This window comes from Glycine max, chromosome 18 (genome assembly GCF_000004515.6).
Source record: "Glycine max cultivar Williams 82 chromosome 18, Glycine_max_v4.0, whole genome shotgun sequence".
NCBI classification, from domain to species: Eukaryota; Viridiplantae; Streptophyta; class Magnoliopsida; order Fabales; family Fabaceae; genus Glycine; species Glycine max.
In genome coordinates, this window is record NC_038254.2 from 5,776,658 (window position 1) to 5,848,746 (window position 72,089).

The 72,089-nt window shown below is 31.9% G+C and overlaps 6 protein-coding genes and 2 long non-coding RNA genes across 9 annotated transcripts; 3 read left to right on the forward strand and 5 right to left on the reverse strand.

Moving 5' to 3' along the window:
- Positions 1-16,105: 16,105 nt before the first annotated feature.
- On the forward strand, positions 16,106-19,006 carry LOC100808567 (ring finger domain-containing protein). Of its 2 annotated transcripts, none has more exons than NM_001362063.1 (5): positions 16,106-16,238; positions 16,581-16,963; positions 17,404-17,470; positions 17,626-17,860; positions 18,571-19,006. In NM_001362063.1, exons 2-5 carry the CDS (start codon positions 16,787-16,789, stop codon positions 18,779-18,781), a joined length of 690 nt encoding a protein of 229 aa, NP_001348992.1. In that variant the 5' UTR covers positions 16,106-16,238; positions 16,581-16,786; the 3' UTR covers positions 18,782-19,006. The 2 variants fall into 2 exon arrangements, with proteins under 2 accessions (NP_001348992.1, NP_001240279.1); NM_001253350.2 differs by having other exon boundaries at positions 16,813-16,963.
- Positions 19,007-21,566: 2,560 nt separating this feature from the next.
- LOC102661318 (uncharacterized) lies at positions 21,567-22,044 on the reverse strand. Its single transcript, XR_419344.4, has 2 exons — positions 21,941-22,044; positions 21,567-21,772 (listed from the first exon to the last, which is right to left on the reverse strand). It is a non-coding gene; the product is annotated as an uncharacterized lncRNA (long non-coding RNA).
- Positions 22,045-23,173: 1,129 nt separating this feature from the next.
- Positions 23,174-23,688, forward strand: LOC106797048 (uncharacterized). The gene is made up of 2 exons (XR_001386078.3): positions 23,174-23,289; positions 23,431-23,688. It is a non-coding gene; the product is annotated as an uncharacterized lncRNA (long non-coding RNA).
- An 11,468-nt stretch (positions 23,689-35,156) lies between these two features.
- Positions 35,157-39,002, reverse strand: LOC100813744 (non-specific phospholipase C1). The gene is made up of 4 exons (XM_041012080.1): positions 38,754-39,002; positions 37,583-38,689; positions 36,299-36,475; positions 35,157-35,720 (listed from the first exon to the last, which is right to left on the reverse strand). The coding sequence occupies exons 1-4, from the start codon at positions 38,839-38,841 to the stop codon at positions 35,401-35,403; spliced, it is 1,692 nt and encodes a 563-aa protein (XP_040868014.1). The 5' UTR covers positions 38,842-39,002; the 3' UTR covers positions 35,157-35,400.
- A 1,132-nt stretch (positions 39,003-40,134) lies between these two features.
- Positions 40,135-44,051, reverse strand: LOC100815871 (calmodulin-binding receptor-like cytoplasmic kinase 2). Its single transcript, XM_014771288.3, has 6 exons — positions 43,658-44,051; positions 43,214-43,458; positions 42,883-43,048; positions 42,635-42,724; positions 42,151-42,449; positions 40,135-40,866 (listed from the first exon to the last, which is right to left on the reverse strand). Exons 1-6 carry the CDS (start codon positions 43,902-43,904, stop codon positions 40,552-40,554), a joined length of 1,362 nt encoding a protein of 453 aa, XP_014626774.1. The 5' UTR covers positions 43,905-44,051; the 3' UTR covers positions 40,135-40,551.
- Positions 44,052-50,388: 6,337 nt separating this feature from the next.
- On the reverse strand, positions 50,389-51,477 carry LOC100781490 (non-specific phospholipase C1). Its single transcript, XM_026126738.2, has one exon. It carries the CDS (start codon positions 51,448-51,450, stop codon positions 50,389-50,391), a length of 1,062 nt encoding a protein of 353 aa, XP_025982523.1. The 5' UTR covers positions 51,451-51,477.
- A 4,387-nt stretch (positions 51,478-55,864) lies between these two features.
- On the reverse strand, positions 55,865-59,370 carry LOC100819422 (uncharacterized). The gene is made up of 2 exons (XM_003551244.5): positions 58,991-59,370; positions 55,865-56,635 (listed from the first exon to the last, which is right to left on the reverse strand). The coding sequence occupies exons 1-2, from the start codon at positions 59,298-59,300 to the stop codon at positions 56,142-56,144; spliced, it is 804 nt and encodes a 267-aa protein (XP_003551292.4). The 5' UTR covers positions 59,301-59,370; the 3' UTR covers positions 55,865-56,141.
- A 7,407-nt stretch (positions 59,371-66,777) lies between these two features.
- Positions 66,778-67,660, forward strand: LOC102668873 (E3 ubiquitin-protein ligase RNF14). Its single transcript, XM_041011957.1, has 2 exons — positions 66,778-67,324; positions 67,599-67,660. Exons 1-2 carry the CDS (start codon positions 66,778-66,780, stop codon positions 67,658-67,660), a joined length of 609 nt encoding a protein of 202 aa, XP_040867891.1.
- The last annotated feature ends 4,429 nt before the right edge of the window (positions 67,661-72,089 follow it).

Consider the following 72,089-nt stretch of genomic DNA (forward strand, 5'->3'; position numbering starts at 1 on the left):
CAGGAGTCTGGATTACTTGAGTTAATAATTCCTTCAAGCTTCTATGGTCCGTAATTATGGTGAATTGGTGACCCAAGAGATACTGGCGCCACTTCTTCACGGCAGAGGTGATGGCAAACAGTTCTCGCACATATGTAGATGCCATCAGAAGTTTCTTAGTAAATGGCTTGCTAAAGTAAGCTATTGGGTGTCCTCTCTGCGATAAGACTCCCCCATACCGCTGCCAGAAGCATCAGTCTCGATGGTGAAGGGAAGCTGAAAGTTCGGTAAAGCCAGAACCGGAGCTGTGGATAAAGTAGTCTTGAGGTTCTCAAAAGCTTGTTGCGCCTGAGAGGTCCAATGAAAAGGTTCAATGGTGGTAACTCGAACCAAGGGATCAGCAATCATGGCATAACCTCTAATGAAATGACGATAGAAGCCAGCTAAGCCTAAGAAACTACGCACTGCTCTCGTTGACTGAGGTTGGGGCCAGTTAACAATGGCAACTATTTTCTTCGCCACGGGTTCCATCCATCTCCCTGAGACCAAATGCCCGAGATACTCAACCTGCGTCTGCGCAAAGGAACATTTAGACATCTTAAGAACAAATTGATTATCAAGGAGTACCTGGAATGTCATGTCCAGGTGACGTAAGTGATCTTCAAAGGTGCCACTGTAAATGAGGATGTCATCGAAGAAGACGATGACAAAACGACGAAGAAATGCTCGGAAAATCAAATTCATTGTCGCATGAAATGAGGAAGGGGCGTTGCAGAGTCCAAATGGCATGACTCTGAACTCATAGTGCCCGTGATGAGTTCGAAAGGCCGTTTTAGGTATATCCTCAGAATGCATTCGTATTTGGTGGTATCCCTGCAAGAGATCAAGCTTCGGAAAGCATTGTGCTCCCCCCAATTCATCGAGCAATTCATCAATGGTTGGAATTGGGAAGTGGTCCTTAATTGTAAGTGAATTCAGAGCTTTGTAGTCCACACAAAAACGCCAAGTTCCATCGTGCTTCTTGACCAAGAGCACAGGCGAGGAAAAGGGACTGGTACTGGGTTGTATCAAGCCCTTCTGAAGCATAGAGTCAACCTGTAACTCAATCTCCTGCTTTTGAAAATGTGGGTAACGATATGGCCGGACGTTCAGCGGCGTGGACTGAGGCAATAAGTGAATGTGATGATCTGTGGTGCGTGCCGGTGGTAGCGACTGAGGAGGTTGAAAGAGGGCGGTGTACTTGGTGAGCAAGACGTGAATCGAAGGAGCCAAAGTCTTTGGTGAAGAAGTGGAATCCTCCGAGAGAATGGTGATGTGGAAGTAGAGCCCGGAATTCTGTGTTCTGCACAGACGACGAAATTGAGATGAGGTCAACGAGCTCAGGTTAGCCTCGGGATCACCTTGCAGCGTGACCAATTGACCCTGATAAAAGAACTACATGGTTAGGGTTGTGTAGTCAATGAGAATAGGCCCCAAAGATTTAAGCCACTGCACCCCTAAGACAATGTTGGAACCAGAGATGGGAAGCACGTGGAGGTAGACGACAAAGGTGTGGTGCTGGATATGAATGGTAATGGCGTCGCAAATCGAAGTACACTCCAAGTATTGACCATTCCCTACCATCACCCGCAAAGGGGTGGTGTCGCGACAAGGTAGGCCCACTTGAGTCACCAATTGTTGCTGCACGAAGTTATGGATACTACCCCCATCAACGAGTAGTAACAGAGGGTGGCCGAAAATATTGCCCATCAGTCGTATAGTTTCCGGCTCGACGTGTCCCACCAAGGAGTTAAGTGATATTTGGGCCGGGTAGGAGTTAGGGCTATCGGGTGGGTCTGGGGGAGTTAATTGTGGTGGGTCATGGGTTATAACATTGGGCGGGTCAGAAGCGGGTATATGAAGAGGGGGTGGGTCGTCTTCTTCTGAAATGAAGAGGAAAAACCTAGAGGCGCATCTATGGCCTCTATGGAATTTTTCCTCACAATTGAAGCAAAGGCCTTGTTCCCTCTGAGAAGCTATTTCTTCCGGAGACAATCTTTTCCAGGCCTGGGGTGGGGGCGAGAGGGAGGAGGCAATAAGGGTGGGAGGGGTGAAGTAGGTGATGTAAAGGGTGAGGGAGGGTTTAGGGGTGGGGCTGGACGTGGTGGAGGTGGAAGGTTTAGGGAGGGTGGTGGTCACGATGAGAGGGGCGGGGTGAGGGGTGAGGGTCGTACGCGTGAAGGAGTTTGCACGTCAGCGAACTTCTCTTCTTGTAAGCGTGCGAGACCCGCGGCCTAGACTAAGGTTGCGGGTTGTTGAGCTTGGACTTCCCGGTGTATCTCGGGAGTAAGGTCGGAGATAAAACAGCTTAGGAGAAATAGGGTGGGTAACCCGGTGGTTCTGTTAGCGAGATCCTCAAAATCAGTTAGGTATTGTACAACAGTGCCGGTTTGGGTCAATTTGCACAAAGCTCCTGAAGGATCCTCAAACTGTGAAGGAGCAAAACGGGTGTGTAAAGCTTGCAAGAAGGCGGACCACGAGGGAAATTGTTCAGTGGTGTTCATCCGCTGAAACCACGCAAGGGTGCGGCCCTCCATATAGAAGGAAGCAACGGTAAGCTTGTCTGTGTCTGGAGTATTGTGATACTCAAAAAACTGATTTATTTTGTAAATCCAGCCTAGTGGTTCTGATCCATCGAACCTAGGCACCTATAATTTCAAACGATGAATGGGTGTGGGTGCAAGTTGGGGCGGTGGCAAAGGAGGTGGAAATGGAGACACAGTGGGAGAGACACGCTGGAGAAGCTCATCAATCTTCAGGGTCATGGCATTGACAGACTCACCTAGGTACAACTGTTGTTTGGTGAGGCGACTGAGGACATCCTCAAGTTTGTCAAAGGAGAAAGGAGGGGCTTCAGGATCAGGCATGGTGAAAAGCAACGAGAGCACCAAAATTGATAAGGGTGTTCGTGCTCTGTGCATGGGCTTCAAGGGCTAGGGCCTCCAGTGAAGAAGAAGGAACTTAAGCAGGTAAAGGAAAGGAATGAGAGGAGTATATTTCTTATTGATTCTGCTAGTTATTTACATACGTATATATATAATTGCCTACTGCTAATGGATTTATCCATATCTTCTAGGAATATTTCGCATAACAGAATTGGTTATGGATGCATCCTAGCAGGGGACAACTAGAATCTAGCAAATCCTGCATTGCCAGCTCAGCTCCTCATCACTTGTATTGCAATTCAAGCGTAATCCCTGAGGTACGCGGGCCTGATAACTCTCCTCTTGGATCTTGCTATTTGTACTCCTGCATCATCTATTTCCCTTGTTTGCCCTTCTGCTGATGCTGTTGTTGATCCACTGCTATCAACGACCATATGAGATTCTTAATTGGATGGGAGTCCATTGATATTTCACATTTCTATACACAGTTTGTATCTCTCAATAGGGGTAGAAGGAATCACGGATGAAGGACTTGCCTTTGGCACGAAACATGTTTTGAGTATTTGGAATTGGAGAAAAAGAATTGCTTTCAGAGGTGCTTGTTTTAATGCATGGGGTATCTTGAATCTTGTAAAGAACATTTCTTGGCATTGATTTTTATGCAAGAAGAAGCAAAATTCGGTCAACTTCTTTTCATGGTTTATCAATCCTTTTTTGTATTTAAACAACTAGCTTAATTAGTGTTGACTCACTGTCTTATCCTAGTTCTAGTCCATAGTATACGGGCTATTTTGAGATGATATTTCTTGGTATGTATCTTCTTGTTTGTACACCTTGTACTGAGTTTATATCAATATATACATATATCTTTGCCTTAAAATCCATGAGGGTGCCAATTTTTTTTAGCATGATTATTGGGTTAAGAGATGGGTACGGTGTTAAAGGATAGGTTACGCAGGTTAGTTTTTGTGATTAAGAACAAAAGAACCTTAGTGAGAAAGGCAGAAGGATAGGAGGAAGGGGAGTGAAAATGAAGAAAGACACTTTTATAAAAGGAAGAGGATATGTAGCATAGGTTAGAAAATTTGTTGAGTCCAACCAATGTAAAGATAGGGATGAATGATGCTAGACTATATATGGAAGGAGGAGTAGTGGTGGTTACACGATAAATTTGACAAACAAAGTTAATGGTTTTGCTAGGGTAACTAAAGATTTTTTCTTTAAATATTTGTGGACCCAGTATATGTCACCAAAGGTAGAGACATTTGTGTGGAAGCTATTGATATATAAATTGTTTTATATGTTTATCTTTTTGGGTGCATTCAGTAACAATTATTCTATTAATTGTCCCTTTATTTAGAGCTATGTTTAACTTATTTTTAGATTACATTTCAATTAATTAGGATCTATGTTTAATTAGTTAGTTATTGGGTTTTATTTTAATGTTTTTAAGCTTTTGTGTAGGAAATAAGGAATGAATGGAGCAATTTTGAAGCCCATGGAAAGTCAAAGTTGACATTTTTGTTCAACGTCACCAACCTAGCTGCTTAGTGATAAAAGAGTCTCTTGAGGAACTACCTTTTTGTCATAAATTCGGTAAGGATTAGTTTGGCTTAACAAAAAAATGACAAAATAAGGGTTGCAAATCCAATGATTGCTCAGCAAAGGAAATTGTTGCCGACAAAATAGCTCCAAAAGCATAAAGGAGGGATTGCCAAGACACTGGCATTTTTTGAGAGCATCCTCTTATGATTGTGTGGTGGCTGGCAAGTTCTAAATTGGCTCCTTCATCTTCACTGTTTTTCTTTTTATGATTTTCATATATATATATATATATATATATATATATATATATATATATATATATATAATGTGTATGTGAGAGAGAGAGAGTAGCTAGACTCTCATTTGTTGGGGTTGAATGTAATGAAAATGACTTCCACATACTATTTATGACTCATTAATCAATATTTATGTTTCATTATTAGATGTTCTATTTTTATGCTTATTCTCTTGTATGATTTGATCGTCTATATGATCTTATATATTTAAACAAGGAGACAGTCAAACAAGAACTAATTAAATTTGACATGTTGTTAATATTTTAAATATATTTTATAAAATTTTGATAATAAAATAAAACAACATAATTAATGTTTTTACTATTTCTATAAAAAAAAAATTGGAAAATAAACGGGCTTAATTAAATTTAACTTTGCCAAATCTTGATTATTATTGATTAATAAACTAAAGGTTGGTCAATTTGCACAAAAAACGGTGGATGTTTGTTGGGTAGTATTCTCTTTCTACATGCTACAAGTTTAAGCCAAACTTGGGGCGCCGCCATCTGGTATAGTAATTAGTACAGTAATCTGATACAAACTACTAGTAGTTCACATTAATTCATGACATCAACCATTAATATTTCTCATCTCTCTTAAATGCAATGTGTCTCTCTTATTTGATTAATTTTTCTATATTTTAAAATTATTAATTTCATTCAAAAAGAGTAATTTAAATAAAAAATTATTCAAATAATAATGGTTACTATACGAGATAACTAGTGAGAATAAACGTTCTTAATATTTTAGTTTTTTAAAGCCTCGGCTATAGTGGTAAAAGTCAACATGTTGTGTGGTACGTTTAATAAATAATTATTTCTTTTAAATATGTAGTTATTAAAGATTTGATCTTTAGATTGGTGTATATAAAAAATATTTCTCTGAGTTCAAATATAAAATATCTATATATATAATTTACATATTAATTAAGAAAGTTGGTTAACATTATTTATTTATAAAAAAAAGGTTAGCATCAATTAACTTCTCTTCATTAAAATTTATTTAAAAAATATAGTTATAAAAAATCTCAATTAAATATTTTGAAGATAATATTAATTGGATTGAAAGTAATTAAGATTTATTTATATTTTAATTCATTATACATAGTTTATTTTTTCTTATTTCAAGCCCAAAAAATAATATATATTTTTTTTTACAAAACATTAAAAGTACTTGTTAAAAGAAGTGATTTTCTTAATCTTACAATTAATTCCATACTTTCAAGTTTCAATCAGAAGATATCCTTGATTCACCCATAGTCGCAAAAGCCCCAAAACCACCAAAGTAACAAAGAAGCTATTTATCTTCTAAAAAAACAAATAAACTATTTAAGAAAGGTAAAAAAAAAAAAAAAAAGATCGACCTACAAGCCATCAAATACACAAGTCTAGGCATATGACTATCGCATGATTGTCACTAAATGAAAGGACCATATCACCTTTATATTAGTGTTTTTTTTAGATAACCTTTTATTAGTTAAGTTAATCATTTTTAATCTTCTTTTATAGTTAGTGGTTACTCATTGTTTTCGGTAATAATTACTAGACGATTCAGAAAAAATGATTATCTTGTATTAAAACTTTTCTGTTGCAAAATAAGCTAATGTTTTAAATTTATCATGTTTGGTTTATTAGACTAAAATTATTATTGGATTAATTATATTTTTAGTAAACTTATATGAATTTTTATTTTTAGTCAACAAACAAAAAACTAACAAAATTTTCTTCCATGATATTTTTATGTGTCAATATTATAAGTCTTTACCAGCAAATTTCACTGTTAGATGTTAGATGATGTTATTTTATTATCATTTAATTATGTTTCTTGATGGTTCATTATATTTTTAAGCTATTATGCTTAATAGAATAGTATTTTTATAATCTCTAGTGATAGGTAAAAACCTATAATCGCTTTTGTAGTCACTCATAAAATCCGTCTCCAAATATTTTGTAATTAACATATAATGGATAAAAGTTTATTATAGTCAAATAATAATAATTGAATAACATTTGAATTCTGATTAAAAGTAATCCCTTATAATAATTAATAAAAATTAATCATATTTTAGATGGCACACCATCTCTTTTCTATCAAAAATTCTGGAAAAGAGTTGGTGGTGATGTAACTGAGTTGGTGCTCAACATATTGAACCATGATGGTGATCCTACAGAGTTGAATTCAACTTTTATCTCACTCATTCCTAAGGTTAAACAACCAGTCCACCCTATAGTGATTTCAGGCCTATGTAACGTAATCTTCAAGGTCGTTACAAAAACGATAGCAAATAGACTCAAATTAATCTTGTCTTCTATTGTTTCTGAATCAAGTGTTCCAATATTTTAGAGACAAGGGTTGGAAAAAACTAAAAGGCTAGAAGGAGAAAGTGTTATCAAAAGCTGGAAGGGAAACATTGATAAAATCGGTAGTTAATTATTGAGTCGATACCAACATATGTTGAGTTGTTTTAAGCTACCAAACTCCCTGGGTAATCAAATAGAAAGTATGACAGCAAGATTTTATTGGGGTGGGGAACCTGATTCTAAGAAAATACATTGGCTAAAGTGGGAAAATATCACTACTTCAAAGAGAAATGGAGGTCTATGTTTCAGAAGGATGAAAGAGTTTAACAAATCCCTTCTTGCTAAACAAATGTGGAGGTTGTTGTCAAATGATTCTTGTCTGGCATCCAAAGCACTTAAAGCAAGATATTATCCTCTCTCTTCCCCCTAGAAGCAAGAAATTCGTGGAGGCCAAGTTACACTTGAACTAATTTATGTTTCTCAAGAAATTCTGAAGGGTGCTGTTTAGAGAATTGGTGATGGTAGATCTGTACATGTTTGGGGAGATAAATGGTTGCCTAATACTATTGATGGACAGATTTATGAACAACAAAATTTTGATATGGATCCCTCTTTGCTAGTTGCTGACCTCATTGATCAAGATTGATTCTCTTTTCCCAAATACTGTTAAACAGAATATTCTAAGACAAGTGCATACAGAAATGACTGTTTGATTTGGAATGTTCATAGTGAAAACAGGATATCACCAAGCAGTGCATGCAGATAATAGTGACCCAGGTAACTCCAGTCTTATCCCAGGAAATTTCTGGAACATGTTTTGGAAAATTCAAACCTTTCCAACAAAGTGCCTCAATTTGGCATGGAGGGCATGCAAAAATATACTCCCGGTTATGAAGAATCAACAGGGAAGAGGAAAGCTAGTTGATACAAATTTATGAGAAGAGTCTATGAAATGTTATGGGTGCTTTGGTATGAAAGAAATCAATGGGTTATCCATAAAAACAGGATTCCACTTGGCAGCTATTTACAGGGATCATAATGGAGATGTTTTGGCAGCAGCCTCTCTTTTGCTTCCAAATTGTTTTGAGCCCATATAGCTGAAGCTTTAGCTTTTAAATGGACAATGGAAACATCGGTTTTTTTGTTGTTTTCTAATGTACAGTTTGAAACTGATTGCCTGAGAATTTTTCTGAAATGGACAAGAATACAACAAGGCAATAGTTGTTATTTTGCAGGTCTGATTCAAGACTGTGTAAAACTTACTAGTCCTCACTTTTTTCATTCATTAATTAATTCCCACACACAGAACAACTAATAGAGCAGCTGATGAATTACCAAGATTTTTTTTTTTTTTTTGTAAAGGAGATGTATTGGTTAGAGGAGATCCTTCCTCATCTCTAATCCATTGTAGTTGATGATGTAAGGCCTTTGGACATTTCTTGTTAAATGAATATGGAAAGTCAAAGAAATTGTTTTCTTGAATAATTCATTAAGCACCATTCGCTTATATACAAAATTACAAGCTAAAGATATGACTAAAGATAAATCTAATAGATATAATAACTATAAAACTGAAGATAAACCTAATAGCTAAAGATATGATTAAAGATAAATCTAATAGATATAACAACTATATAAAATCAGAATATATTATCATATCTTCTAACACACCCCCGCAGTCGAAGCGGGAGGTCGACGGACACTGAGACTGTCTCGAAAATCCTCAAATAGCACCAAAGGAAGTCCTTTGGTAAATATGTTTGCAATCTGATAACGAGACGGGACATGTAAAACTCGAACTTGACTACGAGCAACCTTTTCACGAACAAAATGTATATCCATCTCAATGTGTTTAGTGCGTTGATGTTGAACCGGATTACCCGCAAGATATATCGCACTCACATTATCATAATAAACCAATGTAGCCTTCTGGATCGAACAATGAAGCTACAAAAGTAGATTTCGCAACCAACATGACTCTGACACTACATTGACAACCCCTCGGTATTTAGCCTCTGCACTAGACCTGGACAAAGTAGCCTATCATTTAGCTGACCAAGAGATCAAATTATCACCAAGAAATACACAATACCCAGAAGTAGACCGTCTCGTATCAGAGCATCCACCCCAATCAGCATCCGTATAAGAAACAAGAGTGGATGTAGATGATGGATAAAGATGAAGACCATGGTCTATAGTACCCTGAATGTAGCGCAATATGCGCTTAGGAGCTTGCATGTGCTCATCCTTTGGGTCATGCATGAATAAGCACACCTGTTGCACGGCATATGTAATGCCAGGTCTGGTAAAAGTAAGGTATTGTAGAGCCCCAGCAAGGCTCCTGTAGAGAGTCTAATCCTCAAATGGAGTGTTTAATGTAGCACTAAGCTTTGGTTTAGTATCAACAGAGGTAGGTGATGACTTACAAGAAGACATGCAAGCACGATCAATAATCTCCATGGCATATTTCTTTTGAGATAAAAACATACCACCTGCATGATGAGTTACAACAATGCCCAAAAAATAGCTCAACTGTCCCAAGTCCTTCATAGCAAATTCTGAGCTAAGAAGGGTAATAATGGACTTATGAAACTCATCAGAGGAAGCAGTCAAAATGATGTCATCCACATATAACAAAATATAAGCCATAGAAGTACCTTGTCGATAGATGAAAAGAGAATGATCAGAAGTGCTATGAGAGAATCCCGGTGTATGAAAAAAATCAGCAAATCTCTTATACCAAGCCTGTGGTGCCTGTTTAAGCCCGTATAGAGACTTCTTTAACAAACAAACATGATTAGGTTTTTGCGGGTCCCTAAAACCCATAGGCTGATGCATGTAGACAGTCTCATTAAGTTCACCATGTAAGAAGGCATTTTGATGTCAAGTTGATGAATGGGTCATGCCTTAGACAAAGCCAGACTCAGAACTGTGCGAATAGTTGGTGGTTTGACCACCGGACTAAATGTGTCACCACCATCTACGCCAACCTGTTGAGTTTTGCCATCACCTACAAGACGGGCTTTATGCCTCTCAAAAGAACCATCAGATTTTTCTTTATGAGCAAAAATCGATAATGACCGAATTACATTAACATCAGGTGGACGGGGCACCAACTCCCACGTCTTATTTTTAATAAGAGCATCAAATTCATCATCCATAGCCTTTTTCCAATTCGGGTCCCAAAGGGCCGACACGGGGTTATGTGGCAGAAGGGATTTAGCAACAGTGGTATGAAGATTAAAGATCTTCTTTGGCTTAACTATCCCATGTTGGTTGCGTGTAACAGCCCGAGGAGGTGGGCTGGGACGTGAAGAAGGGGCTGGACTAGGAGGAGGGGAAGCAGTCACTGGACAATTCGTACAATTAACAATATTCTTCTTTGGCTCAACGGTTAGGCCGGTTGCAATATTAGGGGAGTTGGGCCCGAATGGAACTAGACTAGGAGTTTGAGCATTAGGAGTAGTGGATTGAGACACTAAATGGTGGACCACGTATGGGTTTGGGCCATCATCTAAGAAATCATAAGTCTGAATATGAGGAGTATGTAATTTAGCAAATGGAAATTGTGTCTCATCGAAAATGACATGACGACTTATAATTATTTTCCCAGAAGACAAGTCATAGCATTTATAACCACGGTGGTTCGAAGGATATCCCAAAAAAACACATGGAGTAGAGCGGCGTTGAAGTTTATTTATGGTAGTGGAAGGAAATAGAGGATAACATAAACACCCAAAAACCCGAAGATGAGAATAGGTCGGATCCTTATGATAAAGAACCCTGAGAGGAGATTTATAGTTCAATAACTTATGAGGAAGAATATTGAGAAGGTAAGTCACCATTTGCAAGGCATGATGCCAAAAGGAAATAGGTAATGACGCATAGGCAAGTGAAGTACGAACAATATTGTTAATTGTACGAATTGTCCTTTCGGCTTTCTCATTTTGAGGAGAAGTATGAGGACAAGACATTCGGAAAGAAATACCATTCATTTTACAAAAATCCCAAAAAGGCTTATTCTCAAACTCTTTACCATTATCTCATTGTATATTCTTTACTTCCCGTTCGAATTGAGTTCGGATGAAAGTTCTAAAATTTATGAATGTGGAATAAGCATTTGATTTGTTTGACAAAGGAAAAGTCCATAAAAATTTAGAATAATCATCTAACAACAAGATATAATATCGGTGCCCTGAGGAACTCAAAATAGGTGATGTCCAAAGATTAATGTGAACAATATCAAATGGCATAAGAGTATGAGAATGTGACAAAACAAAAGGTAAATGTTTTCCAAGAGAACATGAATGACAAATATGAGAATCTCTAATTTGATTACATTCAATAAATTTATTCGTCCTAAGAGAATGCAAGATAGATACTCTTGGGTGTCCCAACCGCTCATGCCAAAGAGAAGGAGCTAAGGCAGCAAAAGTAGAGGAAGAAGTGGCTGGAGTGGTGGATTCGGTGATAGGATAAAGCACGCCCCAAATCTCACACCTCATTGGAGGCATCACTGTTTGAAAATCCTTTACAGAAAACCCAAAGGGATCAAATTCAACAGTCACAGAGTTATCAGTGGTAAATTTTCGAACCAACACTAAGTTTTTGATTAGATTAGGAGCAAGAAGGACATTTTTCAAGGCTAAAGGAGGATGTGGGGAAGGCAAGTTAGTTTGACCATAACCACGAATAGGAATTGATTAACCATTACCAACAGTGATACCACGATGATTGCTCATATTAAAATAAGACGTGAGATTACCTGAGGTGGACGTCATATGAGAGGTGGCACTGGTGTTCATATACCAATTCAGATTCGAAGAAGTAATACCGAGGGTGTGCATTGCAGCCTCGATGTCTGTTGGAGTAGGAGCTGTGGTTGTGTATGTCTGCTAAGGTCTGGACCCAAGAATACCGGGTTGTTGGCGCGGAGGTTGCTGATAATTGGGCTTGGCCCATGGAGCAGCTGGGTACAGACAAGGAAGAACAACCCACAGCATCCATGGCCAAGGCCATTGCTGCCCTGCATGTCAGGGGTTGCTTTGGGACTGCTGCTGTCCACCTTTGCGATTACTACCACCGCCATCTTTACCCCCGTGATAACTGCTAAATAATTGTATTTTGATAGTAGAAAATTAGTCAAATATTGGCCTGAAATTAATTATTTAGTAGTTATTTATGATTAAAAGTTAGAAAATTAATTAAATTGAATTTTTGGTTGCAGATATAAAAATTGGAGGTGTAACAAGCAAAAAGGACAGAAAAATTGAAGAAAAAAAGAAAATTTGAAGAAGGTCCAGCCCAATACGCACGCTTAGCGCGCGTCACGGGCTAAGCGGGCCAAGAAGTACATGCGCTAAGCATGGGGTGTCGCACTAAGCGTGCCTATGAAGGCTCAAAGCTCACTTCAGCAGCTATAAATAGAGAGTCAGTCCAAGGGACAGAGACCACCACAGAACCCCCTCTCCTAGGGGTTTCATTTACTCCCTTTCTTTCACCCCTCCTCTCATTGTAAAGCCCTCAATGGCCACGAGTGGCTAATCCCCTAGCTAGGGCCTGGCAGGCCTAAAAAGCCAATGATGTATGGAGCATTTCAAGAGTTATCAATAAAAAGAGGAATTTCCTCCAGGTTCTTTTATTTATTTACCGTTCTTTCTTTTTACATCCTGTATCTCGGAACTTGCTTTTCTGTTAGGGTTTAGTCCACTCAGGAGAGGGTAAAGCCTATTAGGGGTAAGGAATGAATACTTGAATCTGTTTTAAGGGTTAGACCACTCGGGAGAGGGTAACGCTTAAGAGAACACTAAAAGGAAGAAATTATCGGGTTATCTTTTAGAGGGTTTCCTTCCAGGTTCTTTTATCTGCTTTTCTTTCTTGCTTATTCTGCATCTCGGACTTTGTTTTCTGTTAGTCTTTAGGCCACTCGGGAGAAGGTAAAGCCTAATTAGGGATAAGTAATGAATGCGTGAATCGATTTTAAGGGTTAGGCCACTCGGGAGAGGGTAACGCTTAATAGAACAATAAAAGAAAGAAGTCATTGGGTTAGCATGACTTAATTCCCCCAATGCCCATGCTTTAGCAAACATCTAGAATGTAATCTTAATGCATCTTAGTTATTGAGTCTTCGCAAAGGGCATTTGGAAGATAGGTAGTTAAGGTAGGCTTGTCATCGTGAGGCATCAGGGGCAAGTAGATGGATAGATGTGGGGCAGAATTAGTTCACTGGTATTGATAACAGACAAATCCAGAATCCATATATCCAGGCTAATTAGACTTGTCAAGTTTTAGCGCTTTTAATATATAAATTTTATTCCCTATTTTTATTGTTGATTAGAAGTAGTTATTCCTTATTTTACTGTTGGGTTTTAGAAGTAAGTATTTAGATTTAGTAGATTTAGATTTTAATTTCGTAGAAGTAATTATCTTTATCGCAATTTAAATATTTTATCCTCTATTTTGATCTTTCAATCTTTTATCTTCGAATTTTATCTTTAAATATCTTATCTTTTCCTTTATCTTCTAATTTTATCTTTAAATATCTTATCTTTTCTTTACCTTACTTCTATCTTTCTTTATCTTTTATTTTAAATTCTTATCTCTTGCTTTTAAATTGGGTTTGCATTAATCTAAGTACAAATAAAGTCCATGTGGATTCGACACTCGGACTTCCGAGAACTTTACTATTTGTGACGATTTGGTACACTTGCCAACGAGTTAATAAGTTTTTGAACCAGAGCCTCCCTTGTCAACGCCTGAGTTATCATGACCACCAGTGTTGTTGCGATTCTTTCTAGAATTGCCATGGTTTGAATACCGTTTTCCACCATTATTTGTGCAGCATGCTGATGAATGATCAGACATCTCTTGAGATTCATTCGAGTCACGAGCCACTATGGCGGAGGACGAGGTCTGAGCCGCCTTCTTAAGGCCGAATTCTTCGAGAACAAGCATCGATCGTGCTTAATAAAATTGAGGCAAGGGATCACTTTGACGGATGAGTGTGGCCACTCTCTTGTAGGATTCAGTGAGACCGAACACCAATTGCAGAACCAACCTACTGTTATCGACCGAAAAGCCGGCATTCTTGAGTTGATTCAACAGTGACTTGAGATGTTGACAGTAAGCAGAGACACTTGAAAAGGCCTTCATGGCTGTGTGGGTGAAATCATACTCAAGTGTAACAGCACGAGAGTGTTTGTTATCTTAGAATATATCACGCAACCTATTCCAAGCCTTCATTGTCGTGGTGTTGCGTTCAAGAATAGTATCTAAAAGATCATGAGAAATGATGGCATAAATCCATTGTAGAACGGTGGTGTCTAGTGTCAACCAGAGTTCTGTCTCTTTCTCCGTTGGTGGCGCCTTCTGCTTGCCATCCTACATAGGAATTATATGATCAATTACCCTATGGGATCGTGCGTGAATTTTGAAAATTTTAGCCCATGTCGCATATTAGACATTTTCCATCTCAAGAATGATTGGGACATGATTCTTGATGTTGGATACAACAAGAGCAGGGTGAAAGGTAGATTTTGAGTCAGACATAGTGATGGAGAAGAAGGAGAGAAGAAGAAGAAGAAGAAAGGGGTTGAACGGTGCTAGGGCCTCTGTGCGGAAGGCTGAGGAAGATTCAAAAATCTTTCACTAAGCAATTTGATACCATGAAAGAAATTATTTCCTTGAATAATTCATTAAGCATCATTCGCTTATATACAAGATTACGAGCTAAAGATATATAAGCTAAAAATATGACTAAAGATAAATCTAATAGATATAATAACTATAAAACTGAAAATAAACCTAATAATTAAATATATGAAAATAAATCTAATAGATATAACAATTATATAAAATCAGAATATATTATTACATCTTCTAACAGAAAGTTTAACTTATATATATATTATCTAGATAATGAAGCTTCTCGTTATAGATTAAAAGAAAATCACCTCACTTGGTCTTTTTAAATAAATAAATACAAAATTTTCCTATGGTCTTAGTTCTCAAACAGAAACCTTACATTAGTCGCATAAAAAAATCCGTAAATAACATTTTAATTCTGATAATCCGTTATAATAATTATAAAATAATTTTAACATAATCTAGATGGTTAATATGTTATCAAGATAGCCAAGTTCTAGTGATAGATTATAGACTACAAAAAAAAAAAACCAAACCGCACATCGTCCTTTTAAATAAATAAAAAAATGCTAAGTTTCCCCGCGGTCAAACAATAACCTCGCATAAAAAATATTATGTTCAATTGTTCATATCTTCTTTTCATGATGATAACTTATACCACTTTTATATAATCTTATCCAAAGAAGATTCATTCAATGCGGGTCCTCCCTAAACAACCCCATATTCAAAATATCAAAATCTTTATATTAAAGCTGAACAAAAGGGGCCCTCCTTATTTATCCCCTTAGTTTTTATTTTCATTTCTTTCTAATAAAGGGGCAAACTAGTCTCGTAATATATTAGAGGTTAATTAAATTTATATTCCTCAAATTAATTAAATGAGGTTTTAAATTTTTTATCTCTAAACTATTTTTTTTTAAAAAAAATTATCTTTAAAGAATTTATTGTATTAAAGATAATCTTTGTTATTGATATTCTATGTTAAATAATATCATAAAATAAGACACATTAAATATCATATGTATTTATGTAAATAATTAAAATATTATATTATTAAAATATAAAAAAAAATTATTATTAAACGTTTCAAACACGCATATGTAAAAACATATTTATAATAATATTTTTTAAATGATCATCATAGTCGAGAGACTATCTATAATAACAAAAAAAAAAAAAATAGGAAACAAATTTTGAAAAAAAAATTAAGAATCAAAAATTCAAAATCCTCATTGCAGGATTAAAAATTTAATTAGTCCTATATTAAAATATGTAATATGCTATCTCGAACATGGTAACCCACTTGTATCAATACCATTAGCAAAACCAAGAGTAGTTAGAACCGAAAGGGTAATAGTGTCACTGTGAGTGTCATATACAAATCATATCATATGATATATATTGGTATAATATCAACACCATAGGCTTTGTGGGATTATTCTTAGTTGCACGCAGAAAAATTTTCTGGGAAAATATCTTGGTATGGGAAAGGGATCTTTTCAGGACTCTGTTAAAGCTCTGGAAGCTGACATTCAGTATGCTAATACCCTGTATGTCTCTCTTTCTGTCTCTGTTTTTGGCCAGTTGTTTCACTTCTTTGAATGAGAAATTCTGTTTTTGGCTAGTTGTTTCACTTCTTTGAATGAGAAATTCAGTTTCAAAAGCTTGTAATGTAAATTCCTTCCTATTTCCAGATTAAAAATTGAATATTTTTTCTATGTTGTTGAAGTTTCAAACATGATGCATCACTGGAATTTTTATTTTTTTTCTAGAATTGAGTCTTTTTTCTTCCTCTTATGCATCAATTTGTGTAATCTATGTCAGTGTTGTTTTCATGTTGTGTGGTCAACTTTTGTTATTTGGAGCTGAATGCTACTGTGTTTTTCTTGAAGTGGTAGAGTTGGACTTTGAAGCTGAGAATTTGTTTAAAGAAGATGTTGATGAACTGCACCTGTGAATTTGCATGACACTCAGTTGGAAAATTGAATTAGATAACACTTTTCAATATCCAAAAACTTCATTGATATGTTTATGATGGAGTCTTTCATACTAATTCTTTAAGCAGAGTTTAGCACTTTTCTCATGTGAGTGAGATTGTATGCTTTCTTTTCGCCTCTTTGTTAGGGCATTAGGCTATCCAAGGGACAAAGATGGAGGATGCTTTCAGATGAGGATATCATACAGTCCAGCAGCCCCTCTTTTTCTGTTTCTTGTTCAATGGACCGATTACCGCCTCGCCGGTGCTCTGGGTTTGCTGAGAATTCTAATTTATGTGGTATGTATGTCCTAAAATTTGAAGTTACAGGGTTTTAGAGAGAAAAGAGAGAAGAGAAAAAGACCAACCTTATTTATATAAATTAATAGATTCCTGATTACTTAAATAAGGAAACAAATCATGGTGATTAGTAAGAAATATGTAAAACTAATCCTAGGGGATATTCTACGATAAGAAACTAATCCTAAAGGATCATCCACGATACTCTAATCCTTAGAAGTAATTTAAGATTCTATAATAAATTAAAGATATTTTCCTGATGTTCTAAGTTCTAACACTAAACATGTCATGTATATTCAAAGCTTTAGTAGAGCATAATACATTTCTGTGTCAAAATTTTATTTTCTTCTTTTGTTTCCTTCCTAATTTCCCATTTCTTAAAATTGTCATAATCTGTTTGTAGATTTAATTTCGTAACATTTCCTTCAACATTTATGCAGACTTATGGAAATGGGAAGAATACTATGTCAATATATGAAAGGAAAGCAAGCATTAGACAATTTTACTGTAAGTTATATGCTGTAAGATGAATGTATAGCTAATTACTTATATAGCTTTATGCTATTTCCTCTCTTAGGGAGCAACTGGCTCCATGTTTATGTTCTTGATGATTAACATAACAGTAACATATTTTTCTGTTTTTCTCTTTTGCTGATAAACAGCGATTATATTTCCTGCTCTGTTGCAACTTGAGAAAGGCATCACAGATTTGGAGGAAAGGAAACAGAAAGAAGTATATGCCCTTAGATACCAAAGGAAAAGTGAGTTCAATGAGAGAAGACAATCTGAAATTGACATTGAAAGAGAAGAGGAATGTGGAGTGTGCTTGGAGGTGAAAGCAAAAGTTGTGCTTCCTAATTGCTGCCACTACATGTGTTTGAAGTGCTACAGAGATTGGTAAACTTCCTTGATTGTGATTCTATTACTTCATTTCATCATCAAAAACTCTTTAGATTCTTTCCAGTTATATTTTTATATTATGCTGATCATATTTTTGACATAAAACCAAGTATTTATCTCACATGTTTTTAGTAGTCTGTCATTCAACATATGAATGAAACATGTCAATGTCACATTAAAAAGAGAGGATGTCTGTCTCCCCTGTGATGTGAATCATGGGATGCAGATATTTCTATGATCTAAATTTATGATCAACCTTTTTTTAAATCAGGTCCTCACTTAAATTAGATGATATCAATGACTAAGCTTATGCCACATATAGAATCTTTTATATCAGTGAGAAAATTTTGTATTTGTCAAAATATGGTAGGATTAGTCCCTTTTTAAGTGAGGATCCTGAATTCCTGATCCAACTTTTTTGAAGATAAAATAATTGTTGACAAAAAAGTTGAGAATGGTTCTCATAAATTCATAGATTGTTATCAGATTGCTTTTACTTTATCAAAATCTAAACCCTTGATTTCATCAATGGTCATCCTCTTTTTGCACCTAACTTTCTGAAGTTGAAGGTGCATCCACCTCAACACCCAACATTCCTTTACTCCTTGTACTAGTTGATTGTTATATTTGACCTTGACATTAGAAAATCAGAAAGTGATCACTAGTTTGTTGTTCTCTAGATGTGACAATGGTGCTTGTTGATTCAGGTGTCAGAGGTCTCAGTCTTGCCCCTTTTGCCGGGATAGCCTGAAGAGAACCAACTCTGGGGACCTTTGGATTTACACTGACACCAGTGACATTGTTGATGTTGGGACAATTTTCAAAGAGAATTGTAAGATGCTGTTTCTGTACATAGAGAAGCTGCCTCTAATTGTTCCAGATCCCAGATATGTGTTCTATGATCCACTTCTGAGATGAAGGAATTGCCTACAGATTTTTGGAAAATAGTGTGTATGTTTCACTTTACTTGTACATGCATTTTAGACCATAATTTAATTGTGTATATATTTAACTGGCTTTTTTCCAATCGGCTTCAAGTTGGTGATTTATTTCTAACCCAAAGTTCCAATATTCTGCTGTCCCCTATCTATCTACCATACAGTGATTTGCTTATTCACTTATAATAATAATAATAAGGCAAACTAACCACGTTCTCAAGGAATTGATTAAAAACTAAAAAAAATTATTACGATGCACAAAATTATGTTATTTATGACTTATTCTATATTCTTTTATGATTTATATAAGAAATATTTTATATTTTAATTCTTACATTTTCTATAGACATTGGTTAATAAAACGCTAATCATGTTTAGTTTTATCCTTTAAAGTATGCCAAATTTTGATTTAATCGTAAATTGTGCTTAACGCGGTTATGCCCCAATTAATCAATGATATCCATTATCCATTCAGTGTACAAAATGGCTATTGATTGATAAGGATGTGAAAGTGACATAATCATGCCAATCCAATTCCAATGTGAAGGCTCCACCCACTTCACAAGATTCCTTTTTTCATGATATTTTAATGCTTATTAAAGTATAACCCTACCTCGAATGAACCTGTCCCTCTCTGAATCCTACTTTGATTTCAATGCCCATTTTGTTTTCTTGTGTCTCCTTATGAAAAGTCTCATCCAAAACGAGTGAACCAAATAAATGTGGTGCCACTAATTATTTTTCAGTTATAGAAAAAATAAGAATATTAGAGTGTATTTGGTTTTGCATTTTTATTTTTTAAAAATTATTTTCATTTTTAAAATATTAAAATTCTGAAAAAATGTTTGATTTAACTTCTTATTTTCTGCTTTCAAGAAATAAAAACATTGAAAATACACATTTTCAAAAGGAAATATATATTTAGATTTGTTTAAAATTTCATTTCTTGTTACCGCGTTTTTATTTCTGGTTTAACTGAAAACAAGATATTTTATTGTTTCCAGTTTTTTATTCGTTAGGAAAAATATTTTCACTGAAAATGAAAATAGAAATTCAACCAAACACATTTTCATCACCATTTTTTATTTTCTGTGAAAATGAAAATAGAAAATAACCAAACCAAACACTCCCTTGATAATATGCAATTAAAGATTTTTTTTTTCTTTTTCTCTTTTTCTTCCTACCCCTACCCCAACATGTAATGGGGCTACTTCTAATGGATCATCATAGTTGAATTTTGGGGAGTTACTATTTGCTCCATTAGCTTTTGCTATTAGCCACTACCACCCGATGAAATGTCTTTTTGTCCTCTGGTTCAAATTCTTCACCCATCCCTCTTCTACCCTTCCTGTACTCGTGTCCTCCCTTTTCTGGCACTCTTCTCCCTCTCCTTCCTAACTGTGTCTTAGGTGGTGGTTTTCTTTTACTATTTCTTGTTCAATTAAATTATAATTTTGTTAAAGGTATATTTATAATAGAATCATAATTTTTTCTAAAAATAAAAAATGTAACAGAATCTTGATTTTGTTGTGTATTGACACAACGAAATAATAATTTTGATATATTTTTTTGGAGTTTATAATATCAAAATAACACAATAAAATCACAATTTTGTTAAATATTTAATTGAAAATCACAATGAAATATTGTATTTTGATGTAGTTGCTTAACCAAGACTCAAATTTCAAGCAACTAAAACCATTTCATGTTAGTTCACCCACATGCTTGGTAGTAATTACCTTCTTATTATTGTTGATAAAATTTAACTCAAAATATCATTCAACAATTGGATCAATAAAATCCACATATATTTATAAAATTATTGATGGTGTGACATTTGATTAAATTACATGTAATTATATATATATAATTTTAATTATAGTGAAGTGCATTGAAAAATTATTTTTTTCTTGTAACAATACTAACATAATTTACTATTTGATTTTAATATATTTCAGCCATTGACATTTAATTTTATATTAAGCCTATAATTGACATTGAAATTTAACTTTAAATTTTTTTAATATCTTAAATATGATTTATTTAATGAAAATTAATCATCAATAAAAACTAATAGATATTTCATAACAATAACAGGTAACGAAAAACATACTATGTCATTATTTCAAATAAATCAAATCTTATATATACAATCTATATTATTAAATATTAATTTTAATTTCATATGCATGTTATCACCAAATTCAATAATTTTTCGTTGTATATTTTTTTACTTATTTATGTTTAAATATATTATTATTTCAAGGAAATTAAATTTATTTAAATCATATAGATTTTTTTTTGCAAAATTAAATCAGATAGATATTTTGTTAAAAATAAAACTTTTTTGTTATAAAAGAATTAAATGATACTTTTAATTTGACTACATTGTCACCAAATTTAATGATTCTTTTTTATGCGTTATCTTTAACCACATCAATTATTATACATATTACCCAAAAAAGAAGATTTTGGTATTTGCCACATGATTGCTTCGTGTTTATTTTTTTTAAGTAAAAAATAGACAATAGAAGTATAGCTTAACAAATTCAATGAAAATAGTATAATTTATGTTACTTTCTCTACCTTTCTTTTTCCCCCATTGAATTAATATAATTGAACTTGTTATATATCCGCGATGCAAGACTTGAGCATGCAATTGCTTCAAGTAAATGGACATGCATGTTCAATATTGTTTTAGAAGGAAACTTACGCAATATTGCACAAGATATTGGGGAAGAATAATTTCGAAACAACATAGAATATGCATGAAATCTCAACTAAGGAGATGGAAGATGTTATTATTACACAACAAAGACGTGGAATTTTTTTTAATCGTAGCAATCCCACTTACAACAATGTAAAATGCATTTTACTTTGGGATTTACTCTTCCTCCACAAAATTCAGGCGGTGGCGGAGAACACTCGTCAACGTCACGGCACGTTCCGTGCTTACATCCAGCCTCGAAACCTGCCAAATTAATTTGTTCACTCTTATCAAAACCTAAATGCTTAACTTAAAATGATTTTCATGATAAAATTTTGCATTATAGACAAATCTAATGTATATTAATGTTAAGTGTGCATAATTGTGTATGAGAGACACACACAATGAAGAAAAATCCAGAGAGAGAAATACCTTTCGTTCCAGATGCTACGAGAAATAAAATGATCAAGCAAGGAAAGAATGGTGAAACTTTCGTCATTACGTGTGTTGAAAGTGAATTTCAAAATCAAATTTTGTTCTACGATATCAAAAAACTATGTTTTTGATGACTATTTATAATGCTAAGTGCATTAATTTTTATAATAACAAAATCTTGGTAAAATAGTCGGTTTCCTAAACTAATTAAACTATATGTAATATGGTAAAGTTTTGAAAGGTCTTTTTCCAGTCTTCCTAAAATTTCCATGTTAAGAAAAAATAATCATTTCAAAATCAAATATTTTTTGGGTATGAGATATTTTTAAGAAAAATAAAAGCAACTAATTAAACTATATGTAATGTGGTAAAGTTTTGAAAGGTCTTTTTTCAGTCTTCCTAAAATCTCCATGTTAAGAAAAAATAATCATTTCAAAATCAAATATTCCAATATGCTAATTATAAAAAGGTTTTTAGGTTAAATATTAAATATAGTTTAATTGGCATTGGTAGTGTAACAGTTTTTATATTTCAACAAATCAAAAATCATTCATTGAGAAATTTTATTTATACATTGTCTTTGCTTGAACTTTTATATATTAAATAAAAAAAGAAAAAACTTGAACCACAGAAAATTTAACATAATAGAGAAAAAAGAAATAAAAATAATATTAAAATGTTATAAAACCACGATATATAAATAATATAATTAAAAATATTGAATGAGAAAAATGACACATTTATCGAATTAAAGAAACAAAAATAGAATCAAGTTTTTCTGAAAATTAATATTACATTTAACGAATAGAGAATGTTTAATCTTCACATTGAAATTAAAATACAAAGTGACAGCAGTTCTGCAATCTGATTCAACAGTAAATTGCCCGTGACATCTCACAAATTATGCTATCTATGTCCATGTCATTGAGCATAAACACTTCACATTATTTTTCGTGAAATGCGTTATGTTGATATTTTGGCTTCCTCATACGTCATGGTTTTTGTTTTTAGTAACGTCATGGTTTGACATTAAATAACTTTTAATACTCATAATTATAAAAATTATTCTAACGCTTATTAACATAAATGTGATGTGAAAAATTAATGCACTTAATTATCCTTATAAATAATATTTAATTATGAAGAGAACTTTAACGTATTGCCACATGAAAATTAATACATTTAATATTATTATTATTATTATTATAAATAATGTCAGAACACACAAGTTTGTAGAAGAAAAAAATTGATTCTAAAAATCAGTCTCAACAGAGATAAACAAATGGCAAAAGCTTCATTGTTGTTTCCTTACTTGATAGTTATAATTCTCATAGCATTTGGAACAGGTATTCTTACTTGTTTTTCTTAATTTGTTCAGTGTCTCTTGTATACAATTATCTACATTTGAAATTAACATGTTGTCTACATTAGGTTGCATGCAATGCAAATTGTGAAATGAATTTGATAAGAGTGAATGAATTTGGCAGGTTTTGCAAATGCATGTAACTTCCCGTGTCATTCTCGGAACGGTTGTGGTAATCTACACTGCCCTGGTTGCTTAAAGCAATGCGTCAACTTTTGTTGCCTTTGTGATTGTAGTCCACCACCCAATGGAAATGTTTCATAAACAAAGAATCATAATAATTAAATAAACTTGAGATTTCATTGCTCAAATTATGATGTATGAACTCCCTGCCTTTGCATTTGTAATAAGAGAAGATGAAATAATCAACAACATTGGCATCTCTTCATTTGAGATTTTCTTTTTTTTTCTTTTTTCTTTTTGTGTTTTTTAATTATATATTTCCGAAATTCCACTATGTGCCAATATCCCTGGGCATTGTAAATTGTTGTATAATTCTGCTCATGAACTTGGTTAATTCATTGAACATCCTATGCAATGTTTTTAATGGTACAAAAAAAATGCATTATACTATAACTGTAATTGCATATGTTTTCGTCGAAAAGAATTCAACACACATGACTATCTTGAATCGTGAGCAATATGCATTCCGTTAATTCTGTAATGTAGTAAAAAAAAATAAAAATGAAAGACTTGGTGCAACAGACGAAGAAAATGAATTTGAGTCAAAGTTAACCTACAACAATAAGAAATCATTAAATTTGGTCGATCATACATATTAAATTAAAAGTACTATTATTTAATGATATAATAACATATGTTTTAAACGAAGTAACTATAATTTAATTTTTTTAAAATAATAATATAATATGTGAATAAGTCAAAAATAACGTACAACAATGAGTATTATTTAAAGGTATTTATTATTTTTTGTATAAAAACTCATTTAATAAAACATCAATTTATTTTAATCTAGTTTATTTTAAATAATAACATAATATGTGAATAAGTCTCGAATAACAAAAAAAAAAAACATCGAACTTCGTGCTAGAGAGATGAACTTTAAAAAAAACAAAATAAAATATAAGTGTAATAATATATGAACAAATTCTTGCATTTCACATATTTTATTAATAATTTATTATCTTTTTTCTTATCATGTTATATTATGTATTACACTTATATTTTTATTTGTTTTCTTTCGCTCTCTGGATATATATATATATATATATATATACTACAAGAAATATGCCCATTTGCCAGGGATTTTTGATAGGGACATTAACCCCTGGCAAATTTCCCAGGGACTAAGCCAAGGAAACCCCTGGCAAAATGACATTTGAGAAGGTTGGGACCACTTACATTTACACAGGGGTTTGTCCCTCGCAAAAATACAAAAGCCTTGGCAAAAAAAAGAGCGGGAAATGAATTTTAAAACAGCATGTTGTTTTCACACGGCCAAACACACGGGTATGCCCTCGTTTTCTGTAAAGCTGACGGAATCTTCCCATAAGTCAACACGACATGACCATGCACTGCAAAAAGCTGTGCGGCCCAGACGTGACAGGGGTGTTACCCCTCGGAAATGGCTTGCAGCCCCTGGCAAAAAGGAATCCCTGCTTTCCTAGCTGCACCGTTCTGCTCATATAGCTGAAGCTAGGAGGTTAGCCTTTGACTCTGTTGTTTTGCGAGGGGCATTCCGTGAGTTATTCCCTGGGTTTTTTTACACTATATAGCCAAACCGCGTGTTTATCCTCATGCTCAGTGTTGTGTTTTTGAAACTTAGAAAAATTTTCGGTTTCCATTTCCATCCTCACTAGTTCATTTTCAGTCCATTATCATTCAGTTCATACACTTGTTCTATAATTTGGTAACACTCTTTTCACTTATTATATTTTTCTGTTTTTATTTGTTACTACTTATTAACATAAATATTTTTTATTGTATCAGTGTCCAAATTTGCCTCCTCCTGCTGCTCCTTGCTCTCTGAATTTGTTCTCTCAAGCTTCAACAAGTTAGTAATTTTTCTACTTATAATTTTAGATATATGATGTTTATATATATGATGTTATAATTTTGCATGATCTGTCAAAGAAAATATGATGTTTCTACTTGCATGATGTGTTATAATATATGATGTTTATATATATTTCGAATTTTGTTGTTAATAAAACTGTTTAATTAGAAACTGTATAATTTTTTTGTTTAATAAAACTGTTTAATTTTGCATGATCTGTTTAATAAAACTGTTTATATATAATATATGATGTTAACATTTTTAAAACTGTTTATAAAACAGTTTAGTTAGAAAAAATGTTAAAACTAGAGAAAAAAAATGTATAATAAAACTGTTATTTTTAAAACTGTTTAATTAGAGTAAAACATTTTTTCTTTGTTTTTATTCGAAATTTTAATAAATATGTTATATAGAATGATATATGTTGATGATGATGTTGGATGTTATTGAATATATGCATGTTGTTGAATATTCAAATTATTTATGGAATATATATGCATGTTTTTTTATTTTTTAACAAAATAGAATATATGCATGTTGTTGAATATATGCTTTTTAGATAGATTTGTGGATTATGTGTAGTTATTGTTATACTAGAATGCACAAAAATACATAGCATTTTGTTAATTATTATGGAAAACTGGTTATTTACTAAAACTGTTTTTTTAAAACTTTTTTTTTAATTTAGAGGAAAATCGGTTTTTAAATTTGTGTAGTCAAAAGTCTGATATTTTTTAAAAGTTAAACTGTTTGTTAAATTAAATCGGTTTTTTTATAAATTGTAATTTTTTTAAAATTTAAAACTGTTTTTTAAATAAAAATACCACAAAAAAAGGTTTATTGTTGGAAAACAGTTTTTGAAAATAGTGTATTCAAAATCAGTTATTTTTTTAATTAAAACTATGTTAAATTTATTTTGTATAAAAAAATAAAGGTGTTTTTTTAATAAATTGAAAACTATTTTTAAATTAAAACAATTTATAAAAAAAAACAATATACTATAATAATTCTTATTGTTGGAAAAGAAGGGACTTATTTGGGAGGCTTTCTATGCTTCCCGTCACAATTTTTATGTTTTCGATATGGTTGTACTATTTGGGAGGCTTTCTACACTTCCCGGCACAATTTTTATTTGCTTCTTTTATGATACAATGTTTGTAATATTATTAAGTACATTTAATATTTTAGTGTCACGCTTTTATTAATTAAAACGATTTTTGAAACAATTAATTATATTTAAAAAAGCATTTTGAAAAAAAAAACGAATTTTTTATTATTTTAAATGATTTTTATTAATTAAAATGATTTTTAAAACAATTAATTATATTTAAAAAACAATTTTGCAAAAAAAAAGATTTTTTTATTATTTTAAATAATTTTTAAACAATTAATTATATTTCAAAAACAATTTTGAAAAAATAAAACGATTTTTTTAATTATTTTATATAATTTTTATTAATTAAAATGATTTTTAAAACAATTAATTATATTTCAAAAACAATTTTTAAAAAAAAACGATTTTTTTAATTATTTTAAATAATTTTTTTTAATTAAAATGATTTTTATTACAATAAATTATTTATTAAATTTTTTTTTTTAAAAAAAATATATAAAGTTTCACAGGGGTTTGCCCCTGGCAAAACCCCTGGCACTGTATGATTTGACTGTTAGTACAGCAGCGCGTCTGAAAAGTGTGCAAATGCGTCAGTGAGAAGACAGGGGCTAAGACAGGGATTTTGCCAGGGCCAGCCCCTCGTTTTTTTGCCAGGGGTGAAATCCCTGGCAAACTGATTTGCGATGGGCGTTTTTCCCAAGGATTTAGCCCCTGGCAAAATCCTGGGCAAACGTCCATTTCCCAGGGCTTTTTGTTCTTTTTCCAGGGAATCCGCCCCTGACAAACGAGCTTGTTTCTTGTAGTGATATATATATATAAGATACTTATTTTAATTGGAGTACGTTAGTATCTTATACCACCAAAAATTTTAGGATGTAAAACCCAATGTTTCTTTTGTTTTAATAAATATAATTTAGGGTGATTAGAGCAATTGCAATACGATAATTTAGAAAGAAAAAAAAAACTCTTTTCTCTCCCCTCTCCCCTCTCCCACCGGTTTCTTTTTTCTCTCTCTCGTCATTCACCCGCACTCAATTTGCTGACTTATTTTCTTCGCAGAATTGGTACTGATTTCCCCATGCATTTTGTTTCAAAGAATTCAAGGAACTTCATATTTTTTGAACCCTTTCTGGGTGGAATACTGCTTACAAAATTCTGTTTTTTTTTTTTTCTTTCGACTTGACATTCAGTTGTGAACAAACAGATAAATTATTAAAAACTAAGCACAGCGTGATCGATGGCCTAGCCGTGGCTGCGATTCAGTCAGCGGGACGTGCAAGTTAATACGTTGGGAGATGAAAGAGAAAACACAGAATTGGTGGGTTAAATTAAGTTACACTAAATTTATTAAATCAGTGGAGGTGATTAGTTTTTTTTTTTTTTCAAATGCCATGGGTTTAAATTTTTCTTTGATTTCACAACAATTAGTATTAAGATCGATGATTCAATTCTGTGAAGACTCAAACAAGTAAAATAAATTTCTTATATCAAAATTTTTTCTAACAAGTGAATCTATGTATGAAGGTCAAATGATGGATCATGTCGACATTGTAGCAATACAAGGTACTAGAACATATTACAATAACTAAGAGATCCATTTGAAGAACATGAGGACTTCTTGAAGTAACGAGCCTTCCACATTGGAAAAATGATTAGGCGAACTAGAAGAGTTACTCCATTAGGCTTTAAAAGATCTTTATTTAAATATTCGTGGATGAAAATAATTCATGTTTACAAGAAAAATTACTATGAAAGAGAATCACACTTAAAAAAATTATTAAAATAAAAGTGTGAAATAAAATTTTACATTAAATAAGAATAAAAAAAATGAAAACAATCTAAATAAAGATAGGTTTCATTAACCAAAATCTTAAAATTAAAATTTTAAATTAATATATAATATAATTTCACTTATATAATTTACTAATATCATCCTTCATTAATTAAATTTCACCCATGTTTACACTTTTACAAACACGCACATACACAAAAGCCTTTATATCAAAATCATGTCCTTTATGGTCAACTTCAAATTCAACTTGGGTTTGACTGCGTGTAAAATTTGACTAACTTTATGTCATAGGGAACAAAAGTACAAGCCTAGATGACATTCACTAGAGCTTTATTCAATTCCATTGGAACCTAAAAATCGTTTTCTTTTGGCTAAATTACAATTATAATTTTCATTTCTTTTAATTCTTAATTTACAAATTTAGTCTCATTATTTTTTTCGATCTTAGTTTTCATATTTTAAAAAATATACAATTTTGATAAAATCCTCAATTTTTATACCTTATTTATTTATTTTTACATTTTAATAAATCAAATAATTGTTTAATTATTAAATGTCAATATTCATATATGCATTGGAGAAGATTTCAAAATCACAATAATCTAGATGGTGATTGAATATGGAGCTAGGTGTTTTTTGTGATGTAACGAGGGGCTCATATGGCTTTTACGCCTTATTCAAGTATTGGTATTACTTGCACTCCTTGTGCAGCAATTATGATTTAATTTATTCAATAATATTTAATTTTTCTTTTAAAATAATATTAATTTTCACTTCATTACAGTATTGACACATCATTATCAATTGTTAAATTAAAGTATATATGCAAAATTAAAAATTAAATTAAAATTATAAATTTTCTAAAATATAAATTAAAATAAAGAAAAAAAATAAGATAATCAAAATCGTAAATAAAAAATTAGGAGAGACCCAAATTATAATTAAACGTTGTCTTTTCTATGTAAATGGGATGTAAGAGTCAAGAAATCACTAATACATGTGGCCCCCATTTGATACCAAATGCTGAAGCACATTGGATGTTTCATTACTCTATGGCCTACTAGTGAGTCCACACTCAAACCATGTACACCAATTTTCCAATTCACAACTATAGTATAAATACCAACATTGATTAGCACAATTCCTACAGGGTTAGTAGCTTGTTTATATAGCTTCCCAATCATCATCCATCTTGTGGCAATTTCATTATGATGAAAATGGCTCTACCAAGAAGGCTACATGGTTACTCAAAGATGGATAAGGAAGACCATGAAGAGAGGGTACATAGAAGAGCACAATTTTTTATCTACAAAGTATTAGAGAAAGCAGATTCTCGTAGAAAGCCATCATGCGTGAGGATTAGAATGGTGAAGCTGAAGATTAAGATAGGAAATGGCTTGAGGAGTATCAAGAAGGGGATTTTCTCTAGGGCTGGTTTTCATGGACAATTTATGATGGGTCAGGTGAAAACATTGAAGAGTTTGATGATTGGCCTAAGACAGACCATGAAATTTTGTGTCTGTTAAATTTCATGTATTATTACTCTTATATGTGAAATGCAAGAATTTGTTCTTATATTTTATTTTGTTTTTTTAAAAAAAGTTCATCTCTCTAGCACCAAATTCAATGTTTTTCGTTATTTGAGACTTATTCACATATTATGTTATTATTTAAAATAAACTAGATTAAAATAAATTGATGTTTTATTAAATGAGTTTTTATACAAAAAAATAGTAAATACCTTTAAATAATACACATTGTTGCACGTTATTTTTTACTTATTCACATATCATATTATTATTTTCAAATAAATTAAATTAAAATATGCGAAATGCAAGAATTTGTTCATATACTATCACTCTTATATTTTATTTTGTTTTAAGAAAAAAGTTCATCTCTCTAGCACCAAATTCAATGTTTTTCGTTATTAGAGACTAATTCACATATTATGTTATTATATAAAATAAAATAGAATAAAATAAATTGATGTTTTATTAAATGAGTTTTTATACAAAAAATAATAAATACCTTTAAATAATACTCATTGTTGTACGTTATTTTTGACTTATTCACATATTATATTATTATTTTCAAATAAATTAAATTATAGTTACTTCGTTTAAAACATATGTTATTATATCATTAAATAATAGCACCTTTAATTTAATATGTATGATTGACCAAATTTAATGATTTCTTATATATTGTTGTAGGTTAACTTTGACTCTCGATCTTTTTTGACAGAAAGATAAATCTGGGTTATTGCATATTATATTGTATTCAAATAAATTTAAATTAAATCTTATAAATTATATATTTCACATAAATTCATTTTCTTCGTCTGTTGCACCAAGTCTTTCATTTTTATTTTTTTCACTACATTTCAGAATTAACGGAATGCATATTGCTCATGCATGATTCAAGATAGCCATGTGTGTTGAATTGTTTTCGACGAAAAATTATGCAATTACAGTTATAATGTATTTTTTTTTTGTACCATTAAAAACATTGCATAGGATGTTCAATGAATTAAACAAGTTCATGAGCAGAATTATACAACAATTTACAATGCCAAGGGATATTGGCACATAGTGGAATTTCGGAAATATAGAAAACACACAAAAAGCAAAAATAAAATCTCAAATGAATGTCAATGTTGTTGATCATGAAGAACCGACGATGTTATTATTTCATCTTCTCTCATTACAAATGCAAAGGCAGGGAATTCATACATCATAATTTGAGCAATGAAATCTCAAGTTTATTTAATTATTATGATTCTTTGTTTATGAAACATTTCCATTGGGTGGTGGACTACAATCACAAAGGCAACAAAAGTTGACGCATTGCTTTACGCAACCAGGACAGTGTAGATTACCACAACCATTCGGAGAATGACACGGGAAGTTACATGCATTCGCAAAACCTGCCAAATTCATTCACTCTTATCAAATTCATTTCACAATTTGCATTGCATGCAACCTAATGTAGACAACATGTTAATTTCAAATGTAGATAATTGTATATAAGAGACACAGAACAAATTAAGAAAAACAAGAATACCTGTTCCAAATGCTATGAGAATTATAACTATCAAGCAAGGAAACAACAATGAAGCTTTTGCCATTTGTTTATCTCTGTTGAGACTGATTTTTAGAATCAATTTTTTTCTCTTACAAAGTTGTGTGTTCTGACATTATTTATAATAATAATAATAATAATAATAATAATAATATTAAATGTATTAATGTCAATACGTTAAAGTTCTCTTTATAAATATTATTTATAAGGATAATTAAGTGCGTTAATTTTCATAATGTGAGAAAATATTATTCAAAACTAAGGATTAATTGATAAATATTTGGGGCGGATTGTTTGATTTGTTTTTGCACAATAATTAATTTAAACCTTGAAAGTGTAAAAGGGTTTCAAATTAATTCCTAAATGTTAAAATTTTTTTAAAAAAATCCTTAAAAATGTCTTTCACATTCATCCTTCATTTCAGGTATGTCCATGAATATTATCAATAAAATGCAATTTAGTATTTGCATGTTATCATTAAAATGGAATTTAGTCCTTATATGGGAAACTAAATTGTATTTTAACCATAACATGCATGTACCTATTTAAAATGAAGGATGAATGTTTTTTTTTTCTTCTCAAATAACAATATAAGGATGAATTGAAAGAAGAAAGTTACGGCAAATTAAAATTCACTCTTATCAAAACCTAAATGCGTAACTTAAAACGATTTTCATGATAAAATTTTGGATTACAGACAATCTAATGTATATTAATGTTAAGTGTGCATAATTGTATATGAGAGACACACAATGAAGAAAAATAGAGAGAAAAATACCTGTCGTTCCAGATGCTACGATAAATAAAATGATCAAGCAAGGAAAGAATAGTGAAGCTTTTGTCATTATGTGTGTTGAAAGTGAATTTAAAAATCAAATTTTGTTCTATGATATCAAAAAACTATGTTTTTTATGGCTATTTATAATGCTAAGTGCATTAATTTTTATAATAACAAAATCTTGGTAAAATAGTTGGTCTCCTAAAAGAAAAAATTAAATATTTTGGGTCAATTGTTTGACTTTTGACTTTTCTTTTTTTAGGTGTGAGATATTTTTAAGAAAAATAAAATCAATTAACTAAAGTATATGTAATATGGTAAAGTTTTTGAAAGGTCTTTTTTCAGTCTTCCTAAAATTTCCATGTTGAGCACTTCTGTTAAGAAAAAATAATCATTTCAAAATCAAATATTCCAATATGCTAATTATAAAAAGGTTTTAAATTAAATATTAAATTTAGTTTAATTGACATTGGTAGTGTAAATGTATTAATTTTCATAATGTGGAAATACGTTAAAGTTCTCTTTATGAATATTATTCATATATAAGGATAATTAAGTGCGTTAATTTTCATAATGTGACAAAATATTATTCAAAACTAAGGATTAATTGATAAATATTTGGGGCGGATTGTTTGATTTTTTTTGTTTTGAACAATAGTTAATTTGGTCATTCAAAGTGTATAACGGTTTCAAATTTATTCCTAAATGTTAATAAATTTTTTTAAAAAAAATCCTTATAAATGTTTTTCACATCCATCCTTCATTTCATGTATGTCCATGAATATTATCAACAAAATGCTAGAATTTGTATGTTATCATTAAAATGAAATTTAGTCCTTACATGTGAGACTAAATTGTATTTTAACGACGATAACATGTAAGTACCTAATTAAAATAAAGGATGAATGTTTTTGTTTTTCTTCTCAAAATAACAATGAAGGATGAATTGAAAGAAGAAAATTACTTTTAAAATTAATCTTAATTTATTATATAATTATTAAATTTTAGATATAATTGTCACTAAGGAACTTAACATATCTCGTGAGAAAATTCTTTTTACATGAGTAAGAGAGCTCAATCATACAACCAAATATGAATAACAAACATTTAAAATCACACCTGACTTGAAAAAGTCATGTGTCACTTTTTTAAAAAAATTGGATAACTTTTATTTTATTTCTCTCCGTTTTACATGCTTTCTTAAAGGATTGACATAAGTTACACTTTAATTTTAATACATTCCATTGTTATTTGCATTTAATTTTAAATTAATTATAGTATTGACTTTGAAATTTAACTTAAATATTTTTTTTGTCTCTTAAATAAGATTTTAAATAATATTAACCCTGTAATTAATTGCAAATTTTAAAGTTATTTAAAATAATAATTATAACTCTTTAATAATGGTGTGACATGTATTTAGTCTTATCACTTCAACAATCATTTAGGTTTCATGTTAAATATCCGCAATATAAGAGCCTAAAATTTATTAATTCATTTAGGAAACTTATGCATGGAGGTAAAACAAAATGTCCCTCTAACCAAAAATAATATAGGATTTGAATTTTAAATTTTAAGCTCGAATTAAATACAAGTGTTTTTAATCGGATATGATCATAGTTCGATATGAACTTAGTAGTCATGAAAAAATTGGCTAAAAATTCTAGACAACTGAATTTTAAGACTTGAGAGCTTATTTTAGATGTCTAAATTAAATTTAAACTTTTTTAGTCCAACACTTTATAGCTGGCGCAATTCTCATCAGACTAATCCGCATTAGATTGGATACTCATTTTATCACCTTTACTTATTTTTTATTATATAGAGTAAAGAAATCTTGACACACTTTTATCCATAATAAAAGCACTCAGACAATTCCCTTTTAATTATAGTATTACATGCAACATTCTATACGGACAAAACATTGCTCAACATATTATTTGGATCGATCTCATTCCTGATCATAATTAACAATAACTTGGAATAGCAAAGGATATTAGTACAAATTAAAATTTCGAAACAATATAAAAATATGCAAAAGCAAAAAGATCTCAAATTAAAATTTCAAAACAATATGAAAGTTAAGAAGGTATTATTTCAATTTCAACTTTTATTATTACAAGTAAGTTTCAACATATAAACATGGAAGTTTTGCATCTTAATTTCTACAATAAAACTCATAAGATTAACATAATAACATAAGATTTCATTATATTTACACGTGAAAAGGAATAATTTATTTTTTAAAAAAAAACTCATTATATAAAATTTTCTTGAAAAGCAAAACAAATAGAAACTTACATTACCCAAGACATGAAAGACATACTAAGACTATTATATATGTCCAAATTATACTAAGACATTTATGTTCAGCAAAAATTTTGATAAATAATTTTAAAAAAATAATATTTCTCTCATAAATTGAAAAAAGTGACTTATTTACCAAGGTTTATTTTTTATATAAAAAACATATATCATTTAAAAAAATCATAGAAAAAATTTGATAGGAAAGAAGTTTTTAATTTCCTAAAAATCATAAATTGAAATACTTGATTTCTCACGTTGGAATGCATTTTAAAAAAATAACATTTCCAAAAAATAATAATTTTTTAATTAATTTTCCAAAATAAACTTTTTCAAATTTAATTTTTCTTTTTACTATAATAAAAATATTATATTATTCTTTATTAATTATATAATCTGATAAGTTATTAAAATAATCAGTAAAAATAAAAATTTATTTAAATATTCTGAATAGTCAGTCGATCGTGGGAATGAAAAAATTTCTTCCAGTCAAACACCCCCTCCAAATCTCCGGTTAATTCAGTTTTACATTCTTGTCACAAATCCATAAAATAGAAGTAAATCATTAGACTATTTTTTAAGGAAATAAATTATTAGATTGTTAGAGAAAAAGAAGTTCACATAAAATTAAATAAAGCTGTAAATTTCTTCCTAACTAGGAACAACATTTCATACAAGACAACACAGTACACGTAATACATATTGTTTTGTATCAGAAGTCAAATATTTAGGAAATACAATAAATATTTATAGAAGTTTCTCTATTTTAAGAATAATTTATCATAAATAAAATCATTACTGGTAAAATTCTTTTCAATTTAAGAACAATCAACCACTAAAATGGTGATCAATAACTGATCGTTCATGTAGAACAAAATTAATCAATTATCTGACTAAATTGTTCTTAAACTGAAAGTACTTTTACTAAGAACACTCGTAATTTTTTTCCTAAACATTATGGTGAATATGCTAAATATATACCATATTTACAGCGGTATAGTGAAAGAATCAGTAAGATTCTACTAGTTTGTGGTGATCTCCCTCAGCAACTCTGCTTGTGAGGGAAGGCCTCATTGTGACAATGGCTGACTCATTAGCCCCAGCTTTAAGAGCAGCCTTTGCAGCTTCCAGGAACCTCTTCACCGCGTCTTCGGCGTACCTGTTTGCTTCTTTCACTGTCATAGTTTTACCAATGTTTGGATAGGAATTGAGTACATAATCACCATTGAGCTGAGATGCAAGCTGGATTAATTCCACTTGGAATTCTGAAAGACTTGAGTCTTCTCTTGGTCCATGTTGCCTTAGCATCTTGATGTCTGGAAGAGTTTCTATATAATTGGAAATAATGTTAGAAACATAATACAGGAAATAAATAAATCACCTGCATCAAACGGCTCTAAACAGAAAATGACAGATAAAAAGCTTTGTGTACTATATATTTTTGGATCTTCACACCAACAAGTGCACCATTGATTTTTCAATATACTTCCAAACCTGAGTTTTAGATATAGCCAAAAGTGGAAACTTACTAGTTTTTTCTTAGTGCAGTTAGCATGGGAGACATAGGAAATTTCCAAGACTGCATTCAGGCATGGCTTGCCTAGCACTAAGACTGGTGTCCACATTAGGTTTATTGCATTGGATGAAAATTTCAGAGTCTATTGCTCATCTTGAGTTTGTCAAAAGAAAAAATGCAGACCAGTATTATAAATGTATTTATACATTAATTTGAAGTTAGTTTTTTATGATGGACCAAATTTTAACACATAATCATGTCTGGTCTGGAAAAGGTTGCTTGCATTGGATGCCTGGACTAGAGACTACAGATGAAATAGAATTTTGCAACCATAACAGAGTACCAAGAATGCTGAAATTAGATGTAACAATCAAAGAAGTAGATGCAAACCTGGACAATCATCACGAGGAGTATCTCGAATGTAAAAGTACTTTTCAAAGGTACCAGCCCATGCATCTCTCTTTGTCAAGAAATTGGATTTTAAATTGAAAAGCTTCTTTACTGTGGCAGGGATAGAGGAATGTTCATATTGAGAATATGGTGTTGGCCCCTCTGCTTCATGAATCACTGCAAATAAAAAATATAAAAAATCAAGAACCAACTCATGCTGAAAATGGTACCAACAAACATGAACTGAAATAATTAAAACTTATTTTTTTAGAAATTGGACAAAAGAAGCAACAACAGGAATAACAACATAAGGAAAAACATATAACCAGACACAAAAAAGTGAACTTCAGAGATCCAATATTTGCCTTTGTTCGCAATTTTTAAATATTGCAATGTAGTAGAAATATTTCTTATCATTGTCACATATATTCCATATTTGGCTTCAAGCAATAAGCTACTTTCTTACTGTTCATTCTCTACATAAATGCTCTAACTAGATTCTCTGATTAGTGAGAACTACAGTGTACACAACAATGACCAAAACTAGTTTTCAGCGTATTATACAAGTACACAGGAGCATAAAATTCAGTACATCATTTTGAAGTAATACAAAAATTTTCCCATTAATAAATAAAAATACTGTTAATGGTACATGCACATAACTCCATCAAGTGCAAGAGTGAGTTGATTCATGTAAAACTAGAAACACTTGTATCTCAAAACTCCATTACCAGTACCAACCTATATGCCAATTTTCTCTACGTCAAGACCCAAAATGACATCAACAAAGTTATGTACAATACAAATCCCACAAAAGCAATCAAATAGTAATTAATTAATGTCCTCAAAACTCCAACACCAACCAAATAAACGTAAACATCTTCATGCACAAGTATACTCGAACCAAGCCTAAAGGTACAACACAAAACAGCCCAATCTGCGTCAAAATTTCAAGACCAACAACAAAAACACACTTAGCAACAAGTCAAAATCCCCTATCTCAACCCAACAAAGCCAAAAAAAACGCATTCAACGAAGTCAATCCACAAAACCAAAACAGAACTCATCCCAAACCATCAAAACGAAAAAGAAGACAAAGCATTTCAAGAAGAGGATGAAAAACCATCTCCCACCTGCTTCGGTTTTTTGGTTTTTAAAACACTTGTGTTAGAAATAATCTTCTAAATTTTCAAAGAAACAAAACAAACCAAACAAAACCCAAATCATCTCGAATCTCAGTTAACCAACACAACCTGAAAAAGCTGAAAACTTTAGAGCACATACCAGTACCCTTGTCGATCCAAGGCGAGATAATAAACGTGGGCACCCTCACCCCCAACCTATCAAACCGAAAGTAATAAGGGTGGGGCCCAACGATCCCATCGGGGTTAGGCACCCCTTCTACCGGCGTCGCCACATGATCATAAAACCCACCATGCTCATCGTAAGTAATCAGCACCGCCATCTCCTCCCACTGCGGACTCTTCCTCAAAACCTCGTACACCTCCTTCACGAACATCTGCCCGGCCGCCACGTCATGCGAGGGGTGGTCATCGTTCGCCGGAAAAACCTCCACATCGAAGTACCTCTGCTCCACCACCACGTAGTTCGGAAGCTTCCCCTTCTCGGCGTGCTTCTTGAACTTCAAGGCGTAGTCGTGGAACTTTACCGCATTCTTGAGCTTGCGCAGGCTCTTGAAGAAGAGCGTGGCGGGGATGTTCTGGTAGTAGACGCCGAAGGAGAGACCGTTCTCGTTGAGGGAGTCGAAGATGGTTTTCTGGGGAAAGCCGTGGATGAGGTCCTTGCGGACGTTGCTCATGGCGCCGTGAGAGGTGGCGGAGTGGATGTAGAACCGGTTGGGCTGGGTGGAAGCAGGAACGGAGGCGAACCATTTGTCGAATAAACCGAATTGGTTTGCAAGAGCAGTGTAGACGGGGAGGGTGTGGGGTTTGAAACCGCTCATGACGGTTTTGGACATGCCCAGGAGGATTGACTCGGCTTGCTGGGCGAAGCCGTTCATTGGGGGAGGGACTGCAGAGGTGTCGTTGGAACCGAAGATTTGCTCGCGAATGGCCTGGAAGGAGTGGCCGGGGTCGGCGTCGATGAAGAGGGCGTCGTCAGTGACGGGGATTGTGGCGGAGGAGGGGGAGGAGACGGAGAGAGGGTTGGATTCGCTGCCGGTGAGACCGTCGATGTCGGGCCGGGAGGATTTGAGCCAGCCGAGGACGTGGTCGAAGGAGCGGTTCTCCATCACTATCACCACTATGGTTTTGATCGGCCCCGGGATCTTGTGCTTCTTGCGGAAGGCCAAGGTCGCCGCCGGAGATACCAGGAGGAGGAAGAGGACCAACAGAGAAAGAGGGACTCCACGCCGGAGAGACATCTTCGTCTCTGGGGAACTGAAAATCAGATTGGAAAACACAGAAGCAATGAGTTTGTTTGTAAAGTTACTTACTTTTTAAAGTCGGGGTTTGGGGTCTCCCATATATGCATGTTTGATTTTCACTTAGAATTGTGTCATGTATCAATGTAGAAGAATTCATTGTTAAATTAAGTGTGAAGAGAAAACAATTTTACTACCAAATAATGATTCTTATTTTTGTTTTTATTGGCTACTAAATTTGGATGCACTGATTCATTCATAAAATTACTTTTGTTTCAAATTTTAATTTTGCAGGTGATTCTCAAACATAATTTAAAGTAATAAAGGAGTTAAGGCTAAGTTACTTAGCTGAGGTGTTGACGGGAATAATAATGAAGGGAATAAGATATGGCCATATGGGATATGCTTTCAAATTAAGGATCCCTTGTTCTTGTCGTTGTCTTCCTCTTTTCTAGGAAACACCCAAATTTTACGTGCGTAAATATTTCCAAGCAAATTCTCACCGTAGTTTCGTCGCTTTGTAAACAGGAAAATATCTAAGTTTTGATAGATTTTAGAAATAACAATAATACACTCTTTTTTCAATAAATTTGCTTTTGTTTATAAAAATATTATGTTTTAATAGTATATATTATTTTTATATTATTATTCAATCATAAATTATTATTTATAATAATTTTTTTAAGTTTAATAGAATTATGTTAGAAGTTACATAATGATAATACTTGATTAAATAATAATGTAAATCTAGTGCATTACTATTAAACACTTTGTTTATTGAAATCGGTATTGTTCTTACTAATTGTATGAGTTTTATTTTTAATCCGATGGTTTTCATTTCTAAATTAATAAAATTTACATAATTTCAATGAACTTAATTTATATATTGTTAGTGTAAAAAATACGTTACTAATTAATCTAAAATCATGAAAATAATTATTAGTGAGATACTTATTGTAAAAAGTAACCAAAATTATTATAGATTATTTGCTCAACTTCAACAAATATAAAAAGAATGTGTGTTGATATCACTTATCTAAAATATTGTATTTCTAACTCTAGTATTAATCTCGTACTTTTGTTTCTCAGGATTTTCTAATAGAAGACGATGCAAAATAATAGAAAAACATTTTATCATTTTTTTCTGTTAATGGGTCGGTCTTTTCTATGTATTTGTCACGCGTGAAGTTGAGATGTCCATAAAGTATATCACTTTGATGCTTTAAATCAACCGTAAAACGAAACAAAGTATTAGCACTGGTAAATAATTAAATATACTTATTTAAGTACCCCTTGATGTGTTAACATGTTAGGTTAGGTTGAATTTCACTAAACTCAGTTATTCAATCGATTAAAATTTTATAGGTTAGATTAAATTAGACTTATGTAATTTTTTTTTTACATATACAACACGATTATAAATGTGTTAGATTGGACTAGTCGAGTCAGAATATTTGAAGAAAAAAAATATTTTATAAAAATAAATTATTTTTTTCTAGGTTTTGTAAATACATTCAAAAAATTAAATTCTAACTGCTTAGTGTTTACAATAGACTTTACAAAACACCCCAAGCTACCATATATAGGATGCTATCGACAAATGCTGAACAAAAGACAAAACTAGAATACACTGAAATTCAAGCTGCTGATTTTCCCTTTTATTTTTTGTAATCTCATCCATTTGGGCCACAAACAAACCATTCTTTCCAGTCTCAACATTTTAAAACCTTGAGAATTTCAAAATGGAAGAGGGAAAAACCTCAAGAAATTAACAGCTTCAAGTAATGAACATAATACACAAACAATATCTATAGTAGACATGTGTGGACAATCAGAACAATCAATGAACAAACTTCAAATGTGAATTTTGTTAAGCAGATACAAATTTATAGCCTTTACCATCTTCAATACCATATGTCTTATGCCTATTCTTCCTACCATCTCTTTGAGGAAAATCTGCAGAATGGTGAGGAGGATGAGAAAATGCTTTTTCTCTAAAATCTTTACGGATCTCCCACAGAACCTCTGCACAACTCTTCATAGATGGTCGTGGTTGTCTCCCTGGTGCAAGGCATTGGAAAGCTAGCTTGAGAACCTTTTGTACTGCCTTGTTTGAGGCTGGATTTCTCCTCAGTCTCGGATCCATGGCCATCACAACTTCTGCTTGTTTCAACAACTGCATTGCCTGCATTTCATGCAAAACAAATCAACTTGGGGTTCATTGAAGGGTACTATGTTCTCAGTTCTCACCTTCTTTCATTGTCATGATCATTGTAAGACACAAAGGAAGTGGTATGCTATGCTTTGCATACTATGCTATTAACACATGTAATTCAAGTTGCTAAATGAATTTATATCATAGCTTTGTAGAAACAAGAAGTAAGGTAATCACATTTAGCAAGGATCATTGTATGGCTCTAATTTGATCTTTGTTCAACAAACATTGCTCAACCATTATTTCTTTCCGTTGCCTCAATGATAATGACTGTCTTTAAGGATACTGTATGTTTTACAAGAACGATTCTGGTTCAAAATGAAGATCAAATTAAACTTAGTTATTGAGTCAACACTAGAATTTATAAGAGACCTTATGCTATAAGTCTGAGTTCATTTTTTGGCCAAGATTACTGATTTGATATTAGTAGGTTAGCTAGAATTAGTCCATTAAATTTTTCTATTAAAAAGATTATGGTTAATGAACTAAGGAGTTGGAAATTAGGCAAAGAATATTTAATTATCCTTCCTGCATTTCCTTGTTTTCAGAAATCCAATAATATCCTATCAGCCTATTACTGTCCATAATAAGCTTTTAGTTGCTTAATCTTCTACTTGCCTTGAGGACTTACATGTGTTATGAGAGAAAGATATATCCAGTCATGGCCAGTGTCCAATAGAATGATTGTTTAATCAATGACTCCAAAGTAGGACGTAAAACTAGATAAGTTCTGTAGAACTAAACTTGAGAATTAAACTTTCATGAAGAGAATAATTATCAAACAACATCTAGTAATAAGGTAATACTAACAACTTATTGCTATCACTAGTTTCCGAATTCTCTGATAAGAAATTTGCTGGGAACAAAGATACTAAATTCAACTTCTTTGGCATTAGGCTAGTTTATCCCCATGGCCTTTTAGTTAATTATGTACACTTACAAACAGAGGCAACAATGCTTTTAATAGTTCAAAATGACTCCTGGGACAGTTTAGCTACTTACTGCATACTTCAAAACAAGAAGAAAACTAAATGTCAATCAGAAAATGTAATATCTATTTCTTGAATAATCTACAAACCACAATGTGTATGCTTAGAATACTAGGATGCAGCACAAAAATGTCTTTATGTTTTCTATATTTTGTCTGGGATATGATTGAATCAAGCACAATTTATTCTAAAATGATGCATGTTCTCATAGAGTAAAAATACTTGTTTCTTTGCAATCTATTTGATGGATTGGACCAACTTTTACCCATTTAATTGTAACTCTCTCACTGAGAGGTCTCTGTGGTTCAATTGGATGTCTTCCTGTCATCATTTCAACAAGCAACACGCCGAAGGAATAAACATCGCTCTTTTCAGAGAGATGTTGAGTTCGCATGTAATCAGGATCCATGTAGCCAGCAGTTCCTTTAATTTGAGTTGAAATATGGGTTGCACCTGGGTCTTCTGGTCCCAACCGAGCAAAACCAAAGTCTGCCACTTTGGCCCTTAGTTTATCAGTGATTAAGATATTTGATGCTTTGATGTCTCTATGAATAATTGGATGATCTGTCAATCAAACAACACATACATTCAGTCATTAAGAGCACAAATAAGACTAAAGATTGTTGTAAGATTACTTTATCAAACTTTGCAAATAGCATGCATGAATACATGTAAATATAATGCAATAATTAAGCAATCCAAATTTGTTGTTACATTTTGTTTTGTAATCTAATTCTAAGGACACATACCTGTGTACATATGAAGGTAAGTAATTGCATGAGCTATATCAATTGCTATGTCTAGACGCTCACCAATTTCTAGTACATCTCCCCGAATACCTGCATTAATAAGTGCCAATTTCTGTTTATGTCAATATAGGCTATAGAAACTGACTATAAAGTTGATGTATTTGATAACTTCTTTATAGACCAAATATATAGACTATGAGGGATTCCTAAGACCATTAGACAGAGTTCCGTTATAACCCTGGACTTACCATCTAAATGTTCCCGAAGAGTTCCATTACTAACATATTCAACAACAATAATTTTTTCATGTCCATGCTCCAAATATCCATACCACTTTACAAGGTTAATGTGCTCAATTTTTGACAAGGTGTTTATTTCATTCTTGAACTCAGCTAAGTTATTGTTTGGTAAATCCTGCCAAGAAACTTCACTACATCAGGCTCATCAATAAAAAGTAATAAAACTAAAAAAGTCATACATGATCAGGCTTATATATGATGAACCTGCTTCTCTTACATCAACTTAAAGCACAATTGAACAATTCTAGAGATGTGAAATAACAAAAGATGATTATTATACCTTCTTGGCACGCTTTACAGCCACAAGGGATCCATCATTAAGCTTTCCCTTATACACTGTTCCAAACGCACCTTCCCCAATCTTATTATCAAGAGAGAACTTTGCCGTTGCCTTGTAGATTTCCTCAAAGGTGAAATTTCCCATTCCAAGCTGACTACTTCTTGTAGGGCCAGATGATGCAGAGGAATGAGAAGACACCCTTTTTGATGAACTCTTGGAACTATCAGATGATACATCTGTGGAAGCTGCAAATTCCAATAAATTTTAGTTTTGCAAAAACACATGATTGTGCACTAAGATAAATACCCCCAAAAGCATTTATACATAAAGAGTACTATAAACAAACACAAAATCACTGATTAAAAAAAAAACAAACACAATGAAATCATTGAACATCATCAATTGGCAGAAAAGAAAACGCATGTCATTATTCATCAAACTTACATGATACCCCTCTAACTTTGTGTGTATTCTTTCGGTCATCACTTTCAGCAGCTTCTGAATCTGTTTTTCTCTTCCCAGAGAGAAACAATGTAAAAAATTTCTTGAAGGAAGACTTGAAATATGTCAGAGCAGAATGGTTCTGAACACTGTGACTCTGTGTGCCATTGGCTGCACCTCTATCTTGGAATCCAACATTCTTTTGTCTTTGGTTAGACTGATGCAAACTGGGGGCTGGTGTTTTCTTCATTTGCAGAAGCTAATGCTATTCCATATCATCTCTTTTAACCAAAAAATAAAAGGAAGATGATCTCAGTTGCTTCCATTTTCGTGTATTCTATTTGTCTCCTTGAACTTGCAATTTTTTTTATAAATAAATAAAAGTCATATTCGTTATGTCCCACGACTCAAAGGATCAGCTGCCAGGAAAATAACAAAACATTCAAACCATTCCAAGTCCATGGCTTGCTGGAGTTGGACCACAATGTGCCAGTCTTAGTCACACGCGCTTTCCTAGGTTCATACTGCACAAAATGTTATAAACAGTTCTTTCTAGACTTTGTTTTTGAGATGAGAAATGTTACACTAATGTTACAAACCACTGCAAGTGTAACATTTTAATATTAAAGTTAATTATAATTCATTGTGATGAAGTTGTTTTGTAATTGTGAATCTATTTAAGTATTTAGATGAGATATTAATGAATGGGAATATTGTTAAAAAAATCTATGTTTTCTTTATGTTTTGAAGCGAATAATACTTTGAAATAAATTAAAATGTTTAAAGAAACATATAATTTGAGACACAAGAGATAAATAACTAACATGGTAAGATATAATAGATAAGATAACTATATTTCTTGAGAATATGATCACGGAATTAATTCACATGTCCTGGAAGAGGAAAAATATTAGTCTTTGACTTCCTAAATACTTAGAAGAGGAAAGACAAAAGAGAAAAAAAAAAGAGAAATAATAGATGGGAAAAAAAATTGGCAGTACTACAAGAAAACCATTAATGTCTTAGTTGCAGGCCCCTTGAATGACTCACTAAATTTACACGTCCTTTTGTTAAAGAGGGCTAAAATGGTGCCCCCTCGTATGGGCAAAATAGAATACAGAAAAGTCGGATAAATGGGTCTGGTCAGCGATAGTTATTAATTAAATAATTTAAATTATGAATGAAAAGTACAAGAAGGTCATGAATTAGTGGCGTGTCTGTGTTATTGTTATTGCTATGTTATTGTTATTTGATAATTACTTTGATGAAAAGGTTGGCGTTGGCTGCCATTTATTTTTAGGTAAAGACTAGTAAGTGTGTTTGGTATTATTTAAGAAATTTAAAGTGAAAATATTTTATGAAGAAACAAAAATTTATATTATTTGTGATGTTTATATATTTTTTTCAAAAAGCAAACTGTATTTACAACGAAATTGGGACCCAAGAAAATAAAGATGGACCATAGGAGTTTGCTAGCAGTTCGTCACAATCAGAAAATTTGAGCATTCCTTGATTTCTCCTTTGTCTTGTAAGGAAAGAAAGACATGCTTGACTATTCCAGGAAATTGTCACACAATTTCGAGTTACGAAGGAGAAGACATTCACGGAAATGACTACTAACACCAAAAATAAGTCACGAAAAAATGTTTCTCTTACATAATTTTTGCTGGTAGAATTAACGTCTCATCTAAGGAGAAATGTGAGAGATGTGATTTATCTAAGAATAAATAAATAAATAAATAATAATTAAAAACTAAATTAAATATGAATTTTTTTTAAAATAATATTATTTGATGAGAGTAGTAATTATAAAAGGAGTTAATAATCACTAACGTGAAACAAGATCTTCTCTCAAAAAATCAAAGTGTATAGAAGAGAAGTCTCATTATAAAAAAATACGTATTGTTTATCTATTATTTATAAGAATCATAGGTTTCAAGATCCTAATAGTTTCTTATAATTGTTAATCTAAGAAACCCTTAAAATTTACATGTGGTAGATTTTATTTTTTCCCCTTGTAAATATGATATTTTGTATAAAAAATATAAAAGGGAGATTGTTGATTTTTTTCCAAGAAAATATAATATTGGAGAAAGAAATTAATTTTGTATTGTTTGCTTGATTACTTCACAAATTCATGAAAAGCAAAAGTACTATTTAGGCTGGTATGTGCCTTTTTTTATCTCAATTGAAATGAATTCTCTAGAATTGTTATTCCAACCAACTTTTTGCTATTCTCAATCTCAAGTGTTAATTTTTTTTTTCAATATTATTATCAAACATGATTAAAGGATTGAAAATTTATGTCCTACAATTAAATTAACATAAATGCTTGAAAATTGTTGGTAGCAGTAATGTGATTGGATTTTTATTATTTTATTGGTTATAATGTGAATGTAGTATTTATTTGGCCTAGAATGAAGTTAATAAAATGATTATGAATTATTAATAGCAATAAGTATATGCATGTCGTATATTCGGTTGGAATTAAGTGTATGATGGATTTGTTAATCACCAAAGTGACCAAATCTATAAGGTTATTTAATTCTAAATTAATAATTATTTCAATTACTCATAGAATAATGGATGCTAAATTATATGATTATTGGTTTGTACTACTAATTGGTGCATATTTAATTTCCAAATAATGTTAAGAATTTTATTAGCATCTTTATGTTTGTATGTTGTGTGTTGGTGTATCACCCAAAGGAGAGCATCAATATACATTGATCGTTATCTGAATGAATTATATGTATAACATGTGTTTTATGTCTCAAAACGCTTATGTGAATTTTATTATGTAGTACATGTTCTCAATTTACTGAATTCTCATGTATCACCTATGTCAATTTTTAATGGGCTTAACTTCCCTAACTGGAATGAGCAAGTCCAATTTAACCTCGGTGTATTGGATCTTGATCTTGCTATATTGGAAGAAAAGCTTGCTACTATTACTAATGCTAGTAGCAATGAATCTAAAGCCCATTATAAAGCTTGGGAAAGATCTAATAGACTCATCTTAATATTCATGAGAATGAATGTTGAAGACAATATCAAAACAACTCTCCCTAAGATCGATAGTGCTAAAGATTTTATGGGGTTAGTGAGAGAGCGCTCTCAAATAGCTGATAAATCTTTTGTTGGGACATAAATGAGTATGCTGACCACCATGAAGTTTGATGGTTCACGTACTATGCATGAACATGTCATTAAGATGATAAACATTGCAGCAAGACTTAATACCTTGGGAATGACTGTGAATGAGAACATCCTTGTTCAGTTTATTCTAAACTCATTACCATCTGAGTATGGTCCGTTCTAAATGAGCTATAATACCATGAAAAATAAATGGAATATGCATGAATTGCACGGTATGTTAGTTCAGAAAGAAACGAGACTTAAGAATCAAGACAGTCACTCAGACCAATATGTAAGCCACCAAGGGAATCAAGGAGCTAGAAAAAAATTGTGAAGAAACATGATAAAGGCAAAGGGCCATTAAAGATCAATGAAAGTCCTGTGCAAATCCAGAAGAATGCATCAAAGAGCAATAATTGTCATTTTTGTGGGAAATCTGGACACTTCCAGACAGATTTCCCAAAGCGTAAGTCTTGGTTCAAAAAGAAATGTGAGCTTAATGCTCATGTATGTTTTGAATCAAACTTAATTAAAGTTCCCTATAATACATGATGGATTGATTATGGATATAAGACTCATGTTTCTAATACTATGCAAGGATTCCTTACCATCCAAACCATAAGTTGAAATGAGAAGTTCGTCTTCGTGGGGAATAGAGTGAAAGCTCTGTGGAAGCAGTCGGGACTTATCGTTTAAAACTCGACACTGGACATCGTTTAGATTTACTGAAAACTCTTTATGTACCTAGTTTATTTAAGAATTTAGTTTCATTATCTAGACTTGATGTTACAGGATACTCTTTTAATTTTGGTAATGGATGTTTCAGTTTATTTAAGCATAATCATCTCATTGCTATTGGTGTTCTTTGAGATGGTGTATATAAATTAGATGGCTTGTATGTTGAAACAGTTTTAACTCTGCATCATAATGTTTCACTAAACTACGTTTAGTGAATGAACGATATGCTTTCTTGTGGTATAAATGTTTAGGTCAAAATTCTAGAGAAAGGATGGAAAGATTAATAAAGAATGAAATTCTTTCTGATCTAGATTTTACGGATTTAAATATTTGTGTGGATTATATTAAGGAAAAACAAACAAAACATACAAAGAAAGAAGCTACAAGAAGCACTTAGTTTCTTGAAATTGTGCGTATTGATATTTGTGGACCTTTTGATGTTAATTCTTTTGAAAAGGAAAGATACTTTATCACCTTTATTGATGATTATTCACATTACGATTATGTCTACTTACTGCATGAGAAATCTCAAGCAATGGATGCCTTAGAAATTTACTTGAATGAAGTAGAAAGACAATTAGACAAAAAGGTAAAAGTTGTTAGGTCTAATAAATGTGGTGAGTATTACAGAAGATACGATGAAACTGGGAAACACCCAGGTCTATTTGTTAAACTCCTTTAGAAACGTGACATTTGTGCACAAACACAATGCCTAGTACACCATAACAAAATGGTGTATCAGAAAAGGCGTAATACAACTTTAATGGATATGATTAAAAGTATGTTAAGCAATTCAACTTTAACCGTATCTTTGTGGATGTATGCCTTAAAAATTGTCATGTATTTGTTGAATAGGATTCCTAGTAAGGCAGTTCCAAAGACAGTTTTTGAACTATGGACGAATAAGACACCTAGTATAAGACACCTGCATGTTTAGGGTTGCCAAGTAGAAATAAGGGTTTATAATCCACAAGAAAAAAAATTGGATGCTAGAACAATCAATGGATATTTCATTGGTTATCCAGAAAAGTCAAAGGGGTATGTATATGTTTTACTATCCTAATCATAGTATGAGATTATCGAAACTGGAAATGTAAGGTTCATTGAAAATGGTGAAATCAGCAGGAGAACAGTTCCATGAGATGTGAAAATTAAAGAAGTTAGAGTGCAAGCCCCTTTAGCTTGTGCCTCTAGCAGTAAGGTGATTGTTTTTTAGTTGTTCCAAACAATAATGAATAAGAGCAATACAATAATGAGTTCATGATACATAATGAACCTATTATGGAAGAACCACAAGAAGTAACATTAAGGAGGTCTCAAAAAGAAAGGAGACCAGCTATTTCGAATGACTATGTGGTATACCTACATGAAACAAAAACAGAAACAAACTTAAGCATTAATGATAATGATCCAGTTTCGTTTTCATAAGTTGTAAGTTGTGATAATTCTTAGAAGTGGTTAAATGCCATGAAAGAAGAGATAAATTTCATGGAACATAATAGTGTTTGGGACCTTGTAGAATTGCCAAAGCATTGAAAGAGAGTTGATTGTAGGTGGGTCTTCAAGACTAAACGTGACTTTCATGAAAACCTTAAACATTACAAGGCTAGACCTATTGCTAAGGGATTTACTTAAAAAGATGGCATTGATTATAAAGAGACATTTTCACCAGTCTCACGAAATTCTTTCAGGATTATCATGACATTAATAGCCCATTATGACTTGGAGTTACATCATATGGATGTGAAAACTATCTTTCTTAATGAAAATTTAGAGGAGAATGTTTATATAAACCAACCAATGGGGTTCTCAGTTAAAGGAAAGGAACACATGGTGTGCAAATTAAAGAAATTAATATACGGTCTTAAGCAAGCTTCCCGCCAATGATATTTAAAATTTAATGATACCATTGTTTCCTTTGGATTTAAGGAAAATATTATTGATCAGTGTATATATTTGAAGGTTAGTGTGAGTAAGGTTATTTTTCTAATTCTGTAAGTTGATTATATATTGCTTGCAACTAATGATCTTGGTCTTCTTCATGAGACTAAGAAGTTTCTCTCTAGCAACTTTGAAATAAAAAAAATATGGGTGAGGCAAGCTAGGTGATAAGGATAGAAATATTCTGAAATAGATCACAAGGATTGTTAGGCTTGTCTTAGAAAGCATATATCAATAAAGTACTAGAGAGATTCAAGATGGAAAAATGCTCAGCATCACCCATTCCAATTCATAAAGAGACAAATTTAGTCTCACACAATATCCTAGAAATGAACTGGAACGAAAACAAAGGGAAGCAATTCCATATGCATCAGTTGTTGGGAGTATTATGTATGCTTACATTTGTACTCGACTTGACATAAGCTTTGGAACTGGAATGTTAGGAAGATATCAAAGTAATCCGGGAATGGAACATTGGAAAGCTGCAAAGAAAGTTATGAGATACTTACAGGGAACGAAATATCACATGCTTACATATAGGAGGTCTGATCACCTTGAGGTGATTGGGTATTCAGACTCAGACTTTGTTGAATATGTGGATACAAGAAAATTCACTCTTAACTATGTATTTCTCTTAGCCAAAGGAGCAGTATCATGGAAAAGTGCAAAGCAATCAATTGTTGTTGCATCTACCATGAAAGTTGAATTTGTAGCATGTTTTGAGACTACAATTCAGGCTAATTGGTTGCGGAACTTTATTTCAGGACTTGGATGAAAAACCAAAACAGAAGTCATCCCAAACCATCAAAACGAAAAAGAAGACAAAGCATTTCAAGAAGAGGATGAAAAACCATCTCCCACCTGCTTCTGTTTTTTGGTTTTTAAAACACTTGTGTTAGAAATAATCTTCTAAATTTTCAAAGAAACAAAACAAACCAAACAAAACCCAAATCATCTCGAATCTCAGTTAACCAACACAACCTGAAAAAGCTGAAAACTTTAGAGCACATACCATTACCCTTGTCGATCCAAGGCGAGATAATAAACGTGGGCACCCTCACCCCCAACCTATCAAACCGAAAGTAATAAGGGTGGGGCCCAACGATCCCATCGGGGTTAGGCACCCCTTCCACCGGCGTCGCCACATGATCATAAAACCCATCATGCTCATCGTAAGTAATCAGCACTGCCATCTCCTCCCACTGCGGACTCTTCCTCAAAACCTCGTACACCTCCTTCACGAACATCTGCCCGGCCGCCACGTCATGCGAGGGGTGGTCATCGTTCGCCGGAAAAACCTCCACATCGAAGTACCTCTGCTCCACCACCACGTAGTTCGGAAGCTTCCCCTTCTCGGCGTGCTTCTTGAACTTCAAGGCATAGTCGTGGAACTTTACCGCATTCTTGAGCTTGCGCAGGCTCTTGAAGAAGAGCGTGGCGGGGATGTTCTGGTAGTAGACGTCGAATGAGAGGTCATTCTCGTTGAGGGAGTCGAAGATGGTTTTCTGGGGAAAGTCGTGGATGAGGTCCTTGCAGACGTTGCTCATGGCGCCGTGAGAGGTGGCAGAGTGGATGTAGAACCGGTTGGGCTGGGTGGAAGCAGGAACGGAGGCGAACCATTTGTCAAATAAACCGAATTGGTTTGCAAGAGCAGTGTAGACGGGGAGGGTGTGGGGTTTGAAACCGCTCATGACGGTTTTGGACATGCCCAGGAGGATTGACTCGGCTTGCTGGGCGAAGCCGTTCATTGGGGGAGGGACTGCAGAGGTGTCGTTGGAACCGAAGATTTGTTCGCGAATGGCCTGGAAGGAGTGGCCGGGGTCGGCGTCGATGAAGAGGGCGTCGTCAGTGAAGGGGATTGTGGCGGAGGAGGGGGAGGAGACGGAGAGAGGGTTGGATTCGCTGCCGGTGAGACCGTCGATGTCGGGCCGGGAGGATTTGAGCCAGCCGAGGACGTGGTCGAAGGAGCGATTCTCCATCACTATCACCACTATGGTTTTGATCGGCCCCGCAATATAATTTAGGCTAATTGGTTGCGGAACTTTATTTCAAGACTTGGAATTTTCAACAGTATTGTTAGGCCACTGAAAATGTATTGTGATAACTCTGCAATAGTATTTTTTTCTAAGAACGACAAGTACTCTAAGAGTGCTAAGCATGTGAAATTAAAGTATTTTGTCGTAAAGGAAGAAGTTCAGAAACAAAGAATGTCAATAGAACATATTAGTACAAACCTTATGATAACTTACCCTTTGACAAAGGGATTATCGCCCAAGACATTTATAGAGCATGTTGAAAGTATGAGTATTATTGTTATTGATGATCATTAAGTGTAATTTAACTTATGCATTTTATTAACACTCTGAGCTTATTTATGATATGTTTTTTATTACATGTTCTTTATGTTTGCATGCATATTTGTATTAGAATATTGTTAACAGATTTTGTTATGAATAAAGACAGTATGTTGGACCAATTATGTACTCTTAACTAATGCTCATATTAAGGAGAAGACTAATTTGTAGTTCATGGAAGAAGCTATGTTGATTAAGTGATGTACAACTGTCATGACTCGAATTGGTTCTTATTTATAATCATGAAATTATAATGTATCCAATGTATAGAAAGGTTTAGTCATTTTAATGTGTATTATGTTAGTTTAATCTATTTATTTATTTAATTCATAATATTTGGTAATATCACATGAGTCAAGTGGGAAAATGTTAGAATTAATGTCTCATATGAGATAGGCATGTGACTTATGTATAACTAATAAATAAATAATTAATAATTAAGGATTAAATTATAATTGGGTTAAATAAAAGAAGCTTCTAGAGATAACTCATGCTTGATGGGAGTAGTAGTTATAAAAAAGGTTAATACTCACTAATATGAAATAAGGTCTTCTTCCTTACAGAAAAGTGTTCTCTCTAACCCTAGTCATCACAGAAACGTAAAGAGACAAAAAGAATAGTCAAGGAAATAAAATCATATTTCTCTCATCTTTCAAGAAATCAAAGTGCACCAGAGAGAAGTATGAGTATGGAGAAAGACACGCATTGCTTATTTATTATTTATGAGAATCATAGATGTCAAGATCTTGTTGATTTCTTATAATTGTTAATTTAGGGAACCCTTAAAATTTACATTTGCAACTTCAAAGAAAAAGAAAGAAAAAATAAATAAATTATTGATAATGTAAGGTAATAATAAAAGAGAGAAAAAATAATTGAATATTTAAAATGTTTGGATGTGAAAATATAATAGCTATTCCAAAAAAAAAATGCCATCCAACAAAAAGCCCTAAAACCATAAGAAAAGAATGAGATATACATAAAAAATGTCATTCAACAAAAGTAACCGCTGACAGTTATTTTTTAATTAGAATTATAATACTTGCCAAATAAGGATGGCGTTTGAATCCAAAATTGGACAAGTCTTTTATTCAAATTTCAAACAACTTGTATTTACCTTACTATGAGAAAATGGGTGAGGATTTGAAATTAGTTAGATATAAAACTTTATCTTACTTCATTCAAACAACAATTATTGATGTTTGGTTTTGATTTATAAAAAAACAAAAAACAAAAAACAAAATCACTCAAATTCCATTTCAAGTGACTGTCGGTTATCAGTTTACGAATAAATGACTTCTCCCTACCAATTTGAGAAAGACCATGTGTGAACCCTAAGCATCATTTCAATGTTTTCCCTTTCTATAATTAAGGCAAAATATCTAATTTATTTATACAAGACAAATGTTATTGCTAATAATATATTTGTTACCATATTCTTTCAAATACCCTTTTAATTATTAGTTAAAATTATTAAAAATTAAAAATATTATTCTTAGATCTCATTTCTTATTTAATCAATCTTCACTTATAATTTTATATTTTTTTAATAAATTTTAACTAAGAGCACATATTATATTATAATGAATGAATATATTAGAGAGTATGCTTCCATTCCACAATAACTTTAAACGTAACATTTGGGGATAATGGAATCGCTTTGGTTAGACTTTTAGCTATTTTGACTGATCTAAGAGAGCCATTATTCAATTTAGTCTTAGGGGCCAAACGACTTTGTAAATCAAATATTGCTGATGGGAAAGGCAATGCATTCAACGACGATATTGTGAAGTTGTTCTATCATTTTCTTATTGTATTTTGTAGAAATCCCAGCACTTTAAGTTCTCGTGCAATTCAACACTCAAACGTTTCAACACCTAGGCTTTGAAGACATTAATTTCATGCCTAAGAGCTGGAGTTTTAGCTTCTAAAATAAACAAATAAATGCTTCTACATGAATAAAAGGGACTGATGGGAAATCATTCGGGCATTCTAGCAGAGAAGATGCTGGAGTAAACACTTAGAATTCAAATTTGGTTTCAAAGGAGTCTGTCAAGCAAGCATAAACAGAATTTTGATACTCAGTTCACTTGAAAACCTTTGGGTTGAGACACAAACTTATAGCAGCCAAAAACATCCAAATCCAGAAATGAGAATAGCCCGGTCCATGGCCACCATTTCACTTTTCTACCACAGAGGACATAGCCCAGTCCATGACCACCATTTCACTTTTCTACCACACAGGACGCGGTTTTCCCCATTTGTACCTACGAAAAACACCTTTCAATATTTATGGAGAGCACATAATGATACTTGTTTTCCAATGATAGAATTCAAAAGCAAAAGGAGCTTAGAAAAAATGATCTCTTTAGTAGATTGTAGTATAAATTATTTAGTCCCTGGCTTAAACATGATTGATTAATTAAAATTGATGCTAATAATATTTAGATTAAATTATATTTGCATTCTCCTGCGTTTTTTTTTTTTTTCCGGATTGCACTCGACACTTCTCATTTTTTTCACCCAGCAAACCCCTTAATTTTTTAGCTCACATTATAGTGAGTCCCCTCTCTCCTAAACAAAATAGGCACATGTTGATCAGATACTTTTAATTAAAATTTATGTCTAAAATAATATCATTTTCTCTTTTTCACACTCACATCCCCTGTGTTTTTTTTTTAAAATGACACCCAACACCTCTTATTTTTTGCATCCTACAAAAATTCCCTTAATTGTTTAGCTAACATTACACTCAGATTCCTTTCCTCCTAAACATCGTTTAACAACAGAAAATAGACACATGTTGGTCACATGACTTTTAATGAAAATTTATATCTAAAATATTTCATCTTCTCCCTCACACTGGTACGCCTATGTTTTTTTTAAAAAAAAATTACATTTGACACCCCTTATTTTTTGCATCCTACAAAAAACCATTTAATTCTTTAGCTTACATTATACTGAGATCTCTTCCTCTTAAACATCATTTAAAAATTTAATAGAAAATAAACACATGTTAATCACATGACTTTTAATGAAAATTTATATCTTAAGTATCCACATCTTTTTCCTCTTATCTTCATAAAAGACATGATACAATTTTCAACCTAAAAATATTTAATACTCTTTCTTTTTTTTTCTCTAATTAGGCATAAACTCAACTTTTTATTGAAAGTAAACTCATTGTTGGTATGTATATGTTAACATTGTTCTTTCTTTTTATTGAACGTGAACTCATTATTAACATCCTTCTTTCTTTCTTTTTTTCGTTCAATTTTTTGGTGTGTTGAGTTGCTTGGTTGTTATTTTTGTTAGATATGTTCATAGCAACATCTATTAATTAACTATAGTCTTTTTTTTTCAAATTTTATTGTTTTATTCCAGCATTTTTGTTTTTAATTTCTTTTTTTTGAAATATTTAATTTTAATGATTAGATTTTTGATATAATGTCACAATAAAAAATTATACTTTAAGTGTTAACAATAATAAAATAAGAGTTAAACATTAAAAAAACTATTATTATCTTTTCATATAGTCAATTGTTAATTTTTTATTTAATATTTAACAAAAATATCAAAACAATTTTACCTACTCATATATTTCAATTAACATTAACAAAAATAGATAAAACTAATATAAAAAAAGAAAAAATATTAGATACAATTGAAAAAAATAAAATATATGTGGAACAAAAATGTTAACATAATTTCTAATCACAAATTTCAATTAATGTTGATTAACAACATTAATAAAAAAAATGATCAATTATGCGGAACACAATCGTTTTAGGTACTTTTCCATCTGTGTTCAATACTAACTAACTAGAGCGATTTCCTAAGGTAAATAATCCAATGCAAAAATATTCACAACACATTAAACATTGAGTAGAACAAATCTTTGCGAAATATTAGATAAAATTAATTATTTAATCCATTAATTTATTTTTTAGACTTAATTTATTTTTTTAATTTTTTAAATCAATTCAATTTAATCATTAAGTTCAAATTATAAAAAAATTAGATATTGTGACAATTCAAATTTATCTTTAAATAATTTTAAATCATCATTTGAATCTCAAAACATAAAAAAAAAACAAATTACACCTAAATAATAAAATAGAATAGAAGAAAAAAAAACTAATTTAGCCGAAATAATATGCCTAACAGAAACGATACTCCATTTAAATTTCAAATGAAATATTTTCTATGCAAACCAGAGATTCGTATGATACATAACAAACCTAAACTAAAACACCACGCAAATTCAAAAGAACCAATGTCTTATCCTGCAACCCAGAAAAGAAGGGTTAAATTCTTTAGCCTCCAAAACCGTAGAGGGTCCTTCCCTGCCTCTTGAGCGCATAAACCACATCCATGGCAGTCACCGTCTTCCTCCTAGCGTGCTCGGTGTAGGTCACAGCATCTCGAATCACGTTCTCCAAGAAAATCTTCAGAACCCCCCTGGTTTCCTCGTAGATCAAACCACTGATTCTCTTCACACCACCTCTTCTCGCTAACCTACGAATCGCAGGTTTCGTGATACCCTGAATGTTATCGCGAAGAACTTTCCTGTGCCTCTTGGCGCCTCCCTTGCCCAAACCCTTGCCACCTTTTCCACGACCAGACATTTTCTCGAGAGAAATTGGTAGGAAATCGAATTTGAGGATTTGCGATTTTGATTTGAATTTGGAGATTGCGGTATTTATCGGAGCGGGAAGGGAATCTTCCGAGGTTTGAAGTTTCATCTCTGCCGTCGGATTTTGGATTAATCGACGGATCCTTTCGCCATCCGTGGATTCATAATTGGACAATTAAGGAACGTCGATAAGTAGATTTTAACGGCCAGATTTCGTTTTTGGAACATCTGCGGATTGCGACTTTCTCTACTTTTCCCGGCTTTCGAGTCTTTGGTGGCTGCACTTTTTTAACATCTTTTTAAACGGCGGTTATTACTTTATTTCGTTGGTAATAGTAATTTATAAAAGGTTAAATTTACAATTGTATGGTTATTATCTTTTTATTTTTGATTTTTTTAATTTTTTTAATTTATATTTTAATTTTTTTTGAATCTCTGTTTATAAGTGTTCTTTTTAATCCTTATATCTTATATTTTAATTTTTTTTAGTCTCTAATCTAAAAACTATAATAAAATTATAGAAACTAAAAAGATCATTTTTAAAGAAAATTAAAATGTAAACTATATGGATTAACAAGATCACTTTCAAATTATAGATACTAAAAAAGTAAGAATCATGAAACTATAAGAATCAAATGAATAATTTAACATTTATAAAATTAAACAAATGATATTAATTAAAAAGTAAAAATGAGAATTTTAATTCAAAAGTTTATTACTATAATAATTAATTAATTAAATAATATAATTGTTAAAATAAATATATAAAAGAAGAGAAACAAAATAATAATAATAATAAAATTTAAAAAATTAACATTACTTGAAATAACATTTAAAAAATGCTAAGAAGATAAGACAAATTTTTCAACAAGTGAAACAAGATAGTTAAAATGAAGTGAGAATGCAATAGCATGTGTGAACAAAATTGATGTGTATGAAATTTCAGGTTTGTTAAATTTAGTTAAAATCAATTCACTTCTAAGTCATTTAGGTAGCATTCGGTTGAGTGAAAATAAATTAAATTAAGAAAAAATGTTTAAATTAAGAGTGTATAAATTTGATTTAGAAGAAAAAATATTTAAATAGAAACTTTCTACTCATTTCTCTTTCTTTCTTTACAACGGAATGGATGCTTAAATTCTTTCTAATATAGACAGAAACACATCCTTGTAGTATTTAACAACATTTGTTTTCAAAAAAAGAAAAAGAAAATTTGACCACTCAAGCTAATTGACACGTGAGAGAAGGAGATGAAATAGAGAAAAGTATAAGTACAATCCTAGTAGGTAATATGATTTAATAAGAAAAATGTGATAAAAAAAAATAACATTTAATTTAAATGTTTATATTCTGTTTTTATTTTCTAAAAATAATTTTATTTTCAAATTTTAATATTTATTGACAGGAAAGTAGTTTAAAGTATTATCTTTTTAGCAAAGATTGAAAATATTAGTTTGTTGTTTTAGTTTTAAATCTATTTTTAAAAAAATTAAAAAAAAAATATTTTATTCTCTTTGAAAATAAAAAATAACACCTAAACCAAGTATCATCTAAAGTTGTCAATTAAGTATTTAAAATTTATGAATATAAAAATACCATCACTCAAAAATAAATCAACCTTAAAAAATACCTAATCTCAACCATACAAAGCATTTTTTGCAAAATATGATTACCTCTAAAACATCCAAATCATTCTACTGTAAATATCTATCATTATTCAATGAGGAAGACCCTGGTAATAAAGGATTTGACTTCTTTATTGTCCATCTCTATGTTATCTTTATATTAATATTTAAAATTATGATTCAATTTTAATAATCATAAAAATAATATCATTTTAAAAAACAAAGGAATTGCTTGATACTGACCACCATTACAATTTTCTACACAAAGCACATGATTTTCCCCTTTTGGAGCAAGGAAGAACACTTTTCAATATCCACTATAATAAAAAGAATACTCGCCCCCCAAAAATAAAATTCAAAAACATTAGGACCTCAGAAAATAGAATTCTAAGTGTGATTGAACGGTTCGTATTTTGTCTTTGGCTTATTTGACCATGAACCTAATCTCTTCGCATCCACACAACCTAACGCTGAAAATCAGTTGAAACAAAACTGAAATTACATGACAAAGCTTGCGTATATTGAAGTGTTGGGTTGCATCCTCTATCAACAGATTCAAGGTAAAACACACCACCAACGAAATAGCGTTCCAAAACAAAATCCTAAGCATTTTTACTCCTTTCCAATAGTGCCATCAATTATAATGGCAAAGAGAAAAGAAAAAGTCAACAGGAGCTTCAATTTCATAAGAGAAAAAAAGCTTAAGCTATAAAATGCACCACGAAAACGCTGCTCCTTCATTTTAATTTCAATTAAAGTAGTACATTTTCTGTGCCGAACAGAACCTTTGAAGATTCATATGTTACAGAACGAATCTAAACTAAACATCACACCGAATTTCAGAAGAACAGGCATAATATTATATCCTGCAACATAATTTAATAATACTAAGAATCAATCATTCAGCCTCCGAAACCATAGAGGGTCCTTCCCTGCCTCTTGAGCGCATAAACCACATCCATGGCAGTCACCGTCTTCCTCCTAGCGTGCTCGGTGTAGGTCACAGCATCTCGAATCACGTTCTCCAAGAAAATCTTCAGAACTCCTCTGGTTTCCTCATAGATCAAACCACTGATCCTCTTAACGCCACCTCTTCTCGCTAACCTACGAATCGCAGGTTTCGTGATACCTTGAATGTTATCACGAAGAACTTTTCTGTGCCTCTTGGCACCTCCCTTTCCCAAACCCTTGCCACCTTTCCCACGACCAGACATTTTGTGAAGAAAATTTGGTACAAATCGAATTTGAGGATTTGGGATTTTGGTTTGAATTGAAGAAGAAGAGGGAGATTGGGGTATTTATTGAAGCGGGGAGAGGAAGCCAGCGTGTTTTGAATTTTGATTTCTGTCGTTGGATTTTTCGCTTAATCGACGGTTCAGGTTTGCGATCCGTGGACTAATAATTGGACCATTATGGAACGTCGATAGATAGATTTCAATGGCCAGATATCGTTTTAAAGGAGTGTTCGGAACGATTTCCTTCACATTTTCGAGTTTTCATGGATGCTGCTCTTTTATTTTCTTTCTAACACCCCATATCATAGCATCTTCTAAGTTCTAGCATAAGCTAAAGCAGGGAGGATTAATCTTATAACTAATAAGTTCTGACATATGAAGCTAAAGCACGGAGAATTAATCTTATAATCAATTCAAATAAATGAATTTTATAGAATATTAATGTTTTTGAGTTTGGATGATCATTAAATTGACCGTGACAATAATTCAAAGTTCATTGGTTCAGCAATAATTAATCAGTAATTAAATCGATTTTAATAAAATAATACAATACATAATATGATACTATAATTTTATGACATTAAAAACTAAAGTAAAATATTATTTATTAGATTCTTAGCATTTAAAGCACACATAAAAATCTCAATCAAATATATCACGATACTTAGTTTAAATTTTAATAAAATACAACAATTTTTATTAACAATAACATGTTTACATTTAAAGTGGAAAAAAAAATTAATACAATACAAAATTATAAGAAATCGAGATAAACAATTTATATTATTTGTAATTTTTATTAAATGTGTGTTTTATTTAGCTTTAAAATATTTTATATTAAAATTTTAAATTCAAAGAAAAAACAAAAAAAAACATTCTTTTAAAAATACCATTTCAAATTGATATTTTATATCGATTTTATTTGATGTTACACTAGTTATGAAATACTCTTATCTTATAGAGTCTTTGGATCTCCCTAGATTGGTTTGGTACAAATTGAATTTGGGGTATTGGGATTTTGGTTTGAATTGAAGAAGAAGAGGGAGATTGGGGTATTTATTGAAGCGGGGAGAGGAAGCCAGCGTGTTTTGAATTTTGATTTCTGTCGTTGGATTTTTCGCTTAATCGACGGTTCAGGTTTGCGATCCGTGGACTAATAATTGGACCATTATGGAACGTCGATAGATAGATTTCAATGGCCAGATATCGTTTTAAAGGGAGTGTTCGGAACGATTTCCTTCACATTTTCGAGTTTTCATGGATGCTGCTCTTTTATTTTCTTTCTAACACCCCATATCATAGCATCTTCTAAGTTCTAGCATAAGCTAAAGCAGGGAGGATTAATCTTATAACTAATAAGTTCTGACATATGAAGCTAAAGCACGGAGAATTAATCTTATAATCAATTCAAATAAATGAATTTTATAGGAATATTAATGTTTTTGAGTTTGGATTGATCATTAAATTGACCGTGACAATAATTCAAAGTTCATTGGTTCAGCAATAATTAATCAGTAATTAAATCGATTTTAATAAAATAATACAATACATAAATATGATACTATAATTTTATGACATTAAAAACTAAAGTAAAATATTATTTATTAGATTCTTAGCATTTAAAGCACACATAAAAATCTCAATCAAATATATCACGATACTTAAGTTTAAATTTTAATAAAATACAACAATTTTTATTAACAATAACATGTTTACATTTAAAGTGGAAAAAAAAATTAATACAATACAAAATTATAAGAAATCGAGATAAACAATTTATATTATTTGTAATTTTTATTAAATGTGTGTTTTATTTAGCTTTAAAATATTTTATATTAAAATTTTAAATTCAAAGAAAAAACAAAAAAAAACATTCTTTTAAAAATACCATTTCAAATTGATATTTTATATCGATTTTATTTGATGTTACACTAGTTATGAAATACTCTTATCTTATAGAGTCTTTGGATCTCCCTAGATTGGTTCCGATTCAACCAATTGCTCCCGTCTAATTTTAACAATCTTAGGGATATTTTTGGATATCACTAGGAGCATAAGACCATAATTACGATGACTATCAAATCAAAAAAATATGAAGCACAAGCAACGAGAGTTTAATTGCGTTGTATAAAAGTTAAGGCTACCACATTATGTTTATTACTTTCATGACAACATAGTTAATTAGTTAAAACGTCTATTTTATAATAAGTAACTAAATAAAGTATAAATTGATTACTCTGTAAGTTTATATGTTTAACTATTTATATAGGTGAATGATAATGACTTTAGGAACCTTATATTAATAATCATTTTGTAGGAAATTATATTAATATTTCAATACATTTAAGTTTGTTTGATTTTGTTTATAATTAAGTTCTGAAAAAATTAGAAGAGCTTTTTTAAAATAGTTAAAATGTTTTATTTTTTTATCTAAATTTAGTTTATTTAGCTGTAGAAATAAATGAAGAAAAAAGATAGCTAGTGTGAGACCCAATTCAAGGCTAAAGGGGTTAGAGTTGAAACCTGGTGTGCATCGAGCAAATTGCTCCCACTTCCAAAGATTTGAGTTAAGTGTGAACCTCATTCTCAGCACATAGGCCATTATGCAAAAATGACAGGACAATATGTTTGGCCTTCTTTAAGCTCCAAGGATGCGAATTAAAGGAAGATTTGGTTAAGAGAGTTGTCTAGGATTGAAGGTGAAGGCTGGGAAACTTTCTTCTTTGCTCTCCATGACTTCCCTACTATTTTTATGTTGGAAATCTTTAATCCTTATTCACCACAAGAAAAAAAATGTTATAACCGACAACAAAAATTTCACGAAAAATTATGATTTCCGACAGATTTAATTCTGTCAAGAATTTTAATTCTGTCAGTTGAAAATTGAAGTTTTCCCCAAACAAAAACGACCCAACCCTAGCCCTCCTCAGTCACCTAGCATTGCTACCATTGATCCCTCAATCACCTTGCATTGTGCTTTCACACTATCGTTGACCTTTCACATCGTCACTACCATTGACCCCAACCCATGCCCTTGAGCACACTATCATCCTCACTTTGGTCATTCAACCTGCTACCATTGTTGGCTTCACCTATACTATGTCCAATCGCTATTCATCTTTCAACCCACATGGAATTTTTCTTTGCTTTCAAATCGTAAGATAATCGTTGCGCACACTCTTTGTTCACCTTTGTCCTATCTTTTTGTGTTTGGTGATGAATAATCTGAATCATCCTTTTATTTTTTGTCTTCGTTTTGTTTGGTTTCACCTTTGTTCAGTTTTCAAATCCTTTTATGAATAATATACTATCTTCATGGATGTTATTCTTTGAAATAATTTGCATTGAACGAGGGAGGCAGACTTATAATGCTTCTTTGTGGATATAAACTCTTGCTTCTGCGCTTAGCAACCTTATATTGATTTTCAATGTCATTCCAACAATCATTTCCAAGTGAATATCAACCTAACTCGTTCAATCTTGGAAATTTCCCATGGATATATTGCTATTGGAAATTTCCCATGGAAAATATCCATCATAAATTTTCAAAGGAATCTTTTTGACGGATATTTCGGTCAGAAATTTTCAATGGACAGCAAAAATCCATATGTTAAAATTTCCTACGACCATTTTTCCAATAGATTTTGGTTTGTCAAAAATCTGTCGAAAGTTTTGAATTACCAGTGGATTCTGGTTGTCGGTAATAGCTTTTTTTGTAGCGATTCTTTATTCTTTTTTATGCATAAGCTAAAATTCGCAGGTACATATCCTAGAACAGTTCACCAAAAAGCCATAAGATCTACAACATGCCTATTTATTAAGTATTAGAGAAAATATCTGAATCCGTAATTAGTTCCTGATCAAAGTATTCTTCAACATCGTTGAATCACAAACAATCGATCAATAATGTAACAAGTGGTCTTATGGTCTTTCTCAGTCGGAGCCTCTTTATTTCATAATAAAACTATTAACTCGTTGGCAAGTGTACTAAATTTGTCACAAGTAGTAAAGTACTCAGAAGTCCGAGTGTCGAATCCACATGGACTTTGTTTGTACTTAGATTAATGCAAACCCAATCTAAAAGCAATAGATAAAGAATTTAAAATAAAGATAAGAAAATATAGTAGATAAGATAAAGATTTAAAAGAAAGGATAAAAGATTTAAAGATAAATATAGAAGATAAAATATTTAAATTAAGATATGATAAAGATAAGAGAAAATAGAAGATAAAAAAATAAGATAAGAAAAGTAAAAGATAAAAAATAGAAGATAAAATCAGAATATGATAAGGTTGGGACCTGGCCTGCCTTGTTTGCCTAGAATGTATGAGTTTATGATTTTTCTTTATCAATTTAGGTGACTCTGTTCTACCCACATCTGTTCAATTACTTGCCCCTAATTCCTCACAATGACAAGCCTATTTTATTTATCTATCTTCCAAATTTCTTTGCAAAGACTCAACAAATAAAATACATGAAGTATGAATTATAGATGTTTGCGAGAATGCATGGGCATAAAATAATCATTATATTCCTAACAATGACTTTTTTATGAAATTCTTTCTTTTTGTTCGATTAGAAGTTACCCTCTTCTGAGTGTCTAACCCCTAAAACCAATGCATGCATACCTTCTTTAAATCTTATTTAGAAGTTACCCTTTCCCGAGCGTCTAACCCCTAACAGAATATAAAGATGAATAATGCAAGATAAAAGCAGGAAAGATAATAGAATAGATGGGGCTTGGCTTTTAGGCCTGTCAGACCCTAACTAGGGGTTCAGCCACTCATGGCCATCGACCCTTAGGAGATGGGGGTTGTTGTCTTTTTCTCCTCCTTGGCTTGACTCTCTTTTTATAATTGTTGGAGTGAACTTGGGCTTGATGCTAGAAATCTTTCTTTTTTGATATTTTTGATATCTTTTGTATTTGTTTTGCTTGTAATCATATCTTCTTGAGATTTCTTGATATTTTGGATATTTTTTTTGGATCTTTTTTCTCCTTTAATCTCTCCTTTTCATATCTGCAAGCCATGGATAAGAAAAATATCAAATCTTAATATTTAAGCCAAAGATAACTGCTAAATTAATATTTTTAAAGATATTTTCAATATATTTTTATTATCAAAATAACTCATATTTAACAGTTATCAAAAACCTTCGTAAATCTTAAGATAGGGAAAAGATAAACTATGTGCGCAACTTGATATGTTGGAAACCATAATTTTCTTATAGTGTGTTAACCTAATAGAGTTTTCATTATCTGCTAATAGCCAATACTTATATATGCTCATTTAAGCTCATATCAGCTTATTTAATAGTCTAATGAATTCACTTAATTTGACCACATAAAATAAAGTCCACTAATGATAACTAACTAACGTAATTGTCTTATAATATTAGTTACATTAATTATTAGAATAAAAAATTCCAACAATCTCATTATTTTTTCATCTATTTTCTTCTTTTCTTATAGTTGTATAGTTAGATTTACCTATACTGGGAGTTGATGTAACTGAACTCATTCTTATGTTTGCATTTTGATTATTAATATTTATGTTTATTATTCATTATTAAGTGTTATTTTCTATGCATTAATGTTTGCTTTGACTTGATCACTACCATTTGTTTGATGTTGTGGTTTGAATTGTCATTGAAAAATGCTTTTGAACTTAGAAATGGAGAGGAACACCTAATGGTTTTTGTGTCTAGGAATGAAACAAGAATTGTTAATCATCTTTTAACTCTTACTCTTAAAGCAAGCCACTTGGTTAGACTAGTCAAAAGATTGATAGTTTGGTCAAGGGATTTAAGGTTTTTTTTTCATCTGAGGGATCCGGGTTTGAGTTTTTTTTGTGAGTAGATGATAATAATTTGACTTTGAACTAGAGGAGTGATCTTTTCTAGTGAAATCAATCTCATCTCTTTTATTCTTTGTTATTTTTACCTCTTTTTATCGCATTCTAAATGTTAGTAAAAATTACCCAAAAAGAGTTTTTTGTTCTTTTGCTCTTGAACTTTATGTTTATTTTTAATTTCTTTCTATTTAAATTTTGGCAATCAAATTAAATTTGTTGTTTCTAAAAGCAATAGTTAGTGAATGTTGCTATTTTATCGAATATTACACGAGTTCTTGTAAATAGGTATGATACTTGATCTTTCATTCTATATAATTTGCTCGACTTGGTATGCTTGTCAAAAAGCTAACAAATAACATGATTAATATTTCAAAAACATATGTATGATTTTGATACATTATAACAATTTTAATATAATAAAATAATAAATAACAAAAATATAATTTATATTTGTTTAAATAGGTTGGTTGGCTTGTTGGAATTTTTTTTAATGACTTGGTATAACCTTTTTAACTAAATAGGCTTTTATAAAAACTGAAGAGTAATTTGTTGTCAGAAAAGTTTAATGTAGGCTAGGTGATAGAACTTTGTTAAATATATTAATTGTTATTTTTAATTATTGATTTTTTTAAAAAAAATATTGAAAAAAAAAAGTTGATAAAAAGTTGTGTTATTTATATGATAATCCTCTTATATATATAAATTTATATCTTGTTTTATTTTTATATTTTACTATTTTATGTCAAATTACTATTTACAGCCATAGTTTTCTATTTATTGGATTAGAACCAAGTATTTTTATAAATAAAAAAAACAGGTATTCTTCAGCTTGCCATTATCTCATGACAGTCATCGGCATAAAATTAATAATTAGTAATAAGGATAAAGCATACCAATAACACAACACAATATCCAATAATAAATAATTTTATTCTTTTTAAAAGAAGATGACCCAACAAACTCACCTTGACACACGTTGGATGTTTATACAATATTAAAGGGGATGCATTTCCCACAACTAAATCGGTCTGCAACAGCAAAATAAATATCAGACTCATTCTGTCTCATAATTAAAATACAGAAAAAGTAACAATATTTTAATAATATTTCAGTTATGTTTCTCTTATAATGCACCTTAAAAGACACATTAAATTGACCATTATGCGATCTTAAAAATAATCCTTCCGTGCCTTATGAAAGATTAGGCACACACGAACATTAATTTATCAGCTTCAAATCAATCCTCAACTTCTGTAAGTTGTTATCGGACTGAATTGATTTTTTATATTAAATCTGTGATTTAATCTTATCCAATAAAATATTTCAATTTTTAGTTTATTCAGTTTTAGATATATTTTTCAATCACTTTTTCAGTTTTTGTTAGATTGGATACCTACTTTTGCCAAAAAAAGCGCAAGGGTTTTGAAGAAGTAAACAGTGTAGCGGTTTTTTGTTAAGGCAAACTCCGTCCAAGGGTCCAAGTGGCTCAGTCCATGCCATTTGCATGTCACTGATTTTCAGCTACTTACACATTAATCTTTCACACTCACACAGTCACACACAACATTAGCATTGACAAAACTCTTAATACACTCTCAACCATCATGATTGTCAAACAAAGTTTGCAAGCAGAAAATGAACAAGAGCAGCCACACCTCCTCACCTCAATCAAGCTAAACAAAGATTTGTTGAAGAGTGAACCCCCCATTGATCATGATCACAGTGAAGCAAAGAAGAGTGATCAACCCTCGCAATTCCTTTGTGGTATATGTTTTGATGACAAACCACTGTCTGATATGTTCAAAGATGGCAAGTGTAACCACCCCTTTTGCACTCACTGCATATCAAAACACGTGGTGACTCAAATACATCAAAGTATTCTCAAGGTCATTTGTCCAGACCCCAACTGTTATGTGGAATTTAAGCCTGAATATTTGCGTACCATCTTGCCTTGTGATGTCATTGATAGATGGGAATGTCTGAGACGTGAGTCTTTGATTCTTGGGTCGGAGAAGACTTACTGCCCTTTTAAGGATTGTTCGGTTTTGTTGGTGAATCAGGGAGGAGAAGTTGCCACCAGTGCTGAGTGTCCCTCTTGTCATAGGCGATTTTGTGCACATTGTAAGGCTCCTTGGCATGGAAGGAAGAAATGTAAGGAATTCCAAAGGGTGAAAAAGAATGAAAAAAAGTTGGATAAGAAGTTTTTCAATTTGGCAAAGGAAAAAAATTGGAAGAAATGCCCCCACTGCACTATGTTTGTCCAGAGATGTGGTGGATGTGACCACATTGCCTGCAGGTTTTGTGTTATGTATCATTGATCATTTTCATGGCTTTTGACATGCTTTCTAAATAATTCATTTTTATTTCATACTAATGGAAATGTATGTGGGAAGTGATTGTATTAGCTCCAATTTTGTCTTTCCAGGTGTGGATGCAACTTCTGCTACATTTGTGGGAAGAATTGGAACCCTGAACATCGATGCATGATAATGAGGAGAATAGTTTACGACCTTTATCAGAGAACTGTGGGTTGGTTCAGGCGTGCCAATTTGCGTTTTTCGGGGGGCCGAAATTCGTCAATGAATTGGTGAGGAAGACGAGCAAGGAAAGATGAAAAGATTGTAGGTGGCAACTTGGTAACTTTCAGAAAACCCAGATTCAAAGAGAAATGCTCCAATGAACATCACAATTTGAATAAAGTGAGAAAAGAAGAGTGGAAACAAAAAGAAGAGAAGTAGCCTGTTAGCACAAGAAGAAATGATTAAAAAAGTTATTGCTGGTTTCAAAAAGTTATTTATTTGTATAAATGAAGAAGGCTAGTTATTTCTTCATCTGTTCATCACTTTCCTCAATAAGAGTTGTAGGTAATTGAACTTTTAATTTTAAAAAAGTATAAATTGTTTTTTTATTGTGATTGGCTGATGTTCATCGTGTTATTTATTTTTTTTAAATCTGGATATCATATTTGTTATTTTAAATATGTTCAATACCATCCATTTTAAATTCAGTTCATGGTTAATTTATCACATGGGATGACATTCGATATATCTCCCACGATACTTTATAAGTGTATGCAATAGTCATATGATTGTCATGTTTGACAATGGAGTACTTGGTTCTGAGTTTTCCACACATTTTTTATGAAAAGAAACTTAGGTGCTTTGTGTATGGCAATAGGCGTTGATAAGCTGTAAGTCGACAGTTTACAGCATAAAGTTTTTGAACCTCTTAGATAACTTCCGAGTACAAGGATTTTTCTAACATGGATTTTAGAGAGTGGCTGCATAGTAACACCTCGTCTATGGATGTTCTGCAAGGGAGAAAATGGAACATGATTTTTGTGGTCACATTGGATAATATGCTTCTAAGTTATTAAAGCATATTTACTGCAAGGTGGATGCCATTCAGGTCAGTTTTCAGAATATTGAAGTTCTGAATGCAAATTCTGATATACATGTGCCTATTCCTAATATATGTTGGATACCTTGGTGCTGTGATGTTTGCTTATGGTGTTGATATGGGATATTGCACCATTGCTCAGGCTGAATTATGGGCAATTTATTTGGGAATGAAGATTGCCTGGAGAAGGGGTATATATACATTTTGATGTGGAGTCTGATTCGTTGGCAGTTATTAATCTTATAAGGCATGGTTGTCCTATTTCAGATGCTTGCTATGCTCTGATTCAGAAGATTCATGAATTTAGGAGGCTTGAAGGGAATTTTGATTGGTCTCACACGTTCAGAGAAGGAAAAAAAGTTGCTGATAAAGTTAGTAAAACTATGATTATTCGCCTGAGGATCAACTGATTTTCGATTTAGTTCCTTCTTTTCTGTCTTGTGCTTTTTTAGAAGATGTTTCTTCTACCATGTTTCCACGCAGTTTTTAGTTTGTTGTTGGAGCTTTAGCCCCTTTCATTTAAAAAAAAAAAAAAGAACTTTCAAGTACAATCATGTGATGTTTGTGTCTTGAATATATCAAGTGGTCTAACTTACTGAATTGCCAAAAGTAAAAAAATAAAAACAAACTATGGTTTTAATGCAAGAAAATTAATCATAATGATTAAAATTAACTTTAAAATTACTTTTAGAGTAAATTAATCTCTCTTTTATATATATTGTGCATTTTTTAATATCATTTTATTGTAATTTTCATAAAAATATTTATTTATATATAATTTTCTTAACGAGACTAATTAAGTTGGTTTGAGATTCATCATAATTGTCTTATTTGAGGTGGATTGGAGAAGTCAATTTTTTTTATATTTATATTCATATTTAGTGGTATAAATGAACCAACCAAGCTATTCCTGAAATATTCTGTTGGAGTTCGACTTGTTAATTACTTGTTTAAGTTCGGTTGTTTAATTAAATAAATAAATTTAAGCTTAGGATTAAGCTTAATTATTTAAATAAGTCGAACTCAAGCTTTTGAAAGTTCAACATTAAGAATCCGTTAATAGTTCTTATATATATACATATATTTGTGAAAGCAATTTTGGCCTATGTTAAATTAATTATTTAGTTCATTTTCTATTAATTTTTTTAAATTTCAGGTATCACATGTTAAGCTCATTTTGCTATTAGTGGATAATTATCTAATATTAAAATGATTATTAAATATTATATTGAAATAGTTAAAAATTATATAGGAAAAATTTTAAAAAACAAAAATAATTAAGTTATAAATGAGTTAAACAAATTAAGATTATGTTTCTCGACAAATCAAGTTTAGATTTTTTATTTATCTTGATTCAATAAATTAGTCAATTGAATCATCAATTTTTTTCAGAAGTCAAATTCAAATTTTAAGAACTCCATTGGACTCGTTATATTCCTATTCATACTTAACTTGGTATCAATAATCAAGATCATTTTCGTTATCGATTCTATGAAGGATTTTAATATATAAAGTATATATGATTTGTTTATAAAAGTGTCATAGTTGTTTACAAAAGAAATTTTTTAATTTAGTTTCTATAATTAATATTATCAATTAATTTAAACTAGGCCAATTGACACATGTCTCTACCCAAAACTCCATAAATTAATATTAAATTGATTTTTAATATTAAAAATTAATTTATTTAAGATTTAGAAATTTAGTTACCAAAAATATATATACTTGTTAAGTTACCTTGTTACCATAATTAAATAAAATATTTTATTTTTATAAGTTAAAAAATAGATAAAATTTTGGTAAAGAAAAAGAATAAATACAATGATGACACTTTATTTAAGCATAAAATCTACCAGGATTGAAAAATAATATAGTTATCATTATATAACAAATCTTTTGTTTTGGGGGTGTATTATATAATAACAAATTACAAATCTTACGAGTCCAGCAAAAATAGATTTCTAAGAGTGTAACAGTTTCATCAATCAGCCTCCCTAATATCATCATCATGGTCCTTTTACTCTCACTCGTGACTTCCAAAACTCACCATGCCCTATCTCTCCGCGAACGCTTCGCCGCCATCGTTTCCAACTTCACCACCTCTCTCTCCGCCGCTCCTTCCGACAGCCCTTGCCACCATGGGGCGAGAAGAAGAATGGTGATCAACTCTTCAACAGCCACGTTGACCGACGGCGACGAGAAGAAAAAATCCCCCCTGCTTTGTCATCATGATCACGATAATGAAACAAACAAGAGTGACCAGTCCTCGAAATTCTTTTGTGGTATATGTCTTGATGACAAACCAGTGTCTGATATGTTCAAAGTGGGTAAATGTGAGCACTCCTTTTGCACTCACGGCATATCCAAACACGTGGCCACTCAAATGCACCAAAACATTCTCGTGGTAATGTGTCCAAACCCAAAGTGTTCGATGGAATTGAAGCCTGAATATTTGCATGCCATTCTGCCTAGGGAAGTTCTTGTTAGATGGAAATGTGCGATGTTTGAGTCCTTGATTGTTGAGTCGGAGAAGACTTATTATTACTGCCCCTTTAAGGATTGTTCTGTTTTGTTGGTGAAAAATGGAGGAGAAGTTGTGACTGGTGCTGAGTGCCCCTCTTGTCATAGGCTGTTTTGTGCGCAGTGTAAGGTTCCTTGGCATGAAAAGATGAGTTGTAACGAATTCCAAGAGTTACAAAGGAAGATAAAAAAATTGGATGAAATGTCCCCGGTGCACGAGCTGGATGTGAACACATTATTTGCAAGTTACGTTGAACATTTTCATGGCTTTTGACCGCATTAATTCTATGTGCTGTTGTAATTCATTGTTAGTGATTGTGTGTCAGCTCCAATTTTGTCCTTCTAGGTGCGGATGCAGCTTCTGCTGCATTTGTGTGAAGAACGGGAAGCCTGGACATGTATGCAAGAAGTGATGGCATTGGCAAGAAAGATTTTTGAGTTCTACAGTTAATTGTCAATTCTAGGATCCTTGGCTTATCACTTTCAAGTTTCTATACACCAAATCGGTCGAGGCTTCTGATATATAGACATTTAAAATCGTTTTTCATATCAAATGCTTGTTTCTTCTCTCTACTATGTATAGCTTTCAATATAGCTTCAAGCATGAATTGTGGCTGCACATAGAATATAGACAACCATTAACATAAGTGTTAATCTCTTTTGTGTCCTTTAATCAAGTGATTTAAAATTTGAATCATCTCTTTTGATATGAAATAAATCATATTAAAAAAGAATTGTTTGTGCTCACGATCTCAATTGGTAGGGGTTACTTCCTATTAATGCCCTGATTAGGAAAAAAAAAATACTAATATAATTTTCAATCACATGAAATGATGCAACCTCATCGAAACCGTATTGGAGCCTTAACACCATTTTATTCTGTTTTTTTTTTTTGTCAAAATTAAATTGAATTTAGATTTCAATCTTCTATTTATTAACTTCCAGTATCAATGGCCGATTGAGTTTTATTGTATTTACATGGGATGTTAAGGGATAC

Coding starts and splice junctions, on each gene's coding strand:
- LOC100819422 (XM_003551244.5), bottom strand. CDS start 59,300: ATGTCTGGTCGTGGGAAAGGTGGCAAGGGTTTGGGAAAGGGAGGTGCC. Junction 56,636..58,990: donor CCTCTATGGTTTCGGAGGCT/GAATGATTGATT, acceptor ACGTTCCTTAAT/TGTCCAATTATGAATCCACG.
- LOC100781490 (XM_026126738.2), bottom strand. CDS start 51,450: ATGGAGAATCGCTCCTTCGACCACGTCCTCGGCTGGCTCAAATCCTCC.
- LOC100815871 (XM_014771288.3), bottom strand. CDS start 43,904: ATGAAGAAAACACCAGCCCCCAGTTTGCATCAGTCTAACCAAAGACAA. Junction 43,459..43,657: donor CAAAGTTAGAGGGGTATCAT/GTAAGTTTGATG, acceptor TGGAATTTGCAG/CTTCCACAGATGTATCATCT. Junction 42,450..42,634: donor TTACCTTCATATGTACACAG/GTATGTGTCCTT, acceptor TTTGATTGACAG/ATCATCCAATTATTCATAGA.
- LOC100808567 (NM_001253350.2), top strand. CDS start 16,171: ATGGGAAAGGGATCTTTTCAGGACTCTGTTAAAGCTCTGGAAGCTGAC. Junction 16,964..17,403: donor TGAGAATTCTAATTTATGTG/GTATGTATGTCC, acceptor ACATTTATGCAG/ACTTATGGAAATGGGAAGAA. Junction 17,471..17,625: donor AAGCATTAGACAATTTTACT/GTAAGTTATATG, acceptor GCTGATAAACAG/CGATTATATTTCCTGCTCTG.
- LOC100813744 (XM_041012080.1), bottom strand. CDS start 38,841: ATGAATTCTTCTACATTGATACATGACACAATTCTAAGTGAAAATCAA. Junction 36,476..37,582: donor TTGGATCGACAAGGGTACTG/GTATGTGCTCTA, acceptor TTTTATTTGCAG/TGATTCATGAAGCAGAGGGG. Junction 35,721..36,298: donor TCCTCGTGATGATTGTCCAG/GTTTGCATCTAC, acceptor CCAATTATATAG/AAACTCTTCCAGACATCAAG.
- LOC102668873 (XM_041011957.1), top strand. CDS start 66,778: ATGATTGTCAAACAAAGTTTGCAAGCAGAAAATGAACAAGAGCAGCCA. Junction 67,325..67,598: donor TTGGCATGGAAGGAAGAAAT/GTAAGGAATTCC, acceptor TTGTCTTTCCAG/GTGTGGATGCAACTTCTGCT.